The 70,261-nt window shown below is 41.1% G+C and overlaps 6 protein-coding genes and 1 pseudogene across 7 annotated transcripts; 4 read left to right on the forward strand and 3 right to left on the reverse strand.

The window, feature by feature from the left end:
* Positions 1-6,595: 6,595 nt before the first annotated feature.
* On the forward strand, positions 6,596-7,093 carry LOC149383493 (adenosylhomocysteinase pseudogene; annotated as a pseudogene).
* Positions 7,094-8,268: 1,175 nt separating this feature from the next.
* Positions 8,269-11,049, forward strand: LOC149383494 (Concanavalin A-like lectin protein kinase family protein). The gene is made up of 2 exons (XM_089628547.1): positions 8,269-9,561; positions 10,030-11,049. Exons 1-2 carry the CDS (start codon positions 8,399-8,401, stop codon positions 10,880-10,882), a joined length of 2,016 nt encoding a protein of 671 aa, XP_089484673.1. The 5' UTR covers positions 8,269-8,398; the 3' UTR covers positions 10,883-11,049.
* A 168-nt stretch (positions 11,050-11,217) lies between these two features.
* Positions 11,218-14,461, reverse strand: FRO8 (ferric reduction oxidase 8). The gene is made up of 8 exons (XM_089628546.1): positions 14,210-14,461; positions 14,049-14,142; positions 13,788-13,964; positions 13,452-13,689; positions 12,962-13,289; positions 12,487-12,745; positions 11,718-12,388; positions 11,218-11,625 (listed from the first exon to the last, which is right to left on the reverse strand). Exons 1-8 carry the CDS (start codon positions 14,364-14,366, stop codon positions 11,432-11,434), a joined length of 2,118 nt encoding a protein of 705 aa, XP_089484672.1. The 5' UTR covers positions 14,367-14,461; the 3' UTR covers positions 11,218-11,431.
* An 11,191-nt stretch (positions 14,462-25,652) lies between these two features.
* LOC149383496 (U-box domain-containing protein 52-like) lies at positions 25,653-27,513 on the forward strand. The gene is made up of 4 exons (XM_089629142.1): positions 25,653-26,114; positions 26,639-26,757; positions 26,840-26,958; positions 27,031-27,513. The coding sequence occupies exons 1-4, from the start codon at positions 25,826-25,828 to the stop codon at positions 27,275-27,277; spliced, it is 774 nt and encodes a 257-aa protein (XP_089485268.1). The 5' UTR covers positions 25,653-25,825; the 3' UTR covers positions 27,278-27,513.
* On the reverse strand, positions 27,443-29,312 carry LOC149383497 (DNA-directed RNA polymerases II, IV and V subunit 6A-like). The gene is made up of 6 exons (XM_089629143.1): positions 29,165-29,312; positions 28,835-28,868; positions 28,566-28,738; positions 28,416-28,467; positions 27,890-27,957; positions 27,443-27,718 (listed from the first exon to the last, which is right to left on the reverse strand). Exons 1-6 carry the CDS (start codon positions 29,197-29,199, stop codon positions 27,649-27,651), a joined length of 432 nt encoding a protein of 143 aa, XP_089485269.1. The 5' UTR covers positions 29,200-29,312; the 3' UTR covers positions 27,443-27,648.
* Positions 29,313-40,669: 11,357 nt separating this feature from the next.
* LOC149383498 (P-loop containing nucleoside triphosphate hydrolases superfamily protein) lies at positions 40,670-44,783 on the forward strand. 2 transcript variants are annotated; one of them, XM_089629448.1, is made up of 10 exons: positions 40,670-40,975; positions 41,137-41,648; positions 41,757-41,936; positions 42,044-42,205; positions 42,276-42,430; positions 42,922-43,014; positions 43,115-43,200; positions 43,304-43,530; positions 44,141-44,377; positions 44,468-44,783. In XM_089629448.1, exons 1-10 carry the CDS (start codon positions 40,920-40,922, stop codon positions 44,554-44,556), a joined length of 1,797 nt encoding a protein of 598 aa, XP_089485574.1. In that variant the 5' UTR covers positions 40,670-40,919; the 3' UTR covers positions 44,557-44,783. The 2 variants fall into 2 exon arrangements, with proteins under 2 accessions (XP_089485574.1, XP_089485575.1); XM_089629449.1 differs by lacking the exon at positions 44,468-44,783 and adding an exon at positions 43,829-43,944 and having other exon boundaries at positions 44,141-44,378.
* Positions 44,784-45,382: 599 nt separating this feature from the next.
* On the reverse strand, positions 45,383-46,031 carry LOC149383499 (large ribosomal subunit protein uL15x). Its single transcript, XM_089629450.1, has one exon. The coding sequence runs from the start codon at positions 45,959-45,961 to the stop codon at positions 45,521-45,523; it is 441 nt and encodes a 146-aa protein (XP_089485576.1). The 5' UTR covers positions 45,962-46,031; the 3' UTR covers positions 45,383-45,520.
* Positions 46,032-70,261: the final 24,230 nt, after the last annotated feature.

A 70,261-nucleotide genomic window follows, 5' to 3' on the forward strand; every position in this document is an offset into this window, starting at 1 on the left:
ATATCCTTTTAGAAAACATCCGTCAAAGCCTAACAGTGGTCTACATCCCTTGTTAAATCCATCTTTGCGCGCTTTGAAGCAAATGTAAACCCACATGAACACATTTTTCCCGTGATCAAGAGTTGTCTTTAGCAAAGCAGTTGTACCTATAACACACAACGTAATCAGATTTTGAAACAAAATACATTACGTAATCAGGTATTTTATTAATCTGAAACAAATACCTGAGTTAGTGGATGTCAATTGTTTACAGTAATCCTCTAGAATAGCATGTTGATCCTTCACCGACCCCTCTAACACATCTCTTGCGATCTTCTTTGCTCCATAAAACATGGTATTGGACACGTTGCTGAATTTCTGTGCACACACACCATACTCTTGAAGCTTGAGTAGTCCATGTTCGGGTTTAGCCTAAATTGCTCCAAGAAATGTGTTCCTAACCACTGGCTTGTCACGCGCGTGTTATCAAAAACTATGCCACAATCGTTCTCGTCTATAACGGTATTAATCCTAATCGTCTTGTAATCAATATTTTTCACCCTGGCGTATAAAACACGCCTACACCCTTTGCCTCTACATTTTGCTCGCACTCTTTGACTATCATTGAATACGTACTTAAAATCCCTATCGTTTTGAATAAAGACTTCTCTCATAACATTCTTCATATGAGTCATGGTTGGAAATTCCATTCCGATTTTGAACTTGAAATTCTCAAACCTTGACTGTGGATTGAACCCATTCCGGCTCCTCCCCCTCCGAGCCTGGACGTCGTCGTCGCTACACAAACTATCCAAGTCGCTCTCCTCCCATGAACCATCCGAGTCTTGTTGGCCATCATCGCCGACGTTACAGGCTTCGTTCACGGTGGCCCACCACTGTTGAGGATGGGTCGTGTTCTGAAGGTCGACCTCGTGTTCTCCGTTGTCTTCGTACTCTTCTTCACCCAGTTCGAAATCATCTTCACCATCACTTCCACGCTCTTCAGCCATTACGTTCGATTATAGATTTCGATTTTGAGAATTTGGGAATATTTCTTAATAAAGTTGATATAACAATAGAGATATAACTCGTTTTTTATTATGTTAGTTAATAAAATATTTTATTATATTCATTTTTAAAAATGAATCAAATAAACATCACCTGAATATAGGGGTTTTTATTTTAAAAATGAATCCAGACCGTCCATTTAAAATTGGTAGTAACGGCGACACCAAAAGTAAACATTTGGTATTTTCGCCGATGAAAAAAAAAGAATAGGTTGCAAACTGTATAAAGACGAAAACAATTGGTATTTTTGTCGCCATTTTCTCTAAATTAAAAATAAACATTTTAATTTTTAAAAGCTTAGGAAGGTATGCTGTCGCTAGTGTTTATCATTAATAATGGAGTAGGCATCTATCTCGAAGGGATATCATGTAAAAATATGGTTTGAGAGAGGCATAAGATAAAATTAAAGCTTAATATTTTATGTGTGAAATATATTAAAAGTGGATAGATAAGAATATAATTCATAATAATTGTAACATATATAACTAGTTTACATTGACTATTTAAGCACAAAGTACAAAGAATTTTTTAAAACCATAATAATTAAGACATTTTGTTGTTTTTAGAGATTGAATTAATGCCCTCATATAAAGGAGGTAAATTCACACAAACTTATTAAGTTCTTGAAGGTTGTCACGCATTTTTTTTAATTAGAAAAAGTGTTAAGTTAATAAGCCTCCTTAATTAGCTTCCCTACCGCTAATTATTTCATGTAATGCCTTCCTTAACACACATTGCATGACGGTTCTTCAAAAATTGTTGAGAAATGTTAAATAAACAGAGTAACTTTAAAACGCTTTACTACTTTTATACACTTGTTTCAAAAATCATAGCATAACCCAAATACATGAAAGTTTTCGAGAAAGTTTTACAATATGTCGTCGTGCAAGAACGCTTCAAAAGTTGGAGTATTTCGCGGGAACTCAAATGTTCGCCGCAAAAAAAATCAATTGCACAACAGTTTTTTAAAGACCGTGGTGTATATTGTTGCGAACTCTAGATTATTTTAAATTAAAATTTGTAAATGACGGTTGAAAAGATCTTCGTACAAAATTTTACAATTGTGAGTTACATGATGATTAAAAACCGTCATGCAAAGTTTGCAAGATTAATTTAAACCACCGTGCAACCCGGTTTATGTACTAGAGGATCGAAAATCACAATTCTATATTTAGACTAGCGATGTAAAACATTGTTATTAGTTTACTTGATCCGTTTATTCAAATGTTTGGATCGAATAAGTGATATTTTCTAAGTACACAAAGTCATGTAATTAGGAAGGGGACATTAGCCCCCCTGAATTATAATTAAAAACATAATTAAAGCCAATTAATTATAATTATTGATACATTCTTTGAGGGGTTTTTTTTTTGTTAATCATGATGGGTCCTCCCAAATAGATTCCGAATTCGTCCCATGTAAATTAGGATTTGGAAGGTTTGCGTGGAAAAGTCTAAAACGGTCAAAGCTTTTCCCAAGTGGCCAAGGCTTGTTCTTCGGAAGGTTCAGCCACGTCAGACAAAAGAGATTCTTCCCAACGATGATGGAATCGAATCTCTCCGATTAGAGTGACTTTGGAAATTGAAACAAGCATGCGGTTTTGCACGGTTGGTTTTTTGGGTGACTGAGAAGTCAATAAAATCATCCCCTTTTACTTCATGAAATAAGGATTGTTGTTGAATATGGCAAACAAATTGAGGGTCAACACAATATTTTGATCAAATAGCGACCAATTCCTCTGTAAACACACACATATACGTATAAAGAAAGAAAATATTGGTAGTTCATTCATGTAGGTTAAATGAAGACCCGACTTATTGTTTTCACTATTGGATTGTTGAAAATCTCGTCCAAAAATTCTTTGGAGTACAATCATATAGAATTCAACAATCTGACAAGGTCTAGAGTTGGACTAATTATGTGGTAAAAATATATATATCAGTATTTAGACCGGCTATAATTTAAGCAACTTAGGGCAGGTGTTTAGATGAATTTTTTATTTGGATGATTTGTATTATGTAGGATATTTTATATAGAAAATAAATTTTTTAAAATAGAACAAATCCATAAATCAAATACTTATTTTTGCTGTGAGAAAATAGACAACAAGAAATAGCCAGAAATCGTGAATTATTATAGAGAAATTGCCTAATTTGCCACCAATTTTATAACATTTTCTCATTTTCCACCAAAATACTAATTTTTCCCAAAATGTCACCATCTATATTAACAATGTTGACATCTAATAGTGAAGAGCAAACATAGATGTTAACATTGTTGACATAGATGGTGGCATTTTGGGAAAAATTAGCGTTTTGGTAGAAAATGGGAAAATATTATGAAATTGGTGGCAAATTAAGCAATTTCTAATTTTTATAACCATTTGGATTTAAAATCTTTTGGTATATTTTCTTAGAGAAATTCAACCTCCCTCGACACCTTCCTCTATGAGCCTTATATAAATTGGGAATAAGAAACCGTCGGGACATAAATGGAAGGTCTCTTCCTTTTCAATGTCTTTAATAAGTCATACCTCACATAATTCTCTTACATTCGAGAAGTAGTAAGTCATGCAATGAATTGGCATAAAATTCATTTATGTGTGTGACTAGTGAGAGACGCCATGAAGATGTTAGGGTTGTCGTTTGTTGACCCATTGAGCTTATTCGGCCTCGAAGTCAAGAGATATGTCCCCAACTCCCATATACATTAAACTTATTTTGAATGAGAGCGGCTTCGGAAATTTCTATCTCTAAAACTACTTGACTCATTAAAATTATTTATTTATTGACCGAGTTCATGATTATTATTGTTATTTTACAGTAGAGTTTAAGAGCTACTAATGATTCGATTTGCTGACATATATTGCGTAATTCAAAGAAAATTAAAGAGGATGATATAAATCATTATTTGTGTCAACAATTACATGTGATGTTTTTTTAAACATGATTTTTACAATCATATTTTCTTGAAGGAATCAATTACATTAAACATTTAAGTATAAACTACCAAGAATAGCCTTTCAACTTTAATACTGAACATTTTTATGTGCTCTGTATGGATTACACTACCGCCTTTCCGAATGAGGTCATCTAAGTCATAGGAGGTTTTGTCATCTAGAGAGACTAGGTCATACTTCACATAAAACTCTTAATGAGACTTTAATTAGTGAATGAAAAGCTATGGTCATGTACTCATGTTGCCCAAAGGTTTTACTAAAAAAAAAATACAATTCATCATAATTCTGTTATTAAAATGCTACATTTTATTTATTTATTGAGCATTTAATTTTATTTGAGGATGGGGCAAAGAAATAGACAAAAGAGAATTCCTCATGCAAAAGTTGAAAGACGTTCAAATTTGACCTACTAGATCCTTTGACAACCATCAATGCATATATAGTTCAATAATTCGAATAGTCAACTTTGTGATGAGGTTGCTTAACTGTGTTTGAGAATCCCTAAAAATAAAAAATAAAAAACTGTTTTTGAGAAGCCAGTCAGAGAGACTTGTTGGGTTGGGTTGGGTTGGTCAAAGAGACTTGTTGGGATGGGTTAGTCAAAGAGACTTCTTGGGTTGGGCCACATGATCTACCTAAATGCTTAGGGATAGAGAAATGTGGCACTTTTCTCAGCCCATCGTGAAGTAAATAGAATGAAAAATTACGAAAACACAGATATAAAATATACAAATTCTAAATAGACCGGCCTCTCAAGAATTTTAAATTGTCAATTTTGATTCAAATTTTGGAAAATAATTCCCTAGATGGTTCTTCGGCTTAATTGGTGATTATTTTACATTAATTAAATGCTACTTTACCCAAAGTCTTAGAAGCATGCTCCAAGAAGCTTAAAACTAATCGCGACAAAGATTTAGATGAAAGAAAAATGTAAATTTGGGTAAAGTAGCATTTAATTAATGTAAGATAATTACCCACATTTTCTTCATTGGTGATGTTGCCTTAACTACCCGGAGATTCTTCAGAGTCATCCTTCATCGTATCATACGAACAGAGAAATGACCATTTCACTCTTCTTTGCTTCTTGGTTCAAAGTCCATGTGATGCGTTATGTTTGTGTTGTGGGAGTTGAAGAGTAGATGCTAGCGTCTCCATGAATCCATGAAGGAATGAAAATAAACAACAATGCTCTTTTAAACCTTCTCAACGCCCACATTTGCTAGCTTTGATGTAGCATGGAAGATATTGATCCTTGTCTATCAACTTGGCTTGTTGGAAACCTCATTGGTGTGGATTGAAATGGAAAATTAACGAAATTGTTCAACGTGCCCAAGAGGTTGCTTGTGGTATCATTCGCGATGCTAATAATCACTATATTGCTAGCTATGTTGGTCTCATTAACGTGAACTCTTCCCTTGAATCTGCAGTAGAAAGTATTATTTGAAAAATTCCGCTATTTTCTCGTTGGTTAAAAGATATTAAGATCACTCACTGAGTGTGACTCTAAAATCATGGTTGTAACGCTTAATAGTAACGCTTGTTCTCCTTGGACTTTTGCTTCTTATTGACACTTTGCTATGGATATTTTGAAAGATATCGAAATCGTCCATATTTTTTGCGAGGTTAATATGTCAACGGATCTTCTAAATAAGATGGATCACTCGCTCAATTACAAGTCCTTGAAACTATATGTGTAGATCTGCCCTATGTGAAATTTATTAATAAATATTTTGCAATATCCGTTCGGGTAAAAAAAAAACCTAAGTATTCCTAAAACTAAATTGATAAAAAAAAAATTATTCATGTTTTAAAGTTTAATCTCGATACTATATATAACTGTTTCAAATCAAATATAATAGTCAATCACGGCAATATGTTCTTTAGAAAGAAAAAAAAAAACAAAAATCAAACCACAAAATCTATATAAAAAAAGGAATTAACACTTCGTTTGACAATTAAAGGAGAAAGCTGATAAAAATAATAATAATAAAAGGTAAGAAGGAAATAACTTATTATACTTTTCTTTTGTGCTGTGGAGTGAAGGAAATGTATTCCTCTTTAAAGTCAAAACGAAATGGTCTATGTCATAAATGAAATGTTCTCAAAGTCAACTAGATGACAAGATTGTACAGCCCAAATATCTCTCACCAAAATCAAACATTTATCCAAAAGAAAAACCAAAGCCGAACACATATTTTTGCTTCTTTATAAACAAGCCCAAAGTGTTTTTTTTTTTAAGATAAGTACCTGAATTAGACAGGTATTATTATTATAAGAATTAATTCTTTTTTTACCCCCCCTGGACTCGTACCTCGATTTCATTTCAACCCCTGGACTCGGAATTGTTGCAGAACTAATCTCAGAACTTAGACTCGTGTTACAACTTGTCACTTCCGTCAGTATTTGGACGTTAAATTTAACTTTTTGATGACGTGGTAAAATTTTAAATGATATAATATTATTTTCAATTATTTTAAATATTTTTAATATTTAAACAGATTAAATTATTAAATATTTTTTTATTATCTCTCATCTCTCTCTCTTTCTTTTCTTCTTCCTCTCCTGGTTCTCCCCCACGCGCACACCTGAAACATCTTCTCGACTCAGGACCACGCCGCCGCGGCGATCGCCCGAGACTCCGCCGCCGTGTTCGCCTGGAAGGGAGAGACTCTCCAGGAGTACTGGTGGTGCACAGAGAGGGCTTTGGACTGGGGTCCCGGCGGCGGACCAGATCTGATCGTCGACGACGGAGGCGACGCCACGCTGCTCATCCACAAGGGAGTCAAGGCCGAGGAGGTCTTCGAGGCCACCGGAGTCCTTCCGGATCCGAGCTCCACCGACAACCCTGAGTTTCACATCGTTCTCACCATTATTCGCGACGGACTCGCCACCGACCCGCACAGGTACATGAAGATGAAGCAACGCCTCGTCGGAGTCTCGGAGGAGACTACCACCGGTGTCAAGAGGCTTTACCAGATGGAGCTCACCGGATCTCTTCTCTTCCCCGCCATTAACGTCAACGACTCCGTCACCAAGAGCAAGGTCAGAAATGAACCAGATATGAGTTTCCCCGCCGGATCTCTTCAGCGACGAAACCACCATCGCAAACTGCTCTTCTGTCTTCAGAGTTTCAATGATCTTTTGTACAGCTCGAGTCCTGCGGTCCAAACAATTTTTAGACAAGAAGAATGGGTTTATGGGGCGAGAGAGAGAAACAAACCCGTGCATGTCACACGAGACTCTGACGAGTTCACCGCGGCTTCTGGTGACCAGATGGAGTATACTCATGAGGAAGATGTTGCAGGTGTGCGTGTGGGGGAGAACCAGGAGAGGAAGAAGAAAAGAAAGAGAGAGAGAGAGGAGAGATAATAAAAAAAATATTTAATTATTTAATCTGTTTAAATATTAAAAGTATTTAAAATAATAGAAAATAATATTATATCATTTAAAATATTGTCACGTCTTAAAGGTGTGGGGTTCCATCTAAAACCAAGCTTGGTAATTAGAGGAGTAACCCAGTAGCCTTATAAAGAGCCCATGATCGTAATACCCAGTCGATGTGAGACTATCCTTGATACACCCCCTCACGCGCACAGGCAACAGGCACACATTGACACAGACACTGGAAGCGTGAAGTATAGGCCCGATCAGGTAGCCCACAATCGAGAATGGGCCCCGCTCTGATACCATCTTAAAGGTGTGGGGTTCCATTTAAAACCAAGCTTGACAATTAGAGGAGTAACCCACAAGCCTTATAAAGAGCCCACGATCGTAATACCCAGTCGATGTGAGACTATCCTTGATATCACGTCATCAAAAAATTAAATTTAACGTCCAAATACTGACGGAAGTGGCAAGTTGTAACACGTGTCTAAGTTTTGAGATTAGTTCTGCAACAATTCCGAGTCCATGGGTGAAATGAAATCGAGGTACGAGTCCAGGGGGTAAAAAATGAATTAATCCCTATTATAAATAACAAAAAAAGAAACATATCAACCCAAATTTTTTTTGCTCAACAAATATAAACCCAATTCAAGATCACATGTCACAAGTCAAAACCACTGAAGAAATCCACTGCATATTAGTATTTACGATTCGCTTCAAAGCGTATTTTTTTTTTTTATTAAGCACGTACGTACATGATATTACACAGCCCAACCGTCTCTTTCTCAAAATGTATTTTTTAATTCCTTGTTGAACAAATAAATTAATTGAAAGATCCGTGAAGATGTTCCCACCTAATCATATGGCTGCCTTGAGACCCAATTTAATACAAATATAATTATAAAATTAAACAAAAATTCAATTTCCAGTTGTATTGTATTTCATTTTCATCAACCATGTTATCATCAAAATCCAAAACCGGGTAACAATCTTTGACCAGTCAAAATCATGGCTTCTCTCCGATCACCGGAATCCGAAACCCTAACCCTAAGACCACTGTCTCTCTTCCTTCTCGCGATCCTTTCTCTCCTCGCCGGAGCTCCGTCGTCCACGGCGCTGAACTTTCTCCTCAACCCCTTCGATCCGAACTCCAACGGCACCGCCATAACTCTCATCAACGACGCAAGCTTCGAAAACTCCGTCGTGCTCCTCGTAAACGACTCCAACCAATTCTCCGTCGGCCGAGCAATTTACCCGAACAGAATTCCCGTTCTCCGGCGCCGGAGTAACAATTCCACCGCCGCATCGGCGATTTCGTTCTCGACCTCGTTCGTGTTCTCGATCTTGCCGGAGATCGCCACGAGCCCCGGATTCGGCCTCTGCTTCTTCCTCTCCAACTCGTCTTCCCTGCCGCCGGGAACTCTCGCCGGCCAATACTTCGGCCTCTTCTCAAACGCCACCACGCCGTCGGTCTCGCCGCTCGTCGCAGTCGAATTCGACACCGGAAGAAACACCGACTTCAACGACATCGACGGCAATCACATCGGTGTTAACCTAAACAACCTCGAGTCCGTCAACTCCAGCACCGCCGGGTACTTCAACGCCTCCGGCGGCTTCGTCCCCGTCGCGATGCGCGACGGAGGCAACGTTAGGGCTTGGATCGACTTTGACGGAGTAAGCTTCTCCTTCACCGTCACCGTCGCTCCGGCTGGTCTTCCGCGGCCGAGAATCCCGACTCTGAGCTACTCGAGCCCTATGATCGCCGACTATCTATCCGAGGAGATGTTCATCGGATTCTCGGCGTCGAAGACTGAGTGGGTCGAGGTTCGGAGAATCCTCGCTTGGAGCTTCAGCGATTCAGGTCCTGCCAGGGAGATCAATACCACAGGTCTTCCGGTTTTTCGAAACCCTAGCCCGTCCTCTCTCCCTCCCGCCGCGATTGCCGGAATCTCCGCCGCCGCGGCGGTGATTTTTCTCGCTGCTGCTTCGTTTCTTGCCTTCTGGCTTCTCTGGCGCCGGCGGAGGAAGGAAGAGAGAGAAGAGGGAGAGATCGAGGAGTGGGAGATGGAATATTGGCCGCATCGGTATGAGTACGAGGAACTCAGTAAGGCTACTAATGGATTTTCCGACGAGAATCTCATCGGCACCGGCGGGTTCGGGAAGGTGTACAGGTAATATAGGGGTGACTCTAAATCAATATATTACTCGTATTTTATTCTTTGCCGTTTATTCCATGATTAGTTTTATTTTTCATTCACACCGGAATACCCTGTTTTACTAGCAAACAAGTCTTACAAAATTTTAATTATAGGATCTACAAGAAATGAACCCCTCTTCCCAAAGGTGATAACTCAATATATGAGCCAGCTAAGGATAAGGGTGAAAATTAAAATTTGTACAATAAATTTTTTTATTTTATTTTATTTTTAGCTATTATTTTTTCATATATGCCTCGTGAATAATTTATTTTCTTACACACTCCGTATAAAAATTTAGAATATTCGTTTAGCAATCAAATTCGCCCCGCGTAACTGTAAGTACTCGCTCCGCCACCGATTACTACCACTGAATAATTTATTTTTAAGAGTATGATTGTAATAAAATTTAGATGCTGACTGTGTATTCTGGGTCGGGCACAGGGCCGGGGACGCGGCGGTGAAATGCGTGAGCCACGAGTCGAAGCAAGGGCTCCGAGAATTCATGGCGGAGATCTCGTCCATGGGCCGGCTCCAACACAAAAGCCTAGTCCCGATGCGAGGCTGGTGCAACCACTCGGGCCTCCTCATGCTCGTCTACGACTACATGCCCAACGGCAGCCTCAGCCAACTGATCTTCAAGCGCTCCGCCGCACCCCCACCGCCGATGCCGTGGCGGCTCCGGCGCCGAGCCCTCTCCGACGTGGCCGAAGCCCTCGCGTACCTCCACGGGGGCTACGACCAAGTCGTGATCCACCGCGACGTCAAGTCCAGCAACATCTTGCTGGACTCCGACATGCGGGCCCGGCTCGGGGACTTCGGTCTGGCCAAGCTGTACGGCCACGGCGAAGCCCCCGGGACGACTCGCGTGGTGGGGACGCTGGGGTACATGGCCCCCGAGCTCGCGAGCTCCGCGGCGCCCACCGCGGCCAGCGACGTGTACAGCTTCGGGGTGGTGGCGCTCGAGGTGGCCTGCGGGAGGCGGCCCATCGAGATGGACGCGCCCGAGGACGAGGCCGTGCTCGTCGACTGGGTCAGGGATCTGTACGTCGCGGGACGGGTCAGGGACGCGATCGACCCGAGGCTCGAGGGGGATGGTTCTGGCGGTGGGCCCGAGGAGGTCGAGGTGGTGCTCAAGTTGGGGCTGGCTTGTTGTCATCCGGACCCGCTTCGCCGGCCGACGATGACGGAGGTTTTGGCCGTTTTGTTGGGGGAAGGGGTCGCCGCCGCTCCCGGTGATGTTTTGTCCGCCTTGGCTGCCGGAGAGACCGGGCAATCCGCGGCGGCCATTGGTTGATGAAAGGAAGAGTTAAATTATATTATACATAGAATTATTTGTGTGTGTGTATTGTATATAGTTTATTTGAGTTAGGTGCCTAAAGTTTTCTCACATGATATACTATTTTTCTATCAATGCTTGAATGCAACGGCATTTGTTATGAGATGGGGTTATTTATTTATTTATATCAATTAGGAGGTGATAAAGTTATGATTAGATTCTTCCTTGGAGATGAGTTCATTTTAGAATTCAAGCTGGTGTGGACTGTGGAGCCAATTGCAAATACATGGTGTTGATTGGTGGAATGGATATCAGATGATTATGATTATGATTTACAAGGTACGACGAACAAGTTGGTACCACATGCTTCAATTATAGCTGTTATCCCTTTTTCCATCTTATTTATGCCTGGGAATGTTGAGTCGCCAATCTCAGAATAGTATCAGTATTCAGTACTAGTACTACTTTTTGTTTTTTTTTCTTTGTTTTGTTTCTCCAAACAGTACTTGTACTGCATGATCTTATCCATTCAGTGGTGATCAGGCTATTTCCATAAATCGTCCGTTTCTATAGATCAAAGCTAAGAGAGTGGAAGCTGAAACTAGTCTTCTTCATCTTCTTCGCCTCGGAACTAATGTTGACGAAAGACCGAGAATTTCTCCGGCAAGACCGCGCCACCGACTCCTTCATCGCCTCTGGCCCGCAGACCAGCACTCCAATGTCGGACCCACTGGCCTCGCTTTCGAACTCCTCTAAGATATCTGATTAAAAAAAAAGTTATAAAAGGTAAGGCAAAAAAAAAAGCTCAAACTTCAATGAGAAAGAGTATAAGCCAAGAGTAAGTAAGAAGTACCTTGAAAGTTGGGCCTTCCTGTGAAATGCAGTTCATGCCTCTCTAAACCGAACCCCGATTCAACCGAACTTCCCTGTTGAGATTCGACCGAACTTCCCTGAGGAGAGGATCGTCTCTTGGATCTCCTCCGTCTCAGAATGACCGCGACCAAGGTCGCGACTGTCATAGCCGCGACGAATGAGCCTATGATCACGAGATCAACGACTGAAGAAGGAGTCTTCTCTTTCGCTTCTTTCATTGACTTCCCGTTCAAGCTCGGCGCGAACACGTGGTTAAAGCAGATGAGAAAGGAGAGGACTGAGACCGAGGAAAGCCCGGCCAAGAAAGCCATGGAGCCGAAAGATTCGGGGCCATCTATCGTGCGAATCGAACTGTCTTCGGCTCTGAATCGTACGGTCTCGACGTGGGTGAATTTGTTTAGTAGCTCTCTCAGCGTCGTACCAGATCTAATCTCTTGAGTCACGTAGACTCTCAGCTTGAGATCGAATCGCTCGGACGGTTGGTGAGAGAGAAGGTGCGAGATTGAGCTCAGTAAGCAGATATCTTGGGACTTTTTCACAACATAAATGAGTTCGATTCTTGGGTTTTTCGGGGAAGAAGCGAGTTCTTGAACGATGCTAAGAAACGGGGTTACTCCGACTCCTCCAGCGATAAGAATCAAATTGTCATATCTGCCAAAAAAAAGTACTTAGAAAAAAATATGACAAAAGAGTACTAAAGAAAAAAAAAAAAAAAAAAAAAGAGGGGAAGTAAATGTTGATATTAGTACCCGAGAAAGTTTGTTGAGGCGGGTCCGTAAGGACCTTCGACTGCGATTGCTATGGCGTTTGTGGTATCGGAACCCGATTTGAGCTCGGCGTTTATCATCTCGAAGAGAGAGTTTGTCCACGAGCCTTGACACTTGACGATCACAGACATTGTGTGTTCATCAACGCTTGAGATTGAAGTAATGCTGAAAGAGTGCCATTGAAGCTTTGATATCCTCGGTATCTTCACAAACACCATGCTCGTTGGCCTGTACTTCAACTCTGCAAATTCAATTGTGTGTCTATTAAGCTCATTTGATCATATTGGGCTCTGGTACCAAGCTAAGTATCATAACAGACAGTGATACGAGTGACTCGTGATCTTATAAATCCTATTAGCTACCCAATTTCAATGTTCAGTAACCTAAGTTCTCGCCTCGGGCTATTTAGACCGAAAGCTCGTATCATGTCCTCATAAACCTTGTTAGAGAAACTCACCCGGATCTTTAGGCAAAACGAGTTCAATAGCTTTGCAAGGAAAGATCTTGGCCGAGAGAACGTGCGTTCCGGGTCTAGACTGTACAATCCGGAGCAGCTTGTCGAGTCCGAAGAGGAAAATCCCGCCGAAAACCGAGTAGAAGTGCCTATCCCCGGCGTGGAACAAGAACAACACAAGGAAGACTACATAGAGATGGTGTGTGTAGTAGAAGATCTCGAATTTCCTTCTTCTTATCTGAGGAAGAGATGTGATCCAAATCACTAGCCCCGTAACTAGACCCATCTCCCCGGCCAAGTATATTCGACCTTTTGGCTGCCATTTCCAAATCTGCCCCCATAAGAAAAAAAAAATTATCGGCATATGAGAAAAATCCTAAGCGAAAATTGGGTAACCATAAAAGTTCCGTAAGTATCAGATATTTTGCACCAAACCTTCATTGTTCTTAGAAGCAGGAAAAATGCTAAAAATAAGCTGTAATTATTAAACTACCTCGTCGCGAATGTGATGGCTGACACCCCAAATGAACAGTGTACTCAAGCCATGAATAGTGGAAAAGCAAATCATGGCTGTCCCAAGCCAGACATGATATCTCACAGAGGCTTCGAATCGGACTCCTATCAGATTAAAAACCGAAAGCCCTCTCAAGATTGGCAGAAGAAGCAGAGCCAGGCAAGCCTCCGATAGAAGCCCGAACCGAGTCGCCACTCTCAGATACTTCAATTGCCACCTGATTTTGTAACAAAGCTTCAACCATTATTCTACTCTCTTTCTCTTTTTTTTTTCTCAAGACTTGAAGCATTTCTATTTCGATTACTTGTTACTCACGTTTCTAGGCTGAGTGTTTTTATCGGGACCAGCTTCTTGAAATCGTTGGTGATTCGGGTGTAGTAAGTCCACGCCAAGAAGACAGCGAAAAGGGAAAGTGAAAGGATTTCCATTGCAGACAAAGTCCCCACAAGTGTGTTCACAATCACTGGATTTGACAGACAAGGAATCGCTTTCCTAATAATTCAACAGAAAGCTTGTTAATAACTTACAGGACAAGCTATTCAGAACAACGGCCATATTGATATGATATTTATTTACCTTATTTTTGGCTTCTTCAGCTTCAGACTCGTGTATATTGATCCAAGTATAGCCACAGAAATAACAGGGAATGTAAACACAAGAAAGTCCAGACCTGCAAAAAAAGTAAAAATTAAATTTTTTTTAAAGGTAAGAAATTATTTATGGGTTTGTGATTTTACCATAATACCCCAAGAAGCTAGGTCTAAGAACATCTTCTGCTTCTTTCCATTTCCTTGTCCACATCCGTGTAGGCTTGAGAACCCAGAGAAAAACCCAACCAGAACATAGTAAAATCAGAACTATTTTTAGAACACTCAGAATAATAGTTTGTGCCATCTCTCTCTCTCTCTAAACTTAACCTAGAGGTTAGATAGAGAAAGTCTTAATTTTTTTTTCTAATGCTGTTTTTTGAATTCCTTTTTTGCATGTGAAAGGTCTCTATTTAAAAAGATTTTCTTATTCAAAGTTCATATAAAGTTGACACTACAAAGGCCACTTTTTAATTTAGTCCCACCTTATATTCTTCACAAGTGCCTATCTATTTTTCAACCCCGTTTCCACATGGCCGGCTTGGATATCAGACTATTAAAGTGCGTTCTGCCAAATAAAGATTGTAATTTTGTGCTATAGAATATTAATTGAATATGTAAATTATTGGCTCCTTAAACATCATCAAACTTTGAATATTGTTTAGGAGCTAATTTTAGTTCATTTAAGTTTGTATAAGTTCGTACATATATTTTGTTATTGGCTTTATTTGATTGTGCAGTCAAGATTTTAGTATTTTACACACATGACTATTTATTATAATTCAAATTAGTAATAATATATATATATATATATATATATATATATATATATATATATATATATATATACCTTAAAACACGTTAATTAACATAAAGAAAAAATAGACTATCCGCTTCTCATCCAAACAATCAGTTCGTAAGCAGACGGAAGGAAGGAATTCCGTGTCATCCTCGTGCCTAACGGAAATTTCCGCATGCCGATAAGGCGGAAATGGCAGAGGACATTCTGATATGTGTCGTAAGTGGAAGAGGAAGTGTCGGAAGACACAGTGCCGATAGTAGCCGTTGCAAATTTGTGAACGTTGGGTCTGAAGAGAGAAAATGAACGTTAAAAAAATATTACAGTTTTTTACACTTTCATCCCTATTTCATTTTACACTATAAATACACTTCATTTTTCTTCAATTTTCACAACTCACACTCTCAACCTTCGCAATGCTCTCTACAATCTACATTCCTCTCTACAAACTTTTGATATATTTTACATACTTAAGTTTATATTATATAAATTTTTATAATAAGTTTAATTTATAATATATAGTTAAATTTCTAAAATTATAGTTTTGAATTTAAAGTTTTATAGTTATTATCTTAACAAATTGTTTTTACTCTATATTGTAAAAAAAAATCTAAAATTAAAGTTTTATATTTATTATCTATAAAAATATTTATATTATATAGTTTTGATTGATATTTGTATACTATATAGTTATTTTCTATACAAATATTTATATTATATAGTTTTGATTTGTTTTTTGAAAATGTCTGGCTATCCTTAAACAGTTTCTTATACGACGTCTTCTGAAACCCCGATAAAATAAATTTCATACACTTAATATTTGTGATTGTTGATCGATCCAAAAATCGACATCAACAGTCATCATCTCACAGTGGTTCTCATCGAGGTTCCCGTGAATCGGATCGAAGAAGAAAATCCACAACCTCAACAACCGAAGAAGAAAAGAAAATCACGTTCCGAAATGTGAAAATACTTTCAGGAGATCCACGATGATGAAGGAAAGAAGGGTCTATGTAGCAAATGCGGGAAGCTCATTAAAGCCGACTCTTCCTCTCATGGTACTTCCTCGTTGCGCCAACACTACAAGATATGCATCAAGGCCGGATCTTCTTCATATTAGGTAAGTACCCACGATCCCGTTGAATTTAGAAAAGAACTGTTAAATACATAGTTTTTACTGACCAATCATTTTCTCACGTAGAAAGCGAAGACTTTGGTAGATTTGTGCATTATCTAGCTCTTGGTATTAATATTGTTAAAAGAAAAATTCTTCGAAAAGAAATTTTGAATTGTTTTTAAGGAAAAAAGACACACTTAGAGCCTGGTTCATGTCTACTCGGTTTAACGTAGCACTCACTTCTGATATATGGTCGGAGAATGCCAAAATGGACTACATGTCTATTGTAGTTCATAACATCGACGAGGCTTGGAATCTAAACAAGAGGATCATAGCCTTTAAAAGAATAGATGGTAGTCATACAGCAGATGAGTCATACTAGGTATCCTTCTAGATATAATAGAAGAGTGGAACTTTCGTGAGAGAATCATCTCAATAACTCTAGATAATTCCACCAACAACGACGTCATGGTGAGAGCTTTACGCCTTAAGATACCCAATCAAGAGTTTCTTTTACACCAAAAGTGTGCTACCCATATCATAAACCTCATAGTGAAAGCCGAGTTTAGGCATTTCGACGATTGTATCAGTAAGATTAGAGAAGTCATAGCTTGGATAAACTATTCAAACCAGAGGGTTAACGACCTCAAGAGGTGTTTTTTATTTAACAGTCTTGACAAGAGGCAATTCCACACCGATAATAGGATTAGGTGGAACTCAACATTTTTTAATGTTGAATTTCTTCTTGGCCGATAGATATGTAGAGGTTACACGTGAACAGAAACGGAGGCCATGACATAACCGAAGTAGACATCACAATAGATAAGTGCTTTACTCATTTTCTTCACGATTTTTACGATGAAACATGTACATTGTCCGCCATTTACACACCCACATCATATTTAACGATACATAGTGTTACAAAAATTGCCGAACATCTTCACGATGAAACTTGCTGGCACGGTGGTGGCAACGTGAAAATATGTTTCCGATCTTATCCAAGATGGCCCGAGACGTACATATTCGATCTCGGTTTCAACGGTGTCGCAACATTGGCGATCGAATGCAAAGTTTGAAACCTGAAATGATCGAGGCACTCACCGTTTACAAAGATTGGTGTCATCACGAACAACGCTCTCAACAAACATTTGTGAACATTGATCTTGTTGATAATTTTAATATAAACTTTCTAAACATCACTATTAATGAAATGTAGTCTTATTGTAATGTTTTACTCATAATCTTGTTGTAATTTTTTTTAAGTTATTAATAAAGATGAAATTTATTTTACATATTAGTACTTTCTTTTAAAAATTTTAATATTTTAGTCCATTTAAATTTGATTTTTTTATTACTTAATGAGAATTAACGAAAATGCTAATTTCTATTAAGAAACGGAAATTTCACTTCCGTTAAGTAATGGAAGACACCAAATTACCTAACGGAAATGTCACTTCCGATAAAAAAAAAAAAAATTGAACACACTTTATTGGAAACACTTTATTGGAAGTGGCACTTCCAATTCCTTCCAATATAGCTAGGTTTAAGTCCGCAGCCCTTTAATTTTTATTTTTTTTTATATACTGATACACATGGCTTCAAACTGTGAAATCACATTTCCAATATTCCAACATAATGGTTGTGTTGTGACATAAAGAGGTATAAAACTATGAATGTAATTATGTACATATGCAACTTGTTACCTGTTTTATTGATTTGGATCATGTCATCGATCAGTCAAAATCGTTTTTCTTTCTGATTTTTTTTTTTGTCCATAAACTTAAAGATGGTGGAATTTTGGTCCAGCAAGAAAACATTAATTAATGAAATAACAGTTTAATTCACCATGGCATTCTCTTTTGTCATATCTCTTGGAGTGGAATGCAAAATCATGACATGACATTGAATAATTTTTTGTGACAAAGCTTTACATGAGACTGTGAGAGTTTTGGAATTCTTCATTGAAGGTTTAGACGAAATGTTTTCTGATAAAAAGTGTTTTTCTTAAAATTATAATGAGATTGACATTAGTGTAACGACATTATGCCCTGATTTTTATCTAGGGATCAATAGAGAAAATTGTGGCATAAATATCTAATATTTCTAGTTTCATACATTTACACATTCATTCATTTTTTTTGCGATATAAATACTTAATGTTTTCAAGTTTATACAATTATATACTCATTTTTTTTCGGGGGCTATCACGTGTCTTCCTGTCTAAGTTTAATAGCTTACGGTACAATTAAAACAATATATTAGGTTTTTATGCTGTAAAAATAAAGATTGAGTATATAAATGTATAAAACAGAAAATATTAAGTATTTATACCGCCATTTACTCGTGATCAATATGAGGCAAATGATAAAACTTATGTAGTCCTCTCATTCTATTGATTAGAGCAGCATGATTCACCCCTATCCAAAGTAAGACATATCACGTGAGTAGAAAGTATAGACCTTACGGCTCCGTTTGAAATCCGAAAAATAAGAGGAAAAATAAAAATACAAGGCAAAACGAAAATATGAGGGAAAACAAGAGGTAAAATCAAAATTCTAGGTTGTGTTTGGAAGTTATGGAAAGTATGAGGGAAAATTAAGAGAAAAGTAAGGAAGATACACACAAATGTGATCTCCACATAGTCAAATTTGGAGGGATTCTCATTTTCCATCCAATTTTTCCGAGAAAATGTAATCTCCACTTTAGTTATACATTTTCTCTCTCAATTTCCCTCCTACTTTCTTTTTTCATCATATTTTCCCTCAATCCAAACAACCAAAGGAAAATAGGAGGGATTTCATATTCCTTTCCCTCCTATTTTCCAAGTTTGAAACGGAGCCTACAAATGTCAGTAAAACCGAAAGGTACACAGAATACCCTAAATACCTCCTTTTTAATTTATTTTTAAAATACTTCATGAAATAGATATTTAAACAAAAATATTCTTGAGATTATAACTATTTAACGAATATTATTTTTCTTTTATCGTCGGCGAGTTTAGAAACGAACTCATATTTTTTTAGACAGATACATAGGCTTAAAAGTAAAAAAGGAAATGTACATAGAGAATGTGATATAATCAAGAGTATGAAGGTATCATAAAAAAAAGGGATCGTAGGTAAATTTGAAAATTCCATGGTCATTGACTTGGGCATTGGTTTAGCTCATACTTTATAATTGTGTATCAATGTTTAAAATATCGATACCGATACTCATACCGAGGTTATGATTTTACGGATATATCGAGTATCGACAGATATTCTATAACAATTTTAATACCGACTACCGATTATATCGGTGATATATCGATGGTATATCGATTATCTACGGATATACCGACAAAAATCTTATAACAAAATATAATAAAATATATACCACTATTTATATTTTAAAATTTCTAATAAAACAATCAAATTTAAAATATACCTATACTTTTTTCTTATAGATATACGTTATTAATATTTACATTACTTTCTCAATATTAAAAAATGTAATAAAATAATTTTTTTCAAAAAAATTGTTTTATTTTTCTACTACATTACAAATATTCTTTAAAATAATAAAAAGAAATAGTATTATATATTTAATTATTTAGTCTATTAGTATCGATATTATATATATATAATACATTATTTGTCATACATATATTTATATGTATTATAAAATATAATAAGGAAATATGGATAATATCATTATACTAAGTAAAATTAATAAGTAAAAGATATAAATAATAAGAAATAAAAAAAAAATAAAGAAAAAAAAAAAAAAAAACAAAGAAAACGATATTTTCAAATTTGGACGATATTTTTTCGATATTTGTCTATATTTTGGATTTTTTAACTACTAAAAAATATCGGTATTTTATCGATATATCATCGATAATTTAACGATATTTATAAAACGATTATAACGGATATTTTACCGAGACTCTTCAAAAAATGATATATCGGCGATATATCACTGATATATCCCGATATTTTGAACATTGTTGTGTATAAGAAACATCCAGAAAATTATCAAATTATTTGGATATTTATTGATATTTTAAAAAATTATGGACAACATGTCGATAAATCTTAAAAAAAAAACAAAAAACTTTCATATTTGAAAAAGCTTAAAAAGAATACCTTAAAATTATATTTTTAACTTGACATACCACTTGATTTCCTAAATAGCCAACTAAAACGTTTGGAATTTCTATATATCTAATGTTTCGCAAATCTTAGATAAATAATCATAAAGGTGACGTGGCCTAATATACAGAAGTGACTATTTAACTAAGATTTACATCTGTAAATATATGAAAGTGGCTATCTACCAAAGATTTACAAAATATTGGCTATTTAGTAATGTCAAACTGTAAATATGGCTATTTACATAATGGAAAAAAAAAATGAGGAAAATAGTCAACTTAAACGTTTGGCATTGCTAAATAGCCAATGTTTAGTAAATCTTAAATAAATAGTCATTTCATATGTAAATCTTAGGTAAATATCCAACGTTTGGTATATAAAAGTGGTTATTTACCTAAACTTTTTATCAAACGTTTGACTAATGTAAATTGACTATTTTTTTAATAGACCCAAAAAAATATATATTTGATGTAAAACTCTAAACCTTAACCATTACAAAAAATGAAAAACGAAATCAACATTAAAAACAAAATTTTTGGTATTTTGGTAACAAAAAAAATTATCTCTCTTATATCAGTCATATACTAGTAGAAAAAAGGCCTTTAATGGCGTTCAAATGCGCCATTAAATATATTTAATGACACTTTATAAGCGCCATTAAAAGAGGCGTCATTAAAAGTCTACGATGGCGCTTAAATGAAAAAACGCCATTAAATGTGACGACGTGGACTGGGACATTTAATGGCCTTCATTTTTTTAAACGCCATTAAAAGTGCTGCCATTTCAGCAGCCACGTGAACACTGGGACATTTAATGGCCTTCATTTTTTAAACGCCATTAAAAATTCTGCCAATGTCAGCAGCCGCACGAACATGATCTAGACCTTTTCCTGGTAGCTGTTAAAATAAAATAAAAACACAAAACACAAAACTGTAATGAGCTGATATTTTAGTAACATTTATAAGGAAGGAATTACAAAATGATGGAAATCAAGACACTCATATCTTATAACTTCTAACTTTTCTATAGCAAACTATTATCAAAATATCACAACATCTTAGTATATTCATTTATAACCCCCTAGCTATAAGCTTGTTATTAAAATTCTGATTACCGAGCGGGGAGAGAAAGGAATTACCATCAGGAGTTCTCGCTCTCTTGCTAGGAGCTTGCCGAAAATGGTGTATCTCGCAAGTTGATCGGTCGAAGATCGAGACTTTGAAAGCGGAGTTTGGGATATATTGGAAACTCAGCACGTGTCCGAACTCCAAGCGGTAGTGCTCCCTCAAAATCTGGTCATCCTTTGTGCAACCAGATTCTTCCGTGGCCTTTGACCACTTTGACATTCCATTCAAGACCAGAGTGAGTCTTAAGGAGCATCGAGCTCGGCAGACTTGCGCCGTGTAACGACACAAACTTCTCCGGAAGTTCCTGCATCGGGCTCGGATTGTGTAATTACATTAAGGCAAACACAAATATCACAGCTTTCAATTAATAAAACCAACAAAAAAATATAATTAAATATTGAGACATAATCTGCCCTCAAATCTCTCTCACACCATGCAATTAAAAAAATACTATAACTTCATTATCTACCAATCATATTTAAAAGAAAACAGACAAACAAAGAGCAAACAAGTAATATTCACATTTATAAACTTCCATTCAAGAAATGAAGGAAAAGGATAAACTTTCTCTACCTATCCATATCAGATAACTTGCTATTCATGGATCAGATAAACTAATTTATAAGCTGTTCAAACCCAGTCCAACATTATCTATATAAAATGACTAATATAAAATGAGTTAGACTTACAAGCACATTTTGGGACAGGTCTTTGTCCCAACATTATCTTGTAGAACCCCAACCTAGTAATCGACATGGCTCGCCGGAGTTTGATGGGTTCTGAATCATCGCCGCCGTGATCGTCCGTCTCGGTATCCTCTGATTTCGACAAACTCTCAGAGTCGTCGAGGCTTTGTCTGTTGTCAGTTCCGAAGTCAACCGATTCCGAATAAGAGTCAACACTAAGTGTGTAAGTATCGTCGTCGCTTTCTGAAGAGACATCAACACTCGGTTTTTTCGTCTCCTTCTTTTTCTTCTTCTTCTTCATATATTCCTCTTCTTTAGAGTTCTTCACTGTCCTATTCTTCTTCATAACCGCCGATGAGCTTGAAAGCTTCAACAACAAAAGAACCGATGTTTAATTTCTTCTCCGAATTAATACTCAAAACTTGTGATAATATAAGCTTCAGAATTAAACACCAATGCTTATGAAAGACAAAATTATATATGCAGCTAACATCTACTAAGATATTTCTAAATGAAATTACCGAGTTTACAACTTTTGAGAGAAGAAACAGAAAATGACCATTTTTCAACTTTAAGAGAGGAGAAACGTAAAGAGATTTGAGAGAAGAAACAGAAAATGACCATTTCTAAACGCTTTTTTTTAGTACAAGTACTCGAATTTAAAGGTTTATACCTGGAGCAATGATCGAAAATTTTAAGCGATTTCCTCAGCAGAAGAGAGAAGAGAGAGATTTGAAAAGTCGAAATATAGCAACAATCGACCAGGCAATCGGTGAGCTCCAAATCGTATAGCAACAATTCTCTATTCAGCGACCTCGGTTCCTTCTTGAAATCTGAAAAAAAAAATAACACCAAAAATTCAGAGAAAATACACGAAACCATTGCAAAATTGTCACAAACGCACCCGAATCAAACGCACACACTAGTAGAAAAACATAACAAATTGAAAAACATGCTTAAGCCTCAACCAATTTCGGAAAACATAGTATATTGGAAAAAAAAAAAAAAAAACTCAACATGGATTTCCCATGGCCAATTGGGGTTGGAATTTTTCAGAAAGGGCCGAGATACTACGAAAATCACTACATAAACATTCCAAAACAGGTTAATTTCCTTTACAAAATAATTCAACCATGAAAGTTTATAAAATAAAATAAAAACCCTAACCTTTGATTCTATTGTGGCAGGCCGGTCCTGAAAATATTTTGGGCTATCCGAGAGGAGCGGAGACCATAGAAGATAACCGACGGAGAATGACGGCGACGAGCAGCGTCGATGCCCGACGGTGATGTGCAGCGGAGAGTCGGACTGTTCGTCGCTTAATCTCAGAGTGTTTGACAATCTTTTGGGCCATCGGTGAGGAGCGCGACCGTAGAAGATTAGCGACGGCGAATAGCGACGAGAAGCAGCGTCAAGACCCGGTGGCGATGTGCAGCGGAGAGTCGGAGTCGCTTGGTCTGGGCATGTGTTTCAGAGTATGGTAGAGTGCGATATTTTTTTTAATGGAGTGCGTTATGTATTTGTTGAGAGTTAAAAATAAATTAAACACATTTTTAATTGCGTTCAAATTCTGCACGCCATTACAACTCTAACCCAACCACAAAACGCCGTGTGGCTGCCGCGTGGCTTGGTGTAAATCTTTTATTGGCGTTTGAAAAAGGAACACTATTATATATTCAATTCCCACATGTCAACAGCTTATTGGATTATACGCTACAGTGACAGCGAGATTTTAACATTTTTAATGGCGTTTTTATTTTAAATGTCATCATATATAATTTTAACCACATGGCATTCAATGGTTGGTTTACAATTTTTTTAATGGCGTTTCAAATTTAAACGCCATGAATATTTTTTTGTTGTACCTCTTCCGAAAGTGACGTGGCGATCTCTAATTCGTCTTTTGCTTTAAACACAATCTCGAAAATACAATAATTACATTTAATGGCGTTTTTTTTTCACTAACGTCATTAAAGAAGCGCCATTAAAAGCCATTTTTCTACTAGTATAGTTTTAGAATAAAAAGCGATCGATAGATTTTAGTCAAAATAAAATAGTTAGATGATCATAGTTATAGTTTTAGAATTATCCTCATTGAGTGATTGTTTCTAGTTGTATCTATCCTCTATATTTAGTGACACGAGTAAAAAAAATGTGTATGATCGCATTTTTAAAAATCCTATCCTATGCTGCAATAAGTTTTTGATACCCGTATTTAAATTCTTTATATAAGCAGTTATATTTACTTGGTTGACAACCAACTCGTTAAATTAGTGGGATGTGAAATCACTAATCACTAACAATGTTATTTAGATGTGATAAAGGGACCACAAATCGACTGCACATACTTATAGAAAATAAAAATAAAAATAAAAATAAAATAAAATAATTGGATGAAAAATAAACAAATTGCAAAGCTTTCACATTCTCATTAATTTGTATCCACTAAAATATTCCTAGATCGTAATTTGCAACAAACTGAAAAAGAGAGAAGAGAGTGGTACAAGCCAAAGAACTAAAAGTGCACTAACTTTTTTGGACACATTACATTTTAAAATCTACATTTTTTTTTTTGTTAATTATTACAATCCAACGATCCTGTAGGTCAGTTATCATTCACAGAGAAATTGGTAAGTATAATACACTATCTTCATTAAAACGTCATTATAAGCTCCAACTAGAGATTTAACAATCGTTTAATCAATCATTTTAGCAAAGTTATGGTTTAATTTTAAAATAACAGAGGATCCGAATTTCTGGTGTCGTGATTATTGTAGGTCAAACGTGGCAATTTTTTTTTTTTTTTAAGTAACCAAAATTTGCTTCCACACTACATACCATCTCCAATCTATTCAAACTTTACAAGATATATTTCACTCCAATTTCAATAGGCGACGGGAAATAAAATTCAACAAGATTGACTAGCTTACTTTGAAAAACAAATTTCACCAAATATATTTTTAGTAAACATCACTTCTTCAACATATTCGTTTCTTCTCAATCAAGATCTTACATTCTAGTATCAGAAATGCAAATAACAAGGTCGTAATAAAATACTATGATTAAAATAGATCAAATGAATCACTAATATGTTTTAAATTGTTGGACATTCTAATGAGTTCAATTAACCTATTTATTAGAATTAACAGAATGACTGAAATACTTTTAAAACACACAATTTTTTCAAAAAATGCACATCAATGACATGCCAAAATAAGTCCATATTTTTCATATTGTCTTGAGATTTGATCATGTAGTCTTGAGGTTTCAATACGATAATGTTCATTCGGCTATCGATTATATTATATTCATATTTTTAGGGTAGCGAAGAAAATAGTGATCTCTTGTCAATGTTCAGACACAAAAAGCTCATAATACAAGAATGAATGAATATTGAAAGTTGAAACACTGTCTTTGAAAGTATTTTATTTCTCCTTTAGGACACATTTTATTTTTTGTCACAGCCATGACGCCCAAAGACTTGATTTCTTAAAATAAAATATACAAAAAGCAATCCTGTTTCTTTCTATTTTTCTTAACGTGTTATTGACAGCCCAAGGAAACTAAAGTCGTGTAAGTAATATTATTTTTTTTACTATCACCCCATTATTTCGTTTTTTGTCGTGAATTGTGACATTATTTTACGTGTGTGACAGAACCAAAGCTCAGATTATCAAAAGAGAATCTCTCTCTCTCTCTCTCTCTCTCTCTCTCTCTCTCTTGTGAAGGTGACAAAATCCACTAAAACCCAATCCTCTCGTTACCATCTCTCACTCTCTCTCTCCATTATTTCATATTTCTAGTCACCTTTTCACTTTTCAGTTTTTGTTGTTAGTACGTATGTGCGTTTTGTCCAGAAACTGAGAGAGAGAGAGAGAGAGAGAGAGAGAGAGAGAGAGTAAAAATGGAGGACATAGATGACGATGATGATTATGTAGCAGTGGAAGAAAGAGAGTGCTACAAAAGCTCAAGAAACACCACGTTTGTCACATCACCGGAGATAGTGGAGGAGATCGTAGAGAACCCAATCAACGACAACGCGTCGAGCAGGGATCAAAACGACGACGTTTACGTGGCAGTTGGCAAAAACGACGTGGAAGTGGTGAAATGGGCTGTTGACAATCTCGTGTCTCACGGTGCAAAGCTTTACCTCATCCATATCTACCCTCCAATCACTTATATCCCAACTCCTGGTAATTTATTCACTCATCAATTCATTCTTCACTTTTTTTTATGGTGTACTAAGACTTATTTGCACTCGTGGTCCTTGAACTTTGCGGATATTACACCATATGGCCTCAATCAATTTTATATTTTTATAGAATCTCAAATGTGCGTTCTACGAGATCACCTTGGTGGGTGGTGTAAATGGTCCGTTTACGTGCAAAAATCATCACCTAATCAAAGTTGTCATTTTTTTCATAACATAGTTTATCATGCTTTTGGAATAAATGACTTCTATTGAATAATGAGAAAAATACTATCAAAATTGTCGTACTTTTGGAATAATCTCATATTGATTTTGAGTTTGGTCGATATTATTCACATGATTTGACCATTTTACCCTAACGAAATAGAGTCATGTACGTCACACTTGAGATTTTATTCAAAATTGAAATTATAATATTAATGGATTGCTGATGAAAAATGACTAATAGTAAAGCACTCCTAATAATAATAAAAAGGAATCTTAGGAAAAATCAGTTTGATTGAGCAGTTGGAAAACTGGCAAGAAGCCAGTTGACAAAAGACCAAGTGAGATTCTACGTCAACGAAGAGGAGAACCGGAGGAGAAATCTTTTGCAAAAGTACATCCGGTTATGCAACAACGCCAAGGTTCGAGATATAATAGACAATTTAAAAAAAAAATGTTAATTAATCAGCGATTTCTCGTTATCTTTTGTTTTGTTGGGTACAGGTAAATGTGGACACAGTGCTGGTAGAACACCACTCCACAGCTAAAGCCATAGTTGACCTCATTCCATTTCACAACATCAACAACCTCGTTATCGGAATGAAAAAGCTTCCTAGTTCGAGGTACGGAGATACCAGAGATTACTGCGAAGAAACACTTTTCGAAGAATATAACTTTTGTTGGGTTTTTACAAGGTTATTGAGGACAAAGATGGCTAAATTCGAATACGTGAAAAAGGGCGCCCCGGATTTTTGCAAAGTGAGCGTCGTTCACGAAGGAAAAAAGTACGTCGGACTACTCGAGAAGTCAACAGGGATTGTCCATTCCTCTCGGGCGAACAGCCTCGGGGTTTCAAGCGAAACGACTCTTCACTCCTCTCGGAAAAGCTCGTTTCTGATCCGTGGATGTTTTTCAGGCAAGTCTAAGAGAGGTTCAACTTGACACGAGTATTTTTGCAACATTTGACTAGCTTTCACGAGGCCTCGGAGAAAGCCACGAGAGAATGTAATTTCTGTTTTTGTTAATAATCAATCTCTGTATCAAGAGAATTACACACTACATATATACATGAAAAGCAAAAAAAAATAAGTGAAGGGACAGAGAGAGTAAGTACAACATGAAGATGATATGTATTTCGTTCATCGATGTGATAAAGCATGGATTGTTTCACCGGAAAACACATATCAAAACCATGGATTATGACATATCGATGGAACACAGTATTATCAGTCATGGCACCAAAATGTTCAAAACAACCCATTTCATAACTTCCAGAGAAATAATATTCCATGTTTTGGGAGGCAAAAACTGACTCAATCACCGCCGACTTGCCTCTTCCATGAGTCCTCCACGATCAATTCATCGACCCCCCAGTCCTCGTAACTACAGCGTTCAAACAAAGAGTCCTTAAATAAGATCTCACGAGTAATGCTAAATAAAAATCCATGGTACAAGAGAGTATCAACAGAAACTTGCAAACAACTGCAAACAAGGACCTTAAATCTCAATTAAGGCAATGAGATAAATTAGCAGGGGAAAAAAAAAAAAAATTACCTTCCGTCGGGCAGGTAGCGGCGAATGGTAAAGGGAATCTTCCTCTCACGAAGCTCCTTCATTGCAATCTAATAAAAATTAAATATGCCGTCAACTAATCAGTTGAATGCAAGGTCTGAATTCCCTTTGAAACAATTTATAAATAACTAAAATTTGGGTGAAAAAAAAAATCGATTTCGGCAAAAATATTCATTTTTCAGCAGCATTCCGATAATTTCTACCGATTTTTCAGACACCAAATTGAATGTAACGGACTAGTAAATAAATCATGTAGTCTGATAAAGGCCAACACATTTAAAGCAGTCCGGTATCGTGCTATGATCAGTTTAATGCAAGGTCTGTAATTCTGTTGAACCAATTTATAACGCCAATTTGACAATTTCAGACACCAAATTTCGACAATTTCGATGACTTTTATCCAAATTTTCAGACACCAAATCAAACGTAACAATCACATAGTCTGATAAGGCCAAGATATTTAAATCAGTCAAATATCGAGTCATAATATATTGAAAGGACATTTTACCTCAAGCGGGTCGGTTTCACCTTCCAACTCGACCATAACAGGTGCGTTCATGCTGTTCACCAAAGATCGCTTATATCAATCAATCAGTCAAGAAACTGACTGAGCCGAAAAACAAGGGTTTCGCTAAATAAATAAAAGATAGATTCTAACCTGATTTGCAAGGCACGTGTGCCGAGAATTCTGGCCCGTTCGTATTTAGTCATGAATTTGGAAGTCTTACGAGGCCGTTCCACCGGAGCTCGCTCTTCTCCGTCCCCTTCTTCCACCAGATCCCCGTGCTCCTCGTCCTCGTTATTGTTCTCCAAATCTTCCTCTGCACCTTCCTGTTCACTTCTCCGGTTAATTTTTATTTTTATCTTAATTTTTTTTTTTTTATCTTCTATGGAGTTCAAGCTACTTTAATAAAGCTGAGTACTTACTTCCATTTCCGGCTCCACAGGCTCATCCTCGTACCTTCATCATTATGAAAAAAAACAAAAATCGTCACAAAACTATCCGCACACACTAAGGTGAACAAAACATTGAGGCTAGCCCAAAATAATCATGCAAATATTATGCTGTTCAACTATATGAGAGACCAATTATCACACTTTTCTATATAATTTGCTCAAACGATATTGAGTGAGAAGAATCAATTCGAAAATTTCAAAAGTTCGAAACTTAAACCCTCGGGAGTCTTTCAGCTGAGTAATACTGAATTTTTTGACCTAGGTAATCAGCGTAAAATTGAGAGAGAGAGAGAGAGAAACCCCATATCCATATCGTTGTATTCATCGTCCGCCATTTCTTGTGAAGGAAGAAGAAGCTTTACTTTAGGGTTTGTATGTGAGCGAAAGACAGACCGAGGAGAAGAAGAGAATGTGAGAATAAATTTAGATTGAATTAAATAAAAACAAGAAAGCAAAAAATAAAATAAAATAATACAAAGTATTTAATTGGGGACGGACGACGAACAAGGTCAAAGACCGAAGTTCCACGCGCTACTCATGTGACATTTTTTAATGGGAAAATTATAAAATTAAATGTTTTTAAGTTGTAGTATTTCAAAAATATTATCTTAAATCTTTCAAACATTATTTTTTTAAATGGTAAATATTTATTTTTATTTTAAATCTAATTATAGTAAACAATAAATAAATAAGTTAATCAAAATAGTACCCAAATCTTTTTTTTTTAAACAAACGGTAAACATTAAGAAAAATATATTTTTCTGAGAAACACGTGGGTGAAGCGTTCTAAGGTTGAGAGTAGATCATGACTTCCTCAAAGCCTCTTATGAGTCATGAACATGAACATGACGGTGATGAAGAGCTTGAGCTGGCGACCTCCTTTCTAGTCTCATGCATATTTCTCCGACTTCAACGGCAAAAGTGGTGAAGGTAAGACCTTATTTCCTGGCTGGAAAAAGTCTAGCTTCTCGCCCGGTGAGAACGAAACAGATCTATAAGTTCTTTCAATAGTCTGGAGATGCAAGCACCCTTGGTTCATTAAGGAGATCAAACCTGGCATCTTCCAACTTAGCTTCGAGCTAAAGGAGGATGGTGACAAAGTCCTTGATGGACGATCCTGGACTTGCAAAGGAGCCTAGTTCGTCATTCAACAGTGGCTGGAGAGGATGACTATCGAAGAGATCAAGTTCGACCGCCGTCCATTCTAGATTGTCATGTTAGGTCTGTTTCATGTATATTTGAATAAAAAGAATGGAAGACAACTAACCTCAATGGTCGGCTAAGTCATTGGCTTCACTGGAAGAGATACCTCTTCGATGAGACTTAAAGTGGTGGTCGACATCAAACAACCCCTAAAAGTTGGGTTTTTTCTCGACCGCGATGGGGGCACCCCTCTATGGATACAATTTAAATACGAAAATCTTGGAATATTCTTGTTATCCGTCCATTTTGGGCCTCCAGAATGGCCCGACGGACCGACCAAAAGTTGGCCTAGCTCGAAGCTCTCCTCCCAGGTACGCTCGATCAACTGGCCGACTAGCTAAGCACACCCAAGCAGCCGGTCGACCACCAGGCACACGGCCAATTGGCATGGCGGCTACAAGCCCCTCGGCTGGTCGTCCAGATGGCCATCGAGCGCTCACCAGTCAGCCACTGGACCACCAGGCGGTCGGTCGGTCGACTGCTCGGCTACAAGCGCTCGATGCCAGTATGAGCACGACAGATCGGCCACTCGGCCACCAAGCGCCCGACCGATCGGCTGCTCGGCTACAAGACGCCCCCAAGCAAGTCTCCACACTCATGGGATGTTCCTCTAGCTCTATAAATAGGGTACTCGACCAAAGAACAAAGGTAATCCAAATTTTGAGCCGTGAAATGCTGCCGAACCTATGAGAAGCTCGTTTAAGTCATATTTGGCCTCTAAACACTAAAACCCCTATTCTTCCACCCTAATCCTCCTAATTTTGAGCGTCGAAGAGGTAAACAGAGGCAGCTCATCTGTTTCCTCTTTGTAGTTCACTTTTTATCTCTTTTCAAGATACCTTGGAGAATGTGAAAGATCATCCCTGGCTAGGGACGAACTCAAGATACCGGATTCAGGACGCTTAGGCTCGACCTCTTGGTCCGACCTTAGGTCGAACCGTTCGAGTATCTAAATCGTTGTCTGAAAACAAACGACAACAATTATGTTTCAAATGTGGCATCTTGGGTCACGAGCATGAGGAATGCGGTCGGAGGAATTGGGCCATGGTTTGCTCCATACATTCCCCGATGGTCATCAAGTACAGAGGCTAGATCTTCGCAGAATCTCCGACTGGATCATGCTTCGATGGGCTACTTTACCAGGTGGGAAGGCTCTCAGAGGAGGCTGCCTATGTGTCGGCATTACATGGCGGCATTGAACAGTAAGTGCACAGACTGGTCTTGAGGACGCCAGAGATTGGACAAAACATTGAGCCATCACTGGCGAGCGTCACCGGTGACAAAAGAAGAGAGACAACATAAAGGATAGAGGATAGGTGTGGTAGTGCATCCCGGGTGATGTCTGAACCGCTTAGACTGTCAGAAAGAGAGGTGGAGGCGAGAAACAATGCGTCAGGTATGAAATGAGAGAATGTCATAAGCGAGGCCCATAATGTGTCAACAAATTGACCAAAGAGCCACGTCAAAGAAAGCAACATGAGAGACAAAGGACTGCTGATATCAAATGGGCCTAATTTGGATATCATAAAAGCCCAATTGGAGGTTAGGACACTTAGGCCCGAAAATCAAATGATGGTGGAGAAGAGCTTGGCCCTAAGCAATCACCAATCAATATCACAGGCGAATTTGTGCTTACCTGCGATAGCTCTGGTAAACGCAAAACCATGGAAGCTGAAGACTCTGGGAAAAAGATGAAGACGTCCATAGAAAAAGAGTTTGAAGGAACTAGTTAGAATAATATGAGAGAAATTGAAGCTATAGCAAAAAATCTCCAACTCGACTTCGCTCAAGGCTCGAATGATTCTGGTAAATTGAAGACTAACGAGAGGAAAACTGTCAAGCCTTGAAGGAAGACGACGAAGAAAATCCCTTTGAAGCTCCAAGTTGCGCCGATCATTATCGAGGATTTGTATCAGTGACTTCTCACTCTGATTCCTCACTAACATTGGCCGAGGAGGCGGGCCTTAAAAACACCCTACCTCATCAATGTTAGTGCGATCTCAATCGAGATGCGGCTCAAACAGCTCTCCGGAGCCAAATAAGTGAGTGCAATCCTGATGTCACCTAGTTAATAGAAATAAAAGATAAGTTATGAAAAAATGCAGAAGTTAAGGAGCAAATTTAGTTTTTGGGGTTGTTGTACAGTCTCGGCGACGGGGCTCGCAGGTGGTATATGTCTTTGGTGGCACAAACATTTGAATATTGATGTTTGGCAGGGTTCTAGCAACTTGTTAAGGGTAGTGATGCATGGCAAATTGGGCTACAGATTTCAAGAATGTTGGGGTCACCGAAATGGACAAAAGAGTAGTGTTTTCTTAGTGGAATCGACCTAGTAAACAAGACCCACAAAGTGGGGTCTTGGGATTTAAGTCGAATTCTGATGTTTAGGCTTTCAAAATGACGTTTTGTGTTCTTCTCAATTTACTTAATTCTAGTTTTTATTATTGTGTTAAGTATATTTAATTTGATGTATTAATATTCAGTTTTGGATTATGAAAAGTCTCTTGATGCATCTATAAATCTTGAGCACCTATTTTGTATTAGATAGATTTTGTTTAATGAAAAAAACAGTTCTCTAAAAAAAACCATTGTTTCGGTATTCTTTGTGTATCAACAAAATTGAGATGCCCTTAATCTGGTATTCGTAGTCTAACGAATCAAAAGGTTTTGGAAGAATTATTGACCGGTATTCTTGCGCGAATCAACGGTCGTGATTATTTATCCTTTCCACCACCTCCCCCTGCATCAGGTAGTCATCAGAGGGAAGTCTAGGGAGGCTAACTGGAATCTGTTTGGTGCCTACGGGCCTTCGGTGGTGGCGAAAAGAGCTATTTTTTTTGGAGAAGATGAAAACAAAAATTGAATTGAGTGGTAGGTCATGGTTGCTGACTGGAAACTTGAACCTGAACCTGATCCTTAATGAGAAAGAAAAATAGGGGAGAGAGATTCATCGGCACATAGGTCGCATACTCGACGATTTTCTTCAGGATACCGGTGGTATCGACGTGGAAGCAGAGGGAGGTCATTTCACATGGTCTAATAGTCACCCTGAAGGTAGCAGAATCAGAGAGCGTTTGGACAGAGAAATCGCTAGCCCGTTCTTTCTGCAAAAGTTTCCGAAGGTTTGAGTTCGGAACTTCCCAATCTCTAAATTTGATCATGGCCCAATTTTACTTGATGGGCTTTTTTACGAGAATAAGGGTCAAAAGCCCTTCCATTTCTCCGAGTCCTGGCCCAATGAGGAAGAGTGTAGAAAGATTGTTGAAAATTCCTGGAAGGACATGATGGTTGGGTTCAAGTCTTGGTAGCTTCACTCCAAAAATCGCGAAGTTGGCAAAGTGATGAAGATTTGGCAGAGAGAAAGATTGAGAAAGACCCAAAATGAGTTAAAGGTATGTGAACAACACTTGATAAATATCCAACGCCTTCCTAGCACTAGAAGAAACCAGGAATTGGAATCTAATCTTCAGGTAAAGGCGAAAGATCTAAGCAGCAAGATTTCCGCGGTTTTGTGTCAAAAGTCGCGTGAGCTTTGGCTCAAGGATGGAGATTCCAACTCCTGTTTATTCCACACTTCCATGATGGTCAGAAGAAAGAGAAACCATATTGAAGGTCTTCCCGATGACTCCGACACATGGTTGAAGGAAAGAGACCACATTGGCATGTTCCTCAACTCAAAGTTCAGCGAGCTTTTTCGATTCTCTTCCTCGGAGTTCCTGAAGAGCTTGGAGATTTGATCCATCATGTCCTGGGTCGCGAAGATAATGAAAATTTCACAGCGATCCCTATGAGGATATAAATTAAAGAGATAGTCAGGTCTATGCGCTGCCTCAAAGCCCCCGGCCCCGATGGGCTCTAAGGCGTGTTTTACAAGACCTTTTGGGATGTGGTGGGTGATTTGTTGATGGATTTTTGTCGAGAGTTTTTACTCAAAGGAAAACTTTTGAAAGCCATGAGCTTCGCTCATGTCGTCCTCATTGCCAAGATTGATGGCGTCCGTGAACAAGAAAGCCGGGAAGGAAGGGTCCATGGGAATCAAGATAGACATGAGTAAGGCCTTCGACCGAATGGAATGGAATTTGATTTTCAAAGTCCTTAAATTCTTTGGAGCTTCGAATAAAGTGATCAATCATAGAGAAATACATAGCCTCGGCTTCTAACATTATTATTCTCAATGGTCGTACACTTCCGAATGTCGGTGATTTTAGCACCTCAAATAACCATTTAAATGCGGAAAGAATTAATTACACTATCATAAGCTAATAAAACATGGTTATTAACAAGATCTAGATTACTTAATTAATTGATATTAAGAGCCTTTGACAAGCAACCAATATTTTAATGACAAGTTTATAAAAAAAACTTACAGTTTTTGGCTCATCTACTGAACTCTTCAAGCTTTCTCCTAATCCGTCTTCCTTCCTTGAGTTCCTCAACGATCAGACCTGCGAGCTTTTGTGATGACACCAAAGTCTTCCGAGACGTAATCTCCGAGGCGAATAAGAAATGTGAGTCGGCAAGAATCTTTTATCTCACTGTGATCTCAAATAATATTTTTAGATCACACCGTGTTTATGGGAATGGAATCACAAAATTCCGAGGGGAGAAGGAGAGAGAGGAGAAGTTGGCCAAGCGAAGAGGTGTTCTCTTTTTGGTCGAATTATATAGTTGATCAATTAGGTTAATTTTTGTTTCTCATGAACCCCTTATTTATAGTAGTAAAAATGAGATATTCTAGAATATATTATTTCCTTTTATTGTGTTCACACTGTGTGTTCACATTATGGATTTAATCTCAGCCATTGGATCTCATCTCATGAATCCTAATTTTTCTCTCATCCAATCAGATCAATATCTAGAAGTTTATTTTATAACAAAATATAAAATATTTTATTTTTTGAGAGAATATAGGAAAATATGTCTCTTAAAAATAAGGAGAGAATATAGGATAATCTTATTTCCATATATTATTCTCTCTCTCCTTTATTTTAGGAACAACAAAGAGAAAAAAAATTGTCTTTTGGCCTAAAAGATATAATTGGCCATTTAGCAGTAGGGGAGGCCGAAATTTGCTCAGTGCAACACCCAATTGCTTTAAACCAATTTAACTCTTATTTACTTGTCCAACAATAAATAAATTTTTTTTTTTACATGATCCAACAATAAATAAACAGTATTACTATAAATATTTATTTAATTTTGCAAATACCCGTTTTTCAGAATTAATGATGTCAATCACCATTACAACTTTGTAAGATAATAATAATGAAATCATTATTATTAGAATGTTCTTATTCGCCTTTATCGAAGCCGAATATGGGATGATGGACCTAGAATTTGAAGCTAACAATCTCGATCAAAAGACGAAATAGTCATTTCTCCTTTATGTATCGATTTGTCTAATCTTGGTCAGTCCTCCACTGTGTAAGTCAAGACTACACTCTCCTTCAATACTAGAATTATATTTACTCATCGTGACGAGTGTCCACTGATTTAGTCAGTACGTGATCATGATCTTCCAGGTTCAACCTGTATCGAGATAGGTCAATTTGTTGTGTTATACATTTCTCGTTACATATATACCCTAAGCACAGTTGCTTTCCTAGCGAAAGATTCTTCCGAACATAAGCCAACTTCGGAAGTGCACGCAATCAATCGGCTCTGAAATTAACCCTTAGGTAATATAACATTTACCTTATTTCAAGAAGACTGGATTCCGTATCTGTAAATCACTTCCTCCTACGACCATGCCCCGACCTCCCAAAACACCTATTTAGTCAGCGTTTCATTAGCCTTTAACGTGGTGAATCAAAGAACCCGATAACATGATCTAGAAGTCCATGATTACTTCAAGATTTAGATCAAGCATCACTGTGACCATCATAAGCGACCTCGGCTAGTGCATCGTAATAGTCCTTAAACGATGCATCTATCCAAACCAAAGCATTTCCAAGTCGTACACCTTCTTCAAGTGTAGAATGCTCCCACTGAGTGATCAACCTTCACTCATATTCCACATATATTGACTTTAGATATGGTTTTACATGCGCATATCAGTCATCGACCATGTTTTAGTTCACCGCCCGAACTCGGATGCCCAACATGCGACTCAGTTTAATACGGAGACTATGAAATGATAAATGTTTGATAAATCTTTAGATTAAGATACTATAGCTTCAACTCAAAAAGATAATAAATGTCAAAACTTTATTTTATTAAATATTTCAGCGAGAAGTTACAAATAATATCTTCTCGTGGGCAAGAATTCCTAACACTGAAGATCCAACTTCGAGGAGGCTAAGGCAAGGTGATCCGCTCTTGCCATACCTTTTCATCATCGCCCCAAAGGTTCTCTCTCAGGTTCTTTTGAGAGAGGAAAGGTGTGGCCTCTTCCAAGGTATTAATATAGGTCGTAATGTTCCGAACATAACCCATCTGATGTTGGCGGACAACACAATCCTCTTTCGCCAAGCTAAAAAGAAGAAGTGGAAGCTGTATGTAGCTACCTTGATATATACCAATGTTGGTCGGGTCAAAAGGTCAACACAAGCAAATCCAGACTCTTATTCTCCAAAAATTGCCCAGAAGAGAAGAAGGAAATAACCTGGGATCTCTTGGGGGTGAAAGCTTGCGCCGTCGATATCTCTTATTTGAGAAATCCCTTCTTCCTCAATCGGAACAAATCTGCAAGTTTTGAGGCTTTGAAGAAAAAAATCCACACTTGGCCAAAACCATCTCTAAGGCGGAAAAGGCTATGCTTATTAAATCTATGATCCAGGGTATTCTCTCTTACTCGATGTCCACGTTCCTCTTCCCTAAATCGTACTGTCAAAATACCGACAAGGCGGTGAGGAAGTTCTTTTGGAAATGGGCGGTGAACGATGATCGGTACATGGTCATGACGAGTTGGGATAAAATCAGTCAGCCGAAGAAGAGTGGCGGCCTTGGGATTCGTAAGTTTGAAGACATAAACATTGCCCTCTTGGCTAAGCTAGGTAGCACATGGCTCAGGATACGAACTTGTTTTGGGTTCATATGTTCAAACAAAAATATTGTTGTGACACTTGCTTCATTCAAGCGTGTAAGAAGTGTTAGGATAATTGACCATTGAAGATAATAAAATAAACATAAATGATTTTTGAATTCGATAAGAAGTTTACTTTGTTAACATTTATGATTAGTGGGTTTTTTCTAAAGAGAATCAATAACAACTACATCCATAGACTCCGTATTAAACTGAATTACATGTTGAGCATCTAAGTTCGGGCGGTGAGCTAAAACATGGTCGATGATTGATACATGCCTGGATAGCTGTATCTAAAATCATATATGTGGAATACAAGTGAATGTTGATCACTTGGTGGGAGCATTTTATATTTTTGGTAAGTGTGGCCTGGACAGACTTTGGTTGTTGATGTGTCGTTTAAGTACTGTTAGGATACACTAACCAGAGTCGCTATGATAGTCACTGTGAGACTTAATCTAAATCCTGAAGTGATCACGGACTTCTAGGTTATATTATTGGGTTCTTTGACTCATTCGTTAATGGCTACTATCATGCCAAAATACTTATGTCTTGGGAATTTAGGATATGATCTGAGCGAAAAATGATTTACAGATACGAAATCCAGCCTTCCTAAAAGAAGGTGAATGTTCACTCGCCTAAGGGTTGATTTCAAAATCGATTTATTGAGCACACTTTCGTAGTAAGTACGTACGAAAGAATATTTCGCTGGGGAAGCAACAGTGCTTAGGGCTCATATGTATTAAGAAGGGTATAACGAAATAATTGACCTTTCACGATACGAGTTGAGCTTGCAGGATTGAGATCATGTACTGACTATATCAGTGGACGCTCTTACGATGAGTAAAATATAATTCTAGTAATAAGAAGAGTGCAGTCTTAGATTATTTTTGTGGAGTATCTCCAAGATTGACGAATCGATTGAAAAAGAGAAATGATTGTTTCGTCTTTTTAATCGAATTTATATGAGCTTCTGTCCATAGTCCCCGATTCGGCTATGATAAAGATGGATAAGAACTCTATATTAATAATGAAGATTATTTATTATTACAATCTCACAGCTGTAAATTATCTAGCAGCATTCATTCAGAAATTTGTCTATTTGTCGAATTAAATATTTATTATGGAATTAATTACTTATTTTTAGAACAAGTATTTAATTAATTGAATTTTAAGTTGGGATTTATGGACACTGTAAAATTCGAAAATTCATAGGCCCAATACCACTAGTTGAGCGCCTACTTTAGGGTTTAAATACCCAATGTTCTCTCTTTAATTAGTTGCATTATGGAAAAGATTTCAGGTAACTAAATAAATAAGAGAGAGAATAATAATGGTTGAGATATTTTCTCTTCATTAAATAAGGAAATAAGATATTGCCCTTTATTTTCTCTCATGAATATATTCCTAATATATAGGAGAATAATAATCGTAGAGATATTCTCTCCATTAAATAAGGAAATGCCGTCATTATTATTCTAAAATATCTATATTCCTTAAATATATGAGAAAAATAAGGAAATATAATATCCTAGATTCTGATATGATGGATGAGAGAAAAAAATATGATTAGTAATCAAGATCCAATGGTTCATGTTTTACTACAAAATACGAAAGAATATAGAGAATAAGGAAACCCTAATGGCTTCCTAAAATATCTTCATTCTACCACTATAAATAGGGGCCAAGGAGAACACAATAGCCATACAAGCAAACTGATAAAATTCGCCCATCACACCATCAGTGTGGCCGACTTTCTTTAGCTCTTCCTCTCCCTTGGAATTTCGTGATTCCAATCTCATAAACACGATACGACCTGAATATCTAAATCAAGTCGTAGTGAGATAACGAGTGAACCCACATTTTTTTCTTATTCCATCCGGAGATTATGTTTCGGAAGATTACGGTATCATCTCTGGAGATCCAAACGACGAGAATCCTGTCGTCGTTTCTGAAGATTAAAAGCTTGAAGATCGAGTTATTGGAGCTCAGAATGGGATCTTGAAGAACTCGATTGAAGGAGTCAGTAGCAGATTGCCAAACATGTAAGTAATCTGAAAACTCGTCTTTTAATTGGTTAGTTGAATCGCTCTCTAGTTATTCTATTTAAATATGCAAATCTAGATCTTGTTTTTATAACCGTATAAATAATTAGCCTGTTAGCGTAGTTATTTATTTTCCGCACGGTTATAGGGATGTTTAATTCCCAACAAGAAGAGCAACACATCAAGTGGCTGGAAAGATGTGCTATCCACGCGAGATTTGATTAAAAAAAGAACTCTCACTTTCTCATTGGATCGGGAGATTCGGCGATTGTTTTTAAAGACAAATGGGTGGAAAAACTCCCCGGCGAGTTGGGATACCAAAGTCAACGAGCTTTTTGTGGATGGCTCTCAAAATTGGGACATGGAGAAGATCAGGCATTGGTGTGACCCAGAATGGTGCTCGAAAATAGAGGATCTCCGAATCTTTCGATGGCTCCAAAGATCAACTGGTTTGGGAAGCAATAGAGAACGGGAAATTCCCAACAAAATCTGCATACTCTCAGCTCGCCCGAGCTTCCTTCAATCCGAATAGAGCCATCTGGAAAGCGCTTTGGAACACTCCCATTCATGAACGCCTCCAATGTTCTGGAAGCTATTTGGAATTGGCGGAATGATAAACTGTTCAGAGGTTTCTTGATCTTGGGTGATGATCTGATGCACCGTACTGAAGCTAGAGTCCAAGAATTTTATGCGGTCCAGGTCTCAAGACCTTCATCCCCGGTGACGCAGAATGGAGAAGATGCTATGCGATGGCTCAGGCCAAAGGCCAGAACCGTCAAATTAAATTCATATGTTGTGTTTAAGGACGACAAAGCTGCAGTCAGAATCTTGGCGAAAGATGGAACCGGAACGGTCTTGTGGACGTGGAGCACCACAATCAACGCTAATACGGCTATCGAAGCGGAGGTTATGGGTATCCTTCTCGTCATCCAACTGGCGGCTTTTAGGAATTACCCTCAATTCATTAATAAAGGTGATAATAAGGCTCTCTTGGATAATTTGTGCCTAAAAAAGGATTGTCCAAGATGACTTTTAATCCCCTCTACGCTCAAATAAGTATGTTGGAGGGTAAGCTCACGTCACTTGAGTCCCATTTGATTCCTAGAGATATTAACAAGGCAACTCATTTTATTGCTTAGTGGTCACTTAGATATGATGCGAACGCTTTTTTAATTTCAATGAAGTTCTGATCGTTGTTCGGAACATTTTGTCTGATGAAAATTCAGTTAATGCATAGAGGGCCTCTTTTCCTCTTCTTCGCAGCTGTTAGGGGCGAGAGGGTTTTATGAGACCCCATTTTCTCCTTAAAAAAAAAAAAACCTTATAAACAGTTATTTTCGTTTTAAAAACTTTAAATATGCTATTTTCATGATAAATCACCAGAAACGGCTACCAGAAGCAATTTTCACTTTTTAATTGGGCTATCAGACGAAATGTGAAATGGGCGTATTGTGGTAGAAGAGACTAGTGGGCTTTAGAGGTACACATCACACAACCCAACAAAATTAATATAAGAACAGAGCCCAACCATTCTCGTTTCTCAGGAAGAATCTAAGAAGAGGAAAATCAGAAACCGGAGGACAAAAGACTCCTTTATTTTATATTTATCAGGCTCAGTGCTTCTTTTTTTCCCCAAATTATTTTCTCTCTACAATTTTCAGGCGAGGAATTCTTAGTTTTTCTCTTAACAATCAGTAAGTTAGTCTTGATTTCGCCGAACTAAGCTTCCAAGCTCTGAATTTCGCTTTCGAAGCTCGAAAACCCTAGAAATTTGAACCAGAGGATGAGTTCTCACGACAACAGGCTCGCCGATCCCAGCTCTTACCGCGACCGTCGGAGGTAAGTTTTCATTAGGTTTCCGAGTCTATTTTCTCGTTTCAGAGTCCTTGATAAGAAAAAGACAATTAAGATCGAGTCTTTTTGTGGTCTCTGATATTGTTGAGATTGAGCCGAAATTCATATCTTTGTGATGTTTGTGTGTTATATCTGGTATTGCACAGTGATTTTATTGGTCCTCTTGTGGGACCGAGCGTGCCTGATTCGGCTCCAAGCCACAGCCGAGTCAGAGGTTCGTCGGGAACTGGATCGGCATCTGATGGGTTTCCAAAGTTTCAGCCGCCCTCTTCGGGCCGGTTCGACAGCGGTAGCGGTGACCGAAGAAGCGGTTTTGGCGGTGGTGACTACCACCGGAGGGACCACCGGGACAGGGACAGTGGAGATGGTCGGGGAAGTAGGTACGGCGGGAGCTTCTCCGGCGGGCGTGGCGGAAGCGGCGGAGGAGGCTATGGTGGTGGAAGAGCCCCATCGAGTCGTGACCTGGATCACGTGGCTCTTCCGAGGCAGGATTTCAGAAACTTGGTCACTTTCGAGAAGAATTTCTACGTCGAAAACCGGTCCGTGACGGCGATGTCGGAGAATGATGTGGCGCAGTACCGCGCCAAGAGGGAGATCACCGTGGAAGGCCAGGATGTTCCAAGGCCGATTCGGATGTTCTCGGAGGCGAATTTCCCAGGTACTTAAATAAAAAACTTATGTCGATTTGTTGTTTCATTGATTTAGTTAGTGGCTCTACTATTTTTTGGAGGATATTGACTATGTTTATTTATTGGTATCTTTTTAGCTTACTGTCTCGACGTGATTGAGAAATTGGGCTTCGTTGAACCCACACCAATTCAGGCTCAAGGGTGGCCGATGGCTCTAAAGGGTCGAGATTTGATGGGCATTGCCGAGACTGGTTCGGGGAAGACTTTGGCCTATCTTTTGCCGGCTTTGGTTCATGTTAGCGCTCAACCTCGGTTAGGTCAGAATCTGCTACATTAGATTGATCGCGGAGTTCTTTGCTACTTGAACAAAAGCTTTTCTCACCTGCTTATTCATTTTTTTTTTTTTTTTTTGTGTATCTATCAGAATATGGCGATGGTCCTATTGTGTTAGTGTTAGCACCTACAAGGGAATTGGCAGTTCAAATTCAAGAAGAAGCTGTTAAGTTCGGTGTACGTGCTGGTCTTAAAAGTACTTGCGTCTACGGGGGTGCTCCAAAAGGACCTCAAATTCGCGATCTTAGAAGAGGTACATTTTTTTAGTTTTGAATCTTTTTAGGGCGTCAGAATCTAAATGGCTCTTTGAATTTTTTTTTCAGGAGTTGAGATTGTTATTGCTACTCCGGGTCGGCTGATAGATATGCTGGAAGCACAGCACACGAATCTGCGAAGAGTTACTTACCTCGTACTGGATGAGGCTGATCGGATGTTGGATATGGGGTTTGAGCCTCAGATACGGAAAATCGTTGCCCAAGTATGTTTATCTATTTTTAATCGCGATTCTAGCAAAAGTTACTTTAAGTAACTAGTTTTCCTTTGAGATATGCCTACATCATAATTTGTCCTTAAAAAAGCTGAAACTAATATAAAATAAAATATCAAGTTCAATAGAAGTTTATCTGACCTTTTTGTCCGTAACATAATTTAGATATTGGATTATAATGTTATAGGGAATGTATTTGAGTCTGATTTGTCCTTGTAGTAGCTTTACTCCACAATTACATGAACTATGTCATGGAAATAATATGATATATACAAGTACTCATCAAAAACTCAAGGCCACTAGGAGTGTCTCCCGGTCAAACTACCTGCGGGTCTTAGTCAGGCAAAGCCAGATACTCGCAATTATAATATAAATAAATAAATAAAAATATGAACTTCATAAGCCTGCGGGCGAAATTTTTGCTGATGTTGAAATAAGACACTTTTTCAGATGCTTGTAATCAATTGTATATCTTACCACAGATTCGACCAGATAGGCAGACATTGTACTGGAGTGCTACATGGCCAAGGGAGGTTGAAACCTTAGCTAGGCAGTTTTTGCGCAACCCCTATAAGGTATGACCACAACTTTTTTTTCCCCGACAGAAGATATTTCAGCTAAAATACTAAATGTAATTTCGTTGCTTCTCTTCCGTGTTCTGTTCTGTTTGTTCAGGTAGTTATTGGATCGCAAAATCTGAAAGCGAATCAATCCATCAAACAAGTCATTGAAGTCGTGAGCGACTTTGAGAAATATAATAGGTTTGTCTTGGTCCTGGTATAAGGCTGAACAAAGAATGCTCTCGTCTTTTCTTGTTTTTCTGGTGTCACCGTGTTAATGGGATAACTTGTTATATCGGTGCAGGCTGATAAAGCTACTGAAAGAAACGATGGATGGTAGCAAGATTTTAATTTTCATCGAAACAAAGAAATCGTGCGACCACGTGACGAGGCAGCTTAGAATGGACGGCTGGCCCGCTCTGTCCATCCACGGAGACAAGAACCAGGCTGAAAGAGACTGGGTCTTGGCTGAATTTAAGAGTGGAAGAAGTCCTATAATGACCGCCACTGATGTGGCTGCTCGGGGGCTCGGTAGGATCACTGTGTTATAGGAATTTTTTAGTTTCGTTTTAGGGCTTCAATTTTATTTTCTTCCAAGATAAGCAAGTCGCCGGCTGCTCCAGTTCCCGCGGAATTCAATTTGTGGTTTGGGTGCAAAAAGACGAAATAGGAAAAGACACTGGCTTTTGCGTAATTAAGTAGGATTAGGACACTTCTAGTAAGTTTCAGGGCATAAAATAAGTCTGGAATGTTAGTTTCCCCGAAAGATGTGAGCTGTTTATTAGAAGTGCTAAAAAATGAACGAGTAAAAAATGTTGCCCATCCACAGTTGGAGCTGGTTGTATCCGCGGCCCGGTTGACTCAGACACACATGCCTATTCATATATCTTCGATATGGAAGTGGTGGTGGTGATGAAGCTGCTTCTTATCCCTGCAAAGTTTAAGGTGGGCACATATAAGCGTGACGAATGTGTGTTATATCTTAAAATTCGAATCTCGGGGAATTCGGCAGTGCAGGGATAAGGTTTTCGGCAGTTTTATCCTTGTCTTGGAAAAAAGGGGACTTGTTAGTTTACCTCCTGGTTTCATTTTCACCTCAAACTCTTTTTCTTTTTCTTTTGTTGGTTTTCTTGCAATACAGATGTGAAGGACATAAAATGTGTGATCAATTACGATTTTCCGTCGAGCCTTGAGGATTACGTCCACAGGATCGGGCGGACGGGTCGTGCGGGGGCTAGAGGAACAGCTGTCACGTTCTTCACGCAAGCGAACGCGAAATCCGCTCGAGAGTTGATCAAGATCCTGCAAGAAGCAGGGCAGGTTGTGAGTCCCGAATTGTCGGCAATGGCCAGATCGAGTGGTTCTAGCTATGGAGGAGGTGAATTTTCTCAGCCCCGCCCATCTGATGATTTGATGTTTCTTGTTGTCCCTCTGACGTATGATCTATGAATCTGTTATTATTTTGTAGGAAACTTCCGGAGCAGAGGTGGGCGAGGGTATGGAAACCGGGGTGTGTCGGGTTCGAATACTATTCCTCTTGGCAACAGAAGATGGTAGCTTTTCTCCGAGGCTCTCCTTCGTCCCATTTATCCAATTACGAGAAATTTGCAAAGCTAGGCTTAGATTTCCCTGCCTAGGGACATGAAGCCGGACTTATATTTCGTGTTTTTTCATCATCGTATCAAACTTTATTATTGCCATGAATGAAATGAGTTCTTGAGATGTCATTTTAATTATAGTACCTGACAGGTGACTGAAAGTAAGCACTATAAATTTATATGAAACTCTGTTTTAAGCAACTCTTATTGAGCTCAAGACATTGCTCAAAGCAACCCCATTAATACCATGAGTTGGGGATGATCTTTAATATTTCAGTATAAACACATTAACGATGAACCAACGAGCCAAAAACAAACACTAGAGAGACCACAACAGACTACATTAAAAAAACGAAGCCGTTACGACCCTGCTCTAGGGTATCAGATATTCCTCTTCTTGTTCATTGATTATCATTTGCTTAACTAAATTACAACTATTAGCAAGGGCTTATCACAAGCCTTGACAAAAAATATCATGATCTTCTTCAACATTTTGGACAATTGAAATCGGTCTCTGATGTCATTGACCCAGTGTGTTCCCCGAGTCCCAGTATTTCAACAGGAAAAAATGAGAACCCAGGTACAGCTGGGGTTTCCACTGCAATAGCCTAAGTATCAATTCTTCTCAACAAGAATTGATATTGTTATAACCCCAAACATTTCAAAAACCACAACAATTGAAAATAGCGTTTGCAAATTTAGTTTTTAAGTGTTAATTAACAAACGTACTGATGAGCAAATGAACGAAACCTGAAACGAACATATAATCTATAAAACTTTACCACTTTCAAATAACCACGATCCATTTAACCATCGAAACCACAAGTTCAAACTCCATAAAAATCTCAAAAACAGCTACTTCAACACAAAATTCTCAAAAACTCCAATATTTAATTAAAAAAAAAAACAAAAAAAAGATAAACCTAGGCGGTCAAGACAACAGCGCCACCAGCCTCCTTGATCTTCTTCTCTGCCACCTTCGAGATCAGCTTCGCCTTGACGACGATCGGCTGATTCTCCGGCAAGAATCCCTTCCCGAGCACCTTGAAGTAACCGAACTGCGTGACGTCGATCATCGGAACGTTGTCGCCGGAGGCCTTGGCTTTGACCTCGTCGGGGACCATGGACCAGAGGTTGTCGAGGTTGACGATAGGGCAGTAGAACTTGTTGCGGAGGCGATGGAAATACCTCATTCCGACCTTGCCGAAGTAACCGGGATGGTACTTGTCGAACAAGATCCGGTGGTGGTGCATTCCTCCGGCGTTACCGCGACCTCCGGGATGCTTGCGGTGCTTGCCGACACGACCGTGACCGGCGCTGACGTGGCCTCTCTTCTTCCGGTTCTTCTTGAATCTCGTCGTCATTGCTCCGATGTGCTTTCTCTCGAAATGCAGTCTCTGCGGCAAGGAAGAAGAGAATCTAGGGTTAGGGTTTGGCGTAATATATAGGTGAAAGTTTTTTTTTTCCAATGGGCTTGATTGGGCTTTGGACAAGAGTTTTTTTTAGGCCCGGTCTGTTCATTTAAGGGCCAAGATTCTTCGGGTTAGCTTTTTTTTTTTTTTTTGGTAAAATTATATATTAATATTGACTTAAATATTTACAAAAATAATATCTTCGTTCTTTTATTACTAAATTAATTACATCATAGAGATTACACCAAATTTATAATCCTGAATTTATAAATATTGCATCACAAAAACTAAATGATTATATATTTTTTTATTTATAATCTTGAGTTATAAGTATTACTTTAGTGTTATATTAAATGAGAAACTTCATTAAGTAGTCTCTAACATACACCAAGACATAAAAAAAAGAGAGACATGTCCCTTTACGTGTTACATAAAAAAAAAATACGGACTAAAATGTCATTAACTTCAAACACTTCGGCCATGTTTGGTATACATCTCAAAAACAGTTTTTGAGTGGAAAAAATTGAAAACAAAAAGTGAAAGTTATGTTTGGTTTAAGTTTTTGGAAAAAAATTTCAAAAATTTTTGAAGTTGTTTTGTAAACGAGCATAACAATCTGTTGCGAAAATTCTCGCACACGCAAGTGCACGTGGTCACAATAGTAATAATTCGCAAGTGCGAGTCGATCCCACGAGGACTAGCTAAATTGAAGATTCACAAGTTTGAATGAGAACCCAAAAATAATGATAAAAGGTTTGTCACAAAATTATCTAACAAGTAAATAAAATAAATAACAAAACTAAAGAACGGTTTTACGATTATGAAGACGGCGGACTATGGTTTCACGAGTTCAATCTACGATTCAGATTCATGGAAATTACGCACGATTATTGTTGTTCATATATTACTACTCGTACTCACGCTAATCGTATCACTAAATCTCTCTCGAGCATCTAGCAACCTAAACCCAATACCGGAGTTTTTTCTCTCGATCTCAACTCCTAAAAAGCACGGAAAACATTCACAACAAGAGTACACACACGAGCCTAAAACAACCTAGCTATCTCTAGCCTAGGAATGTATTTTAGTAATCCAAATCAAAAGCACAACTACCTAATCTTTCTCAAGCATTAGGTAGATCAAATAACATGCATAAGGTACCTAATCTCATACAAGGCATTAAACATGGATTTGAACTAAGCAACATGACAAGAACAATAACAATAAATCAAACCATAGCTCTATGGAGGCTTAGTTCGTGGTGATACGAAGAACAAAGTAAACATAAACCAAGAACAATAAACCAACATAATCTTCATAAATAAATGGAGTTCAAGAGATAGAGGAAGAGGATAATGTTGTCGCACGAAAATGAATAACTATTTAAAACCTCGGGCGGTTCGATCCAAGGCCGGACCAAGTGATCGAAGGCTGAGCATGCCCTGACTCTCCGTAACATTCTCCTTTTGACCTAGTCGGTCGAAGGCTGAGCGTCGGGAGTTTCCCTCTTGAGAAGCAGCCGGTGCGTCGCCTTTCCGGGGTAGGGGATTCGAAGGACCGGCTTCAAACACGGCGGGGGGTTCCCCGTCCTTCGTGAGAGAAGTCTCGATACCCTCCGAATCGCCAGTACCCTCGTAATCAGTGTCGCGGTCACGGCTTTCCTCGTTGAGGTTCTCAGGATCCTTGTTGAGGGTTATTGTGTCATGCGCGGGTTGCTTCGCAGCTAGTCGGCTGTGGTACCTCGCGTTCTTCGCCTTTAGTTGGCGGATACTCTCCTCCAGCTCCATGATGCGATTGTCCCTGCTATCAGGAGATGAAGATGGTGAGCGGGTCGAGCTCTCTTCGTGGAGCGACTCTTCGTCACCATGCGCTTGGGAGCGCAAGAAGTATTTCTTGGTCTTAGCGACGTTTTCGGGGTTGTTTGCGCCCTCAGAACGTACGGGTGGTTGGCTACTCATCGTTTCTCAAGTTCGAGAAGGTTGAGTTCGCAGAAGAAGAAGATGAATAGAAGGGATTTCGGGCTGAATAGGTCGGGAAGCCCCTCCTTCTAGCGCCAAAATGTTGTCGCACGAAAATGAACAACTATTTAAAACCTCGGGCGGTTCGATCCAAGGCCGGACCAAGTGATCGCACCCGGGCCAAGAGTGTGAACTCGATAGTCTCGAGCTAGGGTTTTCTCCGATCAACCCGCCTCTCGGGAGAGGTAGGGGGTGAGGAGGAGGAGTGACCGTGCCTTGGGTGTCGGCTGCCTACGTACCCGTGTGTGGGATCAGGTCAGAACGTAGTTCAAGCGTGTAGGACGCAGTATGAGGCGCGGAGCCTTGGTGGAGAGGCGTACTCGACGAAGGAGACGAGGCGCGGAGGAGTCCTCGGCGACGTCTCAGAACTTCGGAGATCGCGTATGCGAGAGAGAATGTGTGTTTTCTCTCTTTTGGAGACGTGGAAGACTCTAAGTCAAGAGTTCCTTGTGGCGGAGATTCTGGACGCGTAGGCGATTCCTAGTTGGAAATGCCGGACGCGTAGGCGATTTCTTGTCAGAAATGGCGGACGCGTCTAGGGTGCTAGACGCGTAGGCGATTTTCAGTAGAAAACCGTTAGAGCACTCGTGGGCTTGAGATTAATCGCTCGATCAAGAGAGGCGGCACTCGGGAGTCCCCGGAAAGTGCTTCAGAATCTCCGAGGGCGAGAAATCGTGGAGAATCCGCTTCAGGCCAAGGATGGCATCTAGAGAAGCGGAGAGAAGTCTCAAGTTCCTTGAGAAAGAATGGGATGGCTTTCCCCTCAATGGGAGGGGGTATTTATAGGTGTTTGGGGGCCTTAAGAGGCTCCTTTTTCGTCCATGTGGGACTAGGAATGCGCGTGGCATTAATTGGAGGCGCACGGCGCGCGCGGCGCACAAAGAGCGGCGCACAACGCGCGGTGCGCGACGCGCGGCGCAGGGGGCGCGGCGCGCGGGTCATCTAGCGCGGCGCGCGGGTCTTTGGACACGGCGCAGGATGCGCGGCGCATGGAGCGCGCGGCGCGCGGTCTGCCTGACGCGGCGCGCGGCCTGTCTGGCGCGGCGCGCAAGCTGCTGTGCTTGGTTGGCCGGCGCGGCTGCGCGCGCGGCGCACGGCCCGTTTCGTCGGGCTCTTGCGAGCCTTTGAATACCATTCTTGCCACATGAAATATGAAGGTTTCCATTTGACGAGAGTGACTCGACTCGAGGAGCAAAGCTCGACTCGAGGAGACTGACTCAAGGCTCAACTCGAGGAGCGAAGCTCGACTCGAGGGGACTGACTCAAGGCTCAACCCAAGGAGCGAAGCTCGACTCGAGGAGACTGACTCAAGGCTCAACTCGAGGAGCGAAGCTCGACTCGAGGAGACTGACTCAAGGCTCAACCCAAGGAGCGAAGCTCAACTCGGGGAGCCGACTCAAGTCTCAACTCGAGGGGCTAGGCTCGACTCAAAGAGTCAAGAGTTTGGGCGAAGGCTTGAAGACTTGCCGCTCTTCAGGACCTCCGGCCTGACCATCGGCCCTTTGAGCGACGTGCCTTCTTGGCGTCTCGGGTTTTCCGAAAATGACCGACAACATTAGCCCCCCAAGTTCATTGCTCGGGAGGCCCCGGGCGGTGGACTTTTAGTTGTTTTCGCCGGGTGTTTGAGGAAAATATGCTTCCCAGGGCTTCAGTGTTGCGAAGCCTTTGTGATTATAAAGAATACTCTCACAATTGTAAGTGCTCTTTCTCGCTTTTCCGTCTTTGTCGACACGAGTGTGTGATCGACACGTGGAGGAGGATCCAAGCGGATAGGAGACGTAGCTCGACGTGGGCGAGGCAAACGCATTGGCGTCCGTCGCTCTAGCCCCGGAGCAATGGGGATACGCGTGCACAAGTAGGGCGTGCATTTATGTAGAGGCGTGCCGGCGTGTCGCGGCTTATTGATCTTTGGGCGAGGTCATGCCCAAGTCTATCTTCGATGGCGTTTTGTTTGATGATATCATCAACCCGGAGTCCATGGGACTCGACGGTGACTAGCAGGGTGACGATTGTGTAATCGTGACCTATTAGGGGAAGATCATGGCTTCCGTCTCGGCCAGCTTGGAAGGCGACTGCACTTTTGCATTTTGCAAAGGCGTGCTCATTCCGAGGTCTTGAAGACGGAGGTTGATGCTGCGGGCTGATGCTTCGAGAAGACGGAGCGGCACCTGGCGGAAGGCTCTGCCGCACCGGAGGGCTTCGACTGCTCGGGGATAAACGTTAAAAGTTTGACCACGCATCAAGCATAAGTCGGCCTCACGGGGCATCCGCCATTCTCGCCTTGGTGACGCTTCTTCGTCTGCGTTCGGAAGATCGGCCCTTATTCCCCAGGCGCGAGCGCGGGTCTCTATTTTGGCTGACCTGTTCTTCAGGTCGCTCCAGGTGTTTGTTCGAGGAGTGGGACTCGACTCGAGGAGACTGACTCAAGGCTCGATTCGAGGAGCGGAGCTCGACTCGAGGATACCGACTCAAGGCTCGTCTCGAGGAGCGAAGCTCGACTTGAGGAGACTGAATCAAGTCTCAACTCAAGGAGCGAAGCTCAACTTGGGGAGCCGACTCAAGTCTCAACTCGAGGGGCTAGGCTCGACTCGGGGAGACTGACTTGATGAGAGGGGTGATGCTCGACTCGAGGGGGATGACTCGAGGAGAGTGACTCGACTCGAGGAGCATGGCTCGACTCGAGGAGGGCGTGACTCGACTTGAGGAGGATGTCCTGACTCGAGGAGCAAGGCTCGGTTCAAGGAGAGCGGCTCGACTTTAAGGAGCGATGCTCGACTCAAGGAGAATGGCTCAACTCAAGGAGCGAAGCTCGACTCGAGGAGGATGACTCGTCTCGAGGAGCAGAGCTCGACTCAAGGAGAATGGCTCAACTCGAGGAGCGAAGTTCGACTCGAGGAGAATGGTTCGATTTGAGGAGCAAGGCTCGACTCGAGGAGAGTGACTCGACTCGGGGAGCGAGGCTCGACTCGGGGAGCGAGGCTCGACTCAAGGGGAATGACTCGACTCGAGGAGCGAAGCTTGACTCGAGGTGAATGACTCGACTCGAGGAGCGAAGCTCGACTCGAGGAGAATGACATGACTCGAGGAGCGAAGCTCAACTCGAGGAGACTGACTCGATTTGAGGAGCAAGGCTCGACTCGAGGAGAATGACTCAACTCGAGGAGCGAGGTCTCAGCTGGTTCAGGCCGAGCGAGGTTCTTGCTCAGAGGCGGGTGTGATTGTGCTTAGTCGGCGGTGGTGAAGATGACATGAGTTGCGCCTTGCGGTGACTCAGAGCGCGTCATTAGAGACGGCTGCGTGCGTTGTTTTAGGCATCGTAGGCACGTCATGAGGGATGGCCTAGATGCGGCATGTAGGTTACTTAGGTGTGTCACGAGGGACGACTTGGTTGCGCCATGTGGGCGTCTTAAGTGCGCCATGTAGGCGTCTTAGGTGCGTCACGTAGGCGTCTTACGTGCCCCATGTAGGCGTCTTAAGTGCGCCATGTAGGCGTCTTATGTGCGCCATGTAGACGTCTTATATTGCGCCATGTAGGCGTCTTACGGGCTGCGCCTTTACGCGTCTTACGTGCGCCATGTAGGCGTCTTAAGTGCGCCATGTAGGCGTCTTAGGTTGCGCCATGTAGGCGTCTTACGGGCTGCGCCTTTACGCGACTTACGTGCGCCATGTGGGCGTCTTAGGTTGCGCCATGTAGGCGGCTTTGGGGATGTCTTTAGCCTGCATCTCGGGGATGTCTCGTGGGCGCGCCGCGGGGGCGTCTTTAGCCTGCATCTCGGGGATGTCTCGTGGGCGCGCCGCGGGGGCGTCTTTAGCCTGCATCTCGGGGATGTCTCGTGGGCGCGCCGCGGGGGCGTCTTTAGCCTGCATCTCGGGGATGTCTCGTGGGCGCGCCGCGGGGGCGTCTTTAGCCTGCATCTCGGGGATGTCTCGTGGGCGCGCCGCGGGGGCGTCTTTAGCCTGCATCTCGGGGATGTCTCGTGGGCGCGCCGCGGGGGCGTCTTTAGCCTGCATCTCGGGGATGTCTCGTGGGCGCGCCGCGGGGGCGTCTTTAGCCTGCATCTCGGGGATGTCTCGTGGGCGCGCCGCGGGGGCGTCTTTAGCCTGCATCTCGGGGATGTCTCGTGGGCGCGCCGCGGGGGCGTCTTTAGCCTGCATCTCGGGGATGTCTCGTGGGCGCGCCGCGGGGGCGTCTTTAGCCTGCATCTCGGGGATGTCTCTTGGGCGCGCCGCGGGGGCGTCTTTAGCCTGCATCTCGGGGATGTCTCGTGGGCGCGCCGCGGGGGCGTCTTTAGCCTGCATCTCGGGGATGTCTCGTGGGCGCGCCGCGGGGGCGTCTTTAGCCTGCATCTCGGGGATGTCTCGTGGGCGCGCCGCGGGGGCGTCTTTAGCCTGCATCTCGGGGATGTCTCGTGGGCGCGCCGCGGGGGCGTCTTTAGCCTGCATCTCGGGGATGTCTCGTGGGCGCGCCGCGGGGGCGTCTTTAGCCTGCATCTCGGGGATGTCTCTTGGGCGCGCCGCGGGGGCGTCTTTAGCCTGCATCTCGGGGATGGCTTATGGCGCGCCGCGAAGGCGTCTTACGTGCACGCTTGTTCCCGTTTTGTGTTCGGGTGTTTTGCTTTGATGGAGCGTGCTTTCTTTTTGTGGAGCGTACTTTCTAGAGAATTTTGAGCGTACTTACCATAGCCTATGGCACTAGCCCCCCGAGTTTTGGGGTTTACAAGTGTAATCCTTTGATGATTAAAAATCTTTGATAAAGTGGATTTTGAAAGAAAAACATCGAACTTTATTAATATTGCAAAAAATTTGAAATCCTAAAACGTTGGCTCGTAGGCCTTATTGAATGTTTAGAAAGCAAAGAAATAAAATGGGGGGATCGCTGGCTAGTGGTAGTACTCTCTTCCAGTGTTCCGCATTCCACAGGCGATAGATCGGTGTCTCGTCCATGTATGACCTGGTAGACCGTGTGGGGTCCCTGATGAGGACGCCGTTACCTTGCACTTGGGTGTCATGCAGGTGTCTTTATGGACTTCGCGGAGGACCTTGGTCGACTCGACGCTATCTCTAAGTTGAGAGATCGTGTTAACCGTCTTTTTAGCGGTCTTTCCATCGATTCCTTGGATGTAACATTTTCTGGCTTGGGATTGATCTCCAGCCATGATGCCGATTCCATCCTTGGTAGGGAACTTCACCAGTAGGTGGTATGTTGAAGTGATTGCCCTTAGCCGGTTCAACGTGGGTCGCCCAACGATTACGTTGTAGGGGGACTCTTGGTCGACCACTAGGAATGGGACCATGTGAACGACTTCAATGCCTCCGGGAGTTCCGAAGGTGACCGGTAGATCGATGATGCCTTCGGTCATGACTCTCTCCCCAGTGAACCCGAATAGAGGCGTTTGGGTCGGAGTTGGGCGTAGCCCCCCGAGCTTCATGCGCTCTAGGGTGGATTTGAAGATTATGTCGGCAGCACTGCCGTTGTCGATGAGAACTCTTTTCACCAAGTTATTAGCTACTTGGGCTTTGAGCACAATTGCGTCATTGTGCGGATGCACAACTCGCTTGGCCTCTTTGTTGGTGAAATGCATCGTCTCGTGAGGTACGGACGGAGGTTCTTCATATGTGAGGTTGACGTGCATAGCAGCGTCTTCTTGAGCCACGGCCTTTAGGAATTTTTTCCGTTGTCGGGCCGAATCTCCATCTTGTGGACCTCCCAATATGGTGGTCACAACGTGGAGTTGTGGATTGGCATTGGCAGTAGCCGTGGTTCGGTCGGCAGAAGCGGCTGTTCCTCCTCCCCTGCCAGACTGTGGTCTGTTCGAGGTGGGGCCCGCAGCGCTAATCATGCGTAACACGAACTCTTTTAGCTCACCCCGTTGGATCAATGCCTCGATCTGCCTTTTAAGACTATAGCATTCAGAGGTCAAGTGACCGTATTCCTGATGGAACTCGCAATATTTAGATCTATCGCGAGTCGCGGGATCTTTGTTCATTGGAGCCGGGGGAGTGAACTTGTCACGCGCTAAAGCTAGGATTTGCTCCGGCGTTGTGTTCAACGGTGTGAACGACGAGTAGCCCTTAAAGTCTTCCGCAAGTCGCAGCTTCTGGGGCATCGGAGGTCGTCTATTAAAAGTCTGACCTCCTCTGTTTCGCCTTTTACGGGAGTTTCCTTGCTCGTTGCTAGGCTCGTCTCGGTGGTGAGGGCCTTGATCATTGCCCTTGCGACCATCGAGGTAATCTTCGACTCCCATGAAGGTCTTGGCTCGAGTCATTAACTCGGCCATGGTAGAAGGGACACGGCCGACGATGGACTTAAGGAAGTCACTTGTGCGCAAGCCTTCAGTGATGGCGGTGATTGCGTCTTTGTCGTCAAAGCGGTCAACCTTATTCGATTCTTCAGTGAATCGGGCGAGGTATCGTCTAAGAGACTCGCCATCCTCTTGCCTGATTGACCACAGGTACATCTTGGTCTTCTTTTGGACCATAGACGTAGCGAACCGTGCTAGGAACATGTCCTTCAGGTCTTTGAACGAGCGGATGCTTCCCGGCCTTAGGTTCTTGAACCACTCGAAGCCGGGTCCGGCGAGGGTAAGACTAAAAGCTTGGCACATAGCGCCGGGAGTGACACCCTGCATCGTCATCCAGGTTTCATAGTGCTGGATGTGGTAAGCAGGATCTGCTTTTCCATTATATGGAGCGAGGTTCGGGAGTTTGAAATTTCCCGTACATACCTCGGCCAATATCTGAGCCGTGAAAGGCGAGGACTTCTCCTCAACGACCCCATAGGCACTTCCACCTATTCCGTGTTCTTGGAGATCTCGTACTTCATTCCGAAGATTGTGGATCATTGTGATCACATCGAGACCGGTAGTCGGAGTAACTCCCTGCTCGGGAGGAGTCACCTGTCGTCTTTCATTTGACCCTTGACCCGCGCGGCGGTTCCCGTTGGTTGGGGCTGCTACGGGGACGTTTGGCCGAGAGCTTAGTCGCTCTCTTAAGTCATCGCCACGCTCAATGCGTTGGGCGGTGAGGTGATCCCTAAGATCGGGGCTGGACATACGGAGGCGCAGGCTTTGTCTGCGACGGCGCGCTCTCCGCGTGCCCTGACTCTCCGTAACATTCTCCTTTTGACCTAGTCGGTCGAAGGCTGAGCGTCGGGAGTTTCCCTCTTGAGAAGCAGCCGGTGCGTCGCCTTTCCGGGGTAGGGGATTCGAAGGACCGGCTTCAAACACGGCGGGGGGTTCCCCGTCCTTCGTGAGAGAAGTCTCGATACCCTCCGAATCGCCAGTACCCTCGTAATCAGTGTCGCGGTCACGGCTTTCCTCGTTGAGGTTCTCAGGATCCTTGTTGAGGGTTATTGTGTCATGCGCGGGTTGCTTCGCAGCTAGTCGGCTGTGGTACCTCGCGTTCTTCGCCTTTAGTTGGCGGATACTCTCCTCCAGCTCCATGATGCGATTGTCCCTGCTATCAGGAGATGAAGATGGTGAGCGGGTCGAGCTCTCTTCGTGGAGCGACTCTTCGTCACCATGCGCTTGGGAGCGCAAGAAGTATTTCTTGGTCTTAGCGACGTTTTCGGGGTTGTTTGCGCCCTCAGAACGTACGGGTGGTTGGCTACTCATCGTTTCTCAAGTTCGAGAAGGTTGAGTTCGCAGAAGAAGAAGATGAATAGAAGGGATTTCGGGCTGAATAGGTCGGGAAGCCCCTCCTTCTAGCGCCAAAATGTTGTCGCACGAAAATGAACAACTATTTAAAACCTCGGGCGGTTCGATCCAAGGCCGGACCAAGTGATCGCACCCGGGCCAAGAGTGTGAACTCGATAGTCTCGAGCTAGGGTTTTCTCCGATCAACCCGCCTCTCGGGAGAGGTAGGGGGTGAGGAGGAGGAGTGACCGTGCCTTGGGTGTCGGCTGCCTACGTACCCGTGTGTGGGATCAGGTCAGAACGTAGTTCAAGCGTGTAGGACGCAGTATGAGGCGCGGAGCCTTGGTGGAGAGGCGTACTCGACGAAGGAGACGAGGCGCGGAGGAGTCCTCGGCGACGTCTCAGAACTTCGGAGATCGCGTATGCGAGAGAGAATGTGTGTTTTCTCTCTTTTGGAGACGTGGAAGACTCTAAGTCAAGAGTTCCTTGTGGCGGAGATTCTGGACGCGTAGGCGATTCCTAGTTGGAAATGCCGGACGCGTAGGCGATTTCTTGTCAGAAATGGCGGACGCGTCTAGGGTGCTAGACGCGTAGGCGATTTTCAGTAGAAAACCGTTAGAGCACTCGTGGGCTTGAGATTAATCGCTCGATCAAGAGAGGCGGCACTCGGGAGTCCCCGGAAAGTGCTTCAGAATCTCCGAGGGCGAGAAATCGTGGAGAATCCGCTTCAGGCCAAGGATGGCATCTAGAGAAGCGGAGAGAAGTCTCAAGTTCCTTGAGAAAGAATGGGATGGCTTTCCCCTCAATGGGAGGGGGTATTTATAGGTGTTTGGGGGCCTTAAGAGGCTCCTTTTTCGTCCATGTGGGACTAGGAATGCGCGTGGCATTAATTGGAGGCGCACGGCGCGCGCGGCGCACAAAGAGCGGCGCACAACGCGCGGCGCGCGACGCGCGGCGCAGGGGGCGCGGCGCGCGGGTCATCTAGCGCGGCGCGCGGGTCTTTGGACACGGCGCAGGATGCGCGGCGCATGGAGCGCGCGGCGCGCGGTCTGCCTGACGCGGCGCGCGGCCTGTCTGGCGCGGCGCGCAAGCTGCTGTGCTTGGTTGGCCGGCGCGGCTGCGCGCGCGGCGCACGGCCCGTTTCGTCGGGCTCTTGCGAGCCTTTGAATACCATTCTTGCCACATGAAATATGAAGGTTTCCATTTGACGAGAGTGACTCGACTCGAGGAGCAAAGCTCGACTCGAGGAGACTGACTCAAGGCTCAACTCGAGGAGCGAAGCTCGACTCGAGGGGACTGACTCAAGGCTCAACCCAAGGAGCGAAGCTCGACTCGAGGAGACTGACTCAAGGCTCAACTCGAGGAGCGAAGTTCGACTCGAGGAGACTGACTCAAGGCTCAACCCAAGGAGCAAAGCTCAACTCGGGGAGCCGACTCAAGTCTCAACTCGAGGGGCTAGGCTCGACTCAAAGAGTCAAGAGTTTGGGCGAAGGCTTGAAGACTTGCCGCTCTTCAGGACCTCCGGCCTGACCATCGGCCCTTTGAGCGACGTGCCTTCTTGGCGTCTCGGGTTTTCCGAAAACGACCGACAACAGATAAAACTATGGTAGTGGTGGCTGGACGAATTCCGGTGAGATGACACTCCGATCTCCTTCTTCTCCAAAGCAAAACCAAGAGAAACTCTAAGGAAAAATGAAGAGAAAAGAAAAGTTCTCTTTCACATGAGATGAGATGAGATCTCCCAAGCCATTTGCATGCCTTAGTCTGATTGTATTTATGTTTTTAAGGCTGAATAGGGTTATTTTCGGAGCCATATGGACCTTTCATGTTGATCCAATGGCCAAAATGCGCTAAAAAATGCAACATTGGAAAATGCTGATTTCGGGACCGCGCGGCGCGCCCTTTTGTCTGTGCGGCGCGCAGTCCATTTTTTCGGCTTCGTGCGGTCCGCGCGTATGACTCTGGAGGCGAAAATGGAGAAATTTTTGTCCGCGCGGCACACACATTTTTCCGTGCGATGCGCGCTTCTTACTCGCTGCACACCGTTTTTTAAAAGGTCGTAACTCCTAGCTCCGACGTCCGATTTTTGCAAATAAACATGTGTTGGAAAGCTAAGAGAGATCTCTATCAAGTTCTGGAAATGGATCATCCAAAATCATCATTTAAAATTCCCAGAATCCTGCAGAAGAAGACGTCGTGTTCCTTGTTTTGCTCCAAGTTGTCCAAATCTGTAGACTCTCCTTCAAATTGTTCGGAATCATCACATGATGCCTCCTCAAGACCCAATTGACCTCTTAAACCTGAAAATCACTCATAAACACACAAGTTGGAAAGCTAAGAGAGAGCTCTATCCAGTTCTGGAAGTGGATCATCCAAAATCATCATTTAAAAATCCCAGAATTCTGCAGAAGAAGACGTCGTGTTCCTTGTTTCGCTCCAAGTTGTCCAAATCTGTATGACTCTCCTTGAAATTGTTCAAAATCGTCACATGATGCGCTAATAACCTCCTCAAGACCCAATTGACCTCTTAAACCTGAAAATCACTCATAAACACACAAAAACTATCAAAAACACTTGAGGACTCATTAGTTTTTAGTCCGGGAAATATGAGTTTTACGCGTAATAAACGCACCTATCAAATCCCCCCAAACTTAAATCGTTACTTTACCTCAAGTAACATAAAGAACAAAAGCACACAAAAGAAGTTATCTAAACAAAACGGGTAAAACTTAGCGCTTGCAATAGTCAACCAACTCCTGTTTGCCTCAATTAAAATCTATAGACTTACATAAACCCGGAAGCCCACAATTTTAATGTTCAAACCAACTACCAAATGAGATAGAAATCATATGAGCTCATGTTACCTTAGACCGTTTTAAATGCTTACCCGTCTCGTGAGCTTTCAGGCACCAAGTCTCATAGCCTTTTCAACCTCCATCGAGAGAACATAAAAATCGAAAATGAATAGGAATTTGTTTCGATTCGACACGCATATGCCCCCTCTTCTCCCTTGATCTCCACTAATGTGCACGCATCATATCTAGCTCGTCAATGAGGTCTTAAAAGGCTTGTAATGTTCAAGGTAATGTCAAAGGTATGGAATGGAATTTTTAGTAGCTCAAACATCAACCTTATCGACTCAAATCTCACCAAAAATACAATCCTCACATGAAGTTCACTCACTCACCCATCCCCACGTTCTTGGCATCAAATTTCGCCTAACGAGAACGTTTTACTTAGTCTTTTATTTCCCGTGTTTTCCCCCCAAACTTTGACTCAACAACAAGCGACAAGTCTCTAAAACAAAAACATAGAACACCACGCCAAAATAAAATATATGACATGAATAAACACTTTTTTTTTCTTTTTTCTTTTTTATTTTTTATTTCTTTTCTTTTCTTCTATTTTTCAGATTTTTTTTCAGTATATAACAATAAAATTAAAAATAATTAATCACCGGCGTGATGTTTAATGGACTATAAAACACGTAGAGATTAGTCGGAGAACGTGTCATAAAATGGAAAGAATTCACTCATGTCACTCAAGAGTCGCTAAAGTCAATGAGATTCTTTGTGGGATTTTCAAATCATCAGCTCGGTTTTTTCTGACTAAGTATCGAGAATGGATAGTGTTTCGCCTTTTGTGAGTGGGTTCTAAAAGATAAACAAATATGGGTTGGATTTTTGGCTTGACGGGCTATTCCTAATGCCTAAATCATTCTTGCTAGATCAATGTGTACTCAATTTCGCTTCGATTAGAGATTGGAGAGGGTTCTAGTGTGTTCGGTGTTCTCTTTCAAACGATCGGCTAGACTACTCCTCAAGGTTTCTTAAGCTTCGAGACATGCATTATTTGGGTCTAGTATGGCAACACAAACTCAACAAGCTTCTTTCACACAAGGTAGTTCATGGGTTGTATTCCAAACTCTAAGGCTTAATATTATCAACATCCTTGGAAAACACATATGAATCAATTAAAGCAAGCAAGCACTTAGTTCTACCTAAACACACAAAACAAAACTAAAAACAAACAACCTAATAATATACAAAAGTTCCCGCAAGTCAAGAAAAAATTCTCCCAAACTTAGGATGCTACATTGTCCTCAACGTAGACTTGAAAAACGGGGAGAAAAGACTTACATTGCGGGGGTGGTGATCACCCCTACTCGCGACCTTTTTACTTAACGTGGAGGATCTTCTTTTTCCTCATCTTCTAATTTCGCTCGAGAGGCCTCGTCCATTGATTGACCCATGTAGGAATAAGCGAGATAGCATGATGGTTCTCCGAGTGTGGATAACTCGGCGGGTGTGGAGGTGTCGGATCGCGCCTTTTCTTTCTCTATGGAGGCGGTGATGGGCTCCTCTTTTTCCTCCATGACGGTGTCTTCGTTTGTCTCCAATGAGGTGGTGGAGGTGGACGAATGGGGTCGATGGAGATCGTCATGGATTTGTTCATGCTTGGAGCAATGAGGCATGTGGGTTGGCCCTCATTTGTGGTAGTTTCTCCGCGTTTTCTTGCCATCGGAATTGACAAGCTTCGAGGAATTTGAAGATTCCAAGGAAGGTCTCCTTGAGGGAACTTGAAGCTTATGGCATGAAGGACGGGGAGACCATACTTCTCAAGCGTCGGTGATGAAGTCACAATGTCAAGGAGAGATTGTGGGCTTGTCTCCTTTGTGGGAGAGAGGATTGGCAGTGGTGAAATGGGCGGTGGGTTTGTCGGTGAAGGATTCGCCTCACTCTCTTCGTCTTCACCTAAAGCGTCCATCTCATCCTCCTCGTCTTCCTTGAAGGCAACCATGAGGCTTTTCTTCTCCACAAAGCTTGATATGGCTTCCTCTTGTTGAGCAATGAAGGCCACTTGGCTTGCAATGAAAGCCTCTTTCCTATTTGAGAGCACGGACAACCAATCAATCCCGGCTTGCAACAATGCTCTGAGTTTGGAGTTGTCATCTTGAGGAGGCGGGGAGTAGTGAGGGTAGTCATATGAGTAATTGTGTTGACTATCCCACTCTTCCATGTAGTGGTACTCCGAGGATTGGTGTTGGAGCTCATGTTGCTGTGGCGGTGGGGCGTAGTATTGTTGATGATATTGCGATGCTCCCCACGCGTTGCACGGTTGATCATCACACGCCTCCGTGTAGTGGTGCTCATTCTCCGGAGTTTGGTACGTCGGCCAATTGTAATTCATCGTTGGTTTTCGGAATGGCCCATGAAATAAGAGAACGAACACACATTAGACAAAAATAAAAAAGAAAGTTCAAATAAAAACTTATGAAAGGAATCCCAATTTAAAACTACTCCCCAGCAACGGCGCCAAACTTGTTGCAAAAATTCTCGCACACGCAAGTGCATGTTGGAATCGATCTAGGGTTTGAGAAAATAATTAACGCTTCGGTAAGCGGCGGAATTTTAAAAATTTTCATTTACAAGTAAAACAGGTTTTTACTAACCTAGACAAGTGCAAGTACATGTAATTAAAAACAAATATGAGCTAGAAGTTTACTAACCTTTCTTGAAGATTGAACTTTGAAGAAGCTTTTGGAAAGTTTGCAACGCTCGTCTCCCCTCGCAGCACGTCTCTCTTTCTTTCCTCGGCACCTCGAGCAACCACGAAAGTTTCTATCACTAAATCACTCGAAAAGAAGGAATCAGTGAGTGGACACTTTTAAACGCTACGACTTAAGAACGAGTCTCGAAGTCGCAGAGCTAAACACTAGGTCGAGTGAGGACCTAGGTGCCAAGACAAGAAAAAATCTAAAATAAACTAGAGAGAGAGAGAGAGAGGATTTTCGGCCAACAATGTCTAGAGAGAGAGTCTCTCAATCTCTAACTTATGTTGAATGAATGAAATGAAGGGAATGAGGGTCCTATTTATAGGAGAGGGGTTGGCCTTGGAAAGAAGTAGTTTCCTCTTATTTTCCAAGCCTTTATGAGCAATCTTTTATTACCCATACCTATCAATATAGGCGCCCATCTCATACAATCCACAAGGGATTAGTTTCCTCTTTTGTTTCCCTTCTTGGTGCCTTGGCCGATTCTCCTTGTTTCCTCATAGAGGAAATTTGTTTCCTCTTTTTCTTTTGGCAAGTATCTTGATACATTTATGCACAAAATATTCTCTTTCTCTTGGGTATTTTGGGCGCCCATCTCTCATCTAGAAGGAGCTTCTAGAAGCTTCTTCATTTGTTCATGACAACATGAGAAAAGCCCATTAAGAATTTTCAATAAAATTCTTATGAAATGAAATTAATCCACAAGGCCCAATAAACAAGTTATGGCCGAGTGACATTAAGTCATCAAATGAACTTGTCAAAAAATTTATTGACATTCATTTCATCCTTTGTCTCAAAAGACAAAAATACCCTTTTAACTATTTTCGTTCTTGTTTTGACTTAGCTTCCAGTTTAACTATTCCTACCGATGTGATTCGTGACAGTGACCTCATGGACCCAAATGAACAAAGCTTGAGCTAAACACTTGGACTCAAAAGTTCACAAACCTTTTCCAAGTTTAGCTTAATGCCAACTGACTCCACTAAAGAGCTGACACTGAAAATCTCTCGGTTCAAATGAATTTATTTTCTACTCATGAATTCGACCTAATTATGATGAGCGGATCCACTGAATATTATCTATGTTTACCCTTCATGAATGTCATCAGCTAGTCGGGATTTACTAAATTACCATTTTACCCTTCTAGCTGTTATTTCCTCAACTCATTTGTCGCTTGTGAATAAGTTAGAAACAATGTATTGACGAGGAGCTAACAAGTCACATTGTTTCATCCAAAAGAGTCAGGACTCAATTTGGACACTGGCCAGTTCATTTATTCACACTCCAAGGAACAAAGCATGATGTGACATACATTGCATTTCAGCAATCTTGTACATGAATTCCATATCTATGAGAACTTCACAAAGTTACTCATGACAGACTCACAACTTAGTACTTCACCAATAGGCCTTGTTCGGAATCACATAGTGAGTCCGAACTTTGACTTTCTCAAATGAGAATACTAAGGTGTGAAATGGCATGTCTCATTTCAGGATTAAGGTAAGCATGATGCAATTCATACATAGTGACTTCGAGACATAAGAGGTTAAATGGTTTGTTCTTATATTGTCTCTAGAAGTGCACTGGTCAATTCAGTATCTTCGGAAGATACCTAGAAGAACTATAGAGTCCCCAACTCTCAATGCCTCATAACCAGACATCATAGATTCTTCTAACAATCATACTGAGGTCAATAGTCCTTTGACCCTAAGATTGCGAATATATCGTTTTAAGCAAACTACGAAGAGTTTGTTCATGCAAATCTACATTTGTCTCTTCGTAAGTTGTTAAGTTTGTTTATGGACTAAAAGACTAAGGTTTTATCATAAAGCTTCAAACAAAGAAAGAATGAATGAACGTTTCAACTTTATTAATGAATAGATAGGCAATTACAAGCAAGAGTCTTCATGAGACTTTATTACATCAAATGTACAAAATAAAGACTACAACTCTTCTTGTGGGCACCATTGACAACAGTGCACGTGGTCACAATAGTAATAATTCGCAAGTGCGAGTCGATCCCACGAGGACTAGCTAAATTGAAGATTCACAAGTTTGAATGAGAACCCAAAAATAATGATAAAAGGTTTGTCACAAAATTATCTAACAAGTAAATAAAATAAATAACAAAACTAAAGAACGGTTTTACGATTATGAAGACGGAGGACTATGGTTTCACGAGTTCAATCTACGATTCAGATTCACGGAAATTACGCACTATTATTGTTGTTCATATATTACTACTCGTACTCACGCTAATCGTATCACTAAATCTCTCTCGAGCATCTAGCAACCTAAACCCAATACCGGAGTTTTATCTCTCGATCTCAACTCCTAAAAAGCACGGAAAGCATTCACAACAAGAGTACACACACGATCCTAAAACAACCTAGCTATCTCTAGCCTAGGAATGTATTTTAGTAATCCAAATCAAAAGCACAACTACATAATCTTTCTCAAGCATTAGATAGATCAAATAACATGCATAAGGTAGCTAATCTCATACAAGGCATTAAACATGGATTTGAACTAAGCAACATGACAAGAACAACAACAATAAAATCAATCTAGCATTAGCAATCCATAACCGTCAAGAACTCGCTACACCATAGCCCTACGGAGGCTTAGTTCATGGTGATACGAAGAACAAAGCAAACATAAACCAAGAACAATGAAACCAACATAATCTTCATAAATAAATGGAGTTCCAGAGATAGAGGAAGAAGATAAAACTATGGTGGTGGTGGCTGGACGAATTTCGGTGAGATGACACTCCGATCTCCTTCTTCTCCAAAGCAAAACCAAGAGAAACTCTAAGGAAAAATGAAGAGAAAAGAAAAGTTCTCTTTCACATGAGATGAGATGAGATCTCCCAAGCCTTTTGCATGCCTTAGTCTAATTGTATTTGTGTTTTTAAGACTGAATAGGGTTATTTTCGGAGCCATATGGACCTTTCATGTTGATCCAATGGCCAAAATCAGCTAAAAAATGCAACATTGGAAAATGCTGATTTCGGGACCGCGCGGCGCGCCCTTTTGTCTGTGCGGCGCACAGTCCATTTTTTCGGCCTCGCGCGGTCCGTGCGTATGACTCTGGAGGCGAAAACGGAGAAATTTTCGTTCGCGCGTTGCGCGCTTCTTACTCACTACACACCGTTTTTTAAACGGTCGTAACTCCTAACTCCGACGTCTGATTTTTGCAAATAAACATGCGTTGGAAAGCTAAGAGAGATCTCTATCCAGTTCTGGAAGTGGATCATCCAAAATCATCATTTTAAAATCCCAAAATCCTGCAGAAGAAGACGTCGTGTTCCTTGTTTCGCTCCAAGTTGTCCAAATCTGTATGACTCTCCTTCAAATTGTTCGAAATCGTCACATGATGCGCTAATAACCTCCTCAAGACCCAATTGACCTCTTAAACCTGAAAATCACTCATAAACACACAAAAACTATCAAAAACACTTGAGGACTCGTTAGTTTTTAGTCCGGGAAAAATGAGTTTTACACGTAATAAACGCATCTATCAAATCCCCTCAAACTTAAATCGTTACTTACCTCAAGTAACAAAAAGAACAAAAGCACACAAAAGAAGTTATCTAAACAAAACGGGTAAAACTTAGCGCTTGCAATAGTCAACCAACTCATGTTGGCCTCAATTAAAATCTATAGACTTACATAAACCCGGAAACCCACAATTTTAATGTTCAAACCAACTACCAAATGAGATAGAAATCATATGAGCTCATGTTACCTTAGACCGTTTGCAATGCTTACCCGTCTCGTGAGCTTTCGGGCACCAAGTCTCGTAGCCTTTCCAACCTCCATCGAGAGAACATAAAAATAAAAAATGAATATGAATTTGTTTCGATTCGACACATCCATATGCCCTCTCTTCTCCATTGATCTCCACTAATGTGCACACATCATATCTAGCTCGTCAATGAGGTCTTAAAAGGCTTGTAATGTTCAAGGTAAGGTCAAAGGTATGGAATGGAATTTTTAGTAGCTCGAACATCAACCTTAGCAACTCAAATCTCACCAAAAATACAATCCTCACATGAAGTTCACTCACTCACCCATCCCCACGTTCTTGGCATCAAATTTCGCCTAATGAGAAAGTTTTACTTAATCTTTTATTTCCCGTGTTTTCCCCCCAAACTTCGACTCAACAACAACAAGCGACAAGTCTCTAAACAAAAACATAGAACACAACGCCAAAATAAAATATATGACATGAATAAACACTTTTTTTCTTTTTTCTTTTTTATTTCTTTTCTTTTCTTGTATTTATTTTTTTCAGATTTTTTTTCGGTATATAACAATAAAATTAAAAATAAATAATCACCGACGTGGTGTCTAATGGACTATAAAACACGTAGAGACTAGTCGGAGAACATGTTATAAAATGGAAAGAATTCACTCATGTCACTCAAGAGTCGCTAAAGTCAATGGGATTCTTTGTGGGATTTTCAAATCATCGGCTCGGTTTTTTTCTGACTAAGTATCGAAAATGGATAGTGTTTGGCCTTTTGTGAGTGGATTCTAAAAGATAAACAAATATGGGTTGGCTTTTTGGCTTGAAGGGCTATTCCTAATGCCTAAATCACTCTTGCTAGATCAATGTGCACTCAATTTCGCTTCGATTAGAGATCGGAGAGGGTTCTAGTGTGTTCGGTGTTCTCTTTCAAACGATCGGCTAGACTACTCCTCAAGGTTTCTTAAGCTTCAAGACATGCATTATTTGGGTCTAGTATGGCAACACAAACTCAACAAGCTTCTTTCACACAAGGTAGTTCATGGGTTGGATTCCGAACTCTAAGGCTTAAGATTATCAACATCCTTGGCAAATACATATGAATCAATTAAAGCAAGCAAGCACTTAGTTCAACCTAAACTCACAAAACAAAACTAAAAACAAACAACCTAATATTATACAAAAATTCCCGCAAGTCAAGAAAAAATTCCCCCAAACTTAGGATGCTATATTGTCCTCAATGTAGACTTGAAAAACGGGGAGAAAAACGTCTCTTTCACATGAGATGAGCTGAGATTTTCCAAGCCTTTTGCATGCCTTAGTATGATTGTATTTGCGTTTTTAAGGCTGAATGGGGTTATTTTTGGAGCCATATGGACCTTTCATGTTGATCCAATGGCCAAAATCCGTTCAGAAATGCAACATTGGAAAACCAAGAGAAACTCAGGACCGCGCAAGGCGCCCTTTTGTCTACGTTGTGCACAGTCCATTTTTTCGGCTTCGCGCGGTCCGCGTCGCGCGCTTCCTACTCGCTGCACACCGTTTTTTAAACGGTCGTAACTCTTAGCTCCGACGTCTGATTTTTGCAAATAAACATGCGTTGGAAAGCTAAGAGAGAGATCTATCCAGTTCTGGAAGTGGATCATCCAAAATCATTATTTAAAAATCCCAGAATCCTGCAGAAGAAGTCATCGTGTTCCTTGTTTGCTCCAAGTTGTCCAAATCTGTATGAATCTCCTTGAAATTGTTCGGAATCGTCACATGATGCGCTAATAACTTCCTCAAGACCTAATTGACCTCTTAAACACAAAAATCACTCGTTAGTTCTTAGTCCGGAAAATAGGAGTTTTACGCGTAATAAACGCACCTATCACAATCGTAGTGAGATCAATAGTCATTTGATCATTAGATTGCGAATATATTGTTTTAAGCAAACCATGAAGAGTTTGTTCATGCAAATCTACATTTGTCTCTTCATATGTTGTTAGGTTTGTTTAATGACTAAAGACTACAAATTATCATAAAGCTTCAAACAGACAAGGAAGAATGAATGAACGTTTCAACTTTTATTAATTATTCAGCAGTTACCGGCAAGAGTCTTTGTAAGACTATATTACATCAAATGTACATAAATAGACACTACTACTCTTCTTGTGGGCACCATTGACAACAATAAGTCACTCAGATTTCTCGAATTTGGGGATTTTTTTTCATTTTTTTTTCTTAATTTCGTGTTTTAATCGATGAATATGTTGATGAATTGATGATTATGATGCTGAATATGTTGATTTGAGATGAGTGTGATGATGAATTGATGATTATGATAATGAATATATTGATGAATTGATAATTATTATGATGAATATTTTGATTTGATATGAAGATGATGATGAATTGATGATTATGATGATGAATATGTTGATGAATTGATGATTATGATGATAAATATGTTGATTTTAAATGAATATGATGATGAATTGATGATTATGATGATGAAGTATGGCGTCCGACCCAGCACAGAAGTATTGTGAGCTCGTCGAAAGACGATCGAATGCAAGAAAATGCAAATTTTGCGAGTACATCATAGACGGCGGTGGAATCAGTCATGTGAAAAAATACTTGGCGAACATGGACAAGACAAATAGTGTGAAGATGTGCGCAAGGTTACTCATGAAGTACATGAGAAAATGCGAGAGTTACTCTACGTACGCTCTCAAAAGAAGAAGCAACGTGAGAGTTTGGGTGAGTCGATGCGAGCCGACCTCCGGAAAAGTCTAGGGGACGCTGATGAAGAAACAGACAAAGGTCTCAGTGGATCTTTGGGGTCCTCTGATACAAGAAGATTGCACCCCGGGGTCAAGAGGATGGCCAAAGCCATCAATCGATTCTTCATTCACGAGTGATGAGACACTCAAGACACTCCACCTATAATTAATTACTAGTTAGTGTGTTTTATATTTTATCGTACGTGTTGTAATCAAGGTATGACTTTCCGCGGAAACCGACCAAAAACTTTGAGCTTTATGGTACTTTATGTTGAATTTTATCTTGGTTAGAACTTTGTGTTTTATATTTGTCGTACGTGTTTTAATCAAGGTTTGGCTTTCCGCGGAAACGACCGGAAACTTTGAACTTTATGGTACTTTACGTTGAATTTTCTCTTGGTTTAAACTTTATTTATCTTGGTTTGACTTTAAAGTATGATGACTATGAAAATATGCTTTGTTTTGCAAAATATGAAAAGTATGTTTATTTTTGCAAAATATTTGTCTGAATACCCCTCAGTTTTCTACATTTTTTATCAGTTTCCTCTACGGTAAGTGGTTTTCTGCCGGAACCGATTTCCTTTTTTGTTTGAATACCCCTCGGTTTTCCCTCCGGTAAGCGGTTTACCCAAAAAATTGAAGTACCGATACGGTAACGGTGACGGTAAGGCAAACCTTGGGCTGATGGCTTTTGTAGGCCACGAATAGCAAAGGTATAGTACACTATATATATATATATATATATATATATATATATATGTAATATACATAATTTACGTATACTCGTTATACATACTATTTTATTGGGCTTTGTGGTAACTTTATTGCCTCAGAAGTCAGAACTCTCCTGTCCTTTTTTTTTAAATTTTGAAAGTACCATGGGTCCCACACTTCCATTCTTTCCGCCCATTTTCTTTCTCATTTCAAATTTTTTATTTTAAAGTGTGGACCAATAAATTTTTGGTCAATGTCATTTTGTCATCCAATTGGGAGGGCTTGGGAAGAGTAAAGCAAAAAAAACAGTAGAGGTATTATTTGCTCTCTGTTCTCTCCCTTCCCCCTTCTTCTTCTTCATCAATATTTTTTTTTATTAAAGTCTGTGTATCTACCCTATTGATGGGGTCTCCATCTCGTGAGTGTGGGCCATTTTCTCTTGATGATGTCAGGCTTGAGGTCCCACGTGACCAACTCGAAGGTTTTATCACTTTAACCCCACAATGCGTTGGTTTCGGCGATTTCCTTACTCCATCCATTGATGTTCCCGTGATTCCTTCCCCACCAAACTTTGACCTCGACGTGCACGACTACCTCGCACATAACCTCCCCCCCTCCCCGTGATGGTGGTTCTCGTCGGCAGGAAGCTTCCATTTGTGGCTGAAGGCCTTCGTGGCGCGGCAGTTCCCGATCGGGCGGAGAGGTCTTGGTGGGTCCGTCGACCAGCTCAAGCAGAGATGTCTCGAATGGAGATCCCGGCAAGACGGGCCAGGTGGGTGAGGAGTCTTTTTCTTCGACCAGGAAGATTTGCACCGGCGGTGAGGTCCCGAGCGGGGGTATCCAGGCCAGCAGGAAAGTGCCACCGTAAGGCGTGAAGGCTTTGGTGCTAGGCGACGATGAGATTTCAGCACCGAGCGATGGGCTCTTAATATTGACTGAGAGTCTTTTTGGCGCGAAGTTTGTCGGTGGGAATGACCAGACGCTGGACGATGAGCTTGTTGTGCTAGGCGATGTTGTCCCGGTGCCAAACGGAAATTCCGTTGTGTTAGGTGAGGTAGGTCGATGTTGATGAGTTAGAGGTCAAGCGATGAGCCATCAAGGTTGAGCGGGAAGGTCCCATTAGCGGATGAGATGGGTCAGGTGGGTAAGCAGATTTGCACCGACGGCGAGGATATGCACGCAGTTGTGGTGGCTAATATCGACAGGGACCCTGTTCAGGGCGATAAGACCGATGTGGACAGAGGTCTTCAGTCCACTAAATCAGTTCCAGCTGAGGTGCTCGCTTCTTCCCGCGGGAGGACGCGTGATGAGAAGATCCCGTCTCCGCTTGTGGGCATCCTGAGCAGGAAGTCTGAAGAAGCGGAGACTTTACTTGGAAGGGAATTTCTCGTTGATAAGACCTTTGGCGAAAAGGACCTAGGCGAAGGAGGTTTGCTCGGCGGGAAGCTTTTTGGTGATGAGGTCTCCACTCCTTTAGACAAGCAAAGTAGGGAATCCATGCCTTCAGCTGGGGGAGTTTTGCCCTCATGCAGGAGAGGTCGATCTATGAAGAGCCTTGACTCTAGTGATATGGTTCTTTTAGGGGAAGACGATCGTTTGTTGGCGAAGACTTTGTTTGACAAGAATGTGGCTTCCGAGGTTGACGTAGTTGCCAAGATGATTGCCATAGATGACGAGGCTTCGAACTCCGGTGTCGTGACAGCTCCGGCGTGGGGCTCGAGGAGCGGGAAGAAGCTTTCAGACGTCGAGAGCATGCTTTGCAGAGGTAACGATGATTTTTTCATGGTTGGAACAGTTTTGATTTTGGATTCGCC

The sequence above is a fragment of the Urtica dioica genome, chromosome 10 (genome assembly GCF_054948205.1).
Source record: "Urtica dioica subsp. dioica isolate 48M chromosome 10, U.dioica_male_clone48M_v1_H2, whole genome shotgun sequence".
In the NCBI taxonomy this organism is placed as follows: Eukaryota; Viridiplantae; Streptophyta; class Magnoliopsida; order Rosales; family Urticaceae; genus Urtica; species Urtica dioica.

What these genes read in the sequence shown, in the direction of transcription:
- LOC149383494 (XM_089628547.1), top strand. Translation starts at nt 8,399, where the DNA reads ATGGCTTCTCTCCGATCACCGGAATCCGAAACCCTAACCCTAAGACCA. An exon ending in GGGTTCGGGAAGGTGTACAG is followed by an intron (nt 9,562 to 10,029) that starts GTAATATAGGGG and finishes GGTCGGGCACAG; the next exon opens with GGCCGGGGACGCGGCGGTGA.
- FRO8 (XM_089628546.1), bottom strand. Translation starts at nt 14,366, where the DNA reads ATGGCACAAACTATTATTCTGAGTGTTCTAAAAATAGTTCTGATTTTA. An exon ending in AAAACACTCAGCCTAGAAAC is followed by an intron (nt 13,690 to 13,787) that starts GTGAGTAACAAG and finishes TTACAAAATCAG; the next exon opens with GTGGCAATTGAAGTATCTGA. An exon ending in GCCATCACATTCGCGACGAG is followed by an intron (nt 13,290 to 13,451) that starts GTAGTTTAATAA and finishes TTATGGGGGCAG; the next exon opens with ATTTGGAAATGGCAGCCAAA.
- LOC149383496 (XM_089629142.1), top strand. Translation starts at nt 25,826, where the DNA reads ATGGAGGACATAGATGACGATGATGATTATGTAGCAGTGGAAGAAAGA. An exon ending in GGTTATGCAACAACGCCAAG is followed by an intron (nt 26,758 to 26,839) that starts GTTCGAGATATA and finishes TGTTGGGTACAG; the next exon opens with GTAAATGTGGACACAGTGCT. An exon ending in AAAAAGCTTCCTAGTTCGAG is followed by an intron (nt 26,959 to 27,030) that starts GTACGGAGATAC and finishes GGTTTTTACAAG; the next exon opens with GTTATTGAGGACAAAGATGG.
- LOC149383497 (XM_089629143.1), bottom strand. Translation starts at nt 29,199, where the DNA reads ATGGCGGACGATGAATACAACGATATGGATATGGG. An exon ending in CTGTGGAGCCGGAAATGGAA is followed by an intron (nt 28,739 to 28,834) that starts GTAAGTACTCAG and finishes AGAAGTGAACAG; the next exon opens with GAAGGTGCAGAGGAAGATTT. An exon ending in ACACGTGCCTTGCAAATCAG is followed by an intron (nt 28,468 to 28,565) that starts GTTAGAATCTAT and finishes TTTGGTGAACAG; the next exon opens with CATGAACGCACCTGTTATGG.
- LOC149383498 (XM_089629448.1), top strand. Translation starts at nt 40,920, where the DNA reads ATGAGTTCTCACGACAACAGGCTCGCCGATCCCAGCTCTTACCGCGAC. An exon ending in TGTGGCTGCTCGGGGGCTCG is followed by an intron (nt 43,531 to 44,140) that starts GTAGGATCACTG and finishes CTTGCAATACAG; the next exon opens with ATGTGAAGGACATAAAATGT. An exon ending in TGGTTCTAGCTATGGAGGAG is followed by an intron (nt 44,378 to 44,467) that starts GTGAATTTTCTC and finishes ATTATTTTGTAG; the next exon opens with GAAACTTCCGGAGCAGAGGT.
- LOC149383499 (XM_089629450.1), bottom strand. Translation starts at nt 45,961, where the DNA reads ATGACGACGAGATTCAAGAAGAACCGGAAGAAGAGAGGCCACGTCAGC.